The 67,887-nt window shown below is 44.0% G+C and overlaps 2 protein-coding genes and 1 pseudogene across 6 annotated transcripts in view; 1 reads left to right on the forward strand and 2 right to left on the reverse strand.

Annotated features, from left to right (window-relative positions):
• The first annotated feature begins 8,779 nt into the window (after positions 1-8,779).
• LOC101147595 (actin, cytoplasmic 1-like) lies at positions 8,780-18,347 on the forward strand (annotated as a pseudogene).
• ZNF426 (zinc finger protein 426) lies at positions 13,954-29,305 on the reverse strand. 3 transcript variants are annotated; one of them, XM_019016669.2, is made up of 8 exons: positions 28,974-29,305; positions 28,658-28,747; positions 26,604-26,752; positions 25,582-25,673; positions 24,231-24,357; positions 23,229-23,309; positions 21,369-21,451; positions 13,954-20,020 (listed from the first exon to the last, which is right to left on the reverse strand). In XM_019016669.2, the coding sequence occupies exons 3-8, from the start codon at positions 26,626-26,628 to the stop codon at positions 18,764-18,766; spliced, it is 1,665 nt and encodes a 554-aa protein (XP_018872214.1). In that variant the 5' UTR covers positions 26,629-26,752; positions 28,658-28,747; positions 28,974-29,305; the 3' UTR covers positions 13,954-18,763. The 3 variants fall into 3 exon arrangements, with proteins under 3 accessions (XP_018872214.1, XP_055227745.1, XP_018872215.1); XM_055371770.1 differs by lacking the exon at positions 25,582-25,673; XM_019016670.3 differs by lacking the exon at positions 25,582-25,673 and having other exon boundaries at positions 28,658-29,283.
• A 22,379-nt stretch (positions 29,306-51,684) lies between these two features.
• ZNF121 (zinc finger protein 121) overlaps positions 51,685-67,887 on the reverse strand; it is a 21,905-nt gene continuing 5,702 nt past the window's right edge. For 2 of the 3 annotated variants that reach the window (XM_004059960.5, XM_019016603.3), the window contains 3 exons: positions 58,484-58,564; positions 57,574-57,654; positions 51,685-56,593 (listed from right to left, as the gene is read on the reverse strand). In XM_004059960.5, the coding sequence (XP_004060008.3) occupies positions 55,424-56,593; positions 57,574-57,576 (1,173 nt within the window). In that variant the 5' untranslated portion in view covers positions 57,577-57,654; positions 58,484-58,564 and the 3' untranslated portion in view covers positions 51,685-55,423. Of the gene's footprint in view, positions 56,594-57,126; positions 57,185-57,573; positions 57,655-58,483; positions 58,565-67,887 lie in introns of all 3 variants that reach the window. The other variant, XM_055371842.2, reaches the window with a different exon arrangement.

Below are 67,887 nucleotides of genomic sequence, written 5' to 3' on the forward strand. Positions count from 1 at the left end.
CAGTGATATAACTGACAAGATTTACAGGTCAATTGGGTATTGTTTACCTGGAGCTGGTCCTTCTTAGCTGCCATAAAGACATAAGGATTAAAAACACAAACCGTAAATTTAGTGGTGATACTCTTTACAAATGTAACATCAAAACTGTGTCGAGTAGCAGTACTAGTATTAGAGAGTACCCCTACCCAGATAGTACCATTTGTAAATGGGACTGCTGCTTTCCATATTGTTTCTTGAATTGGACCTTTCCTACCTAGATATTGCCACTGAAGAAGAGGCGGGATAAAGCCTGTTCCATGCCAAGCAACCCGGGCAGCAGAATGGGATTGGATCCTGGTGTGGTATAAAGAAGAAGCATTGAAAGTCTGCTACCAATGTCAGTGAAGTTTGTGCCATGATGTCTGATTTTCATCTTTACCATCTAGTTGACCTTTAGGTCCCCAAGTCACAATGTCTTCAGTTAACATAGATTGTTTTCTAGCCAGTGGGCCAAGACACTGGGTCCATGGAGCGGGGTAGGAACTATTGAAGGGAATCCATTCCATATAGTCAACACAATTGGGGTGATTGGGCCAGGAATGGTTGGTTAGCACACCAGTTACATTAATAGAACTAAGACCTAATAAGCACATGACTTTTCCATGGTGACTCAACCATGCTTGAGCTTGAATTGTAAGACAGCTACTACAGTTGAGCAACATCTTTGTAGTGATACACCAGGGGAGTCCTTCCAGTGGGGCCATATAATTGATGACATTGTTCTGAGAGTCTAACTCTTCTATGTCAGGAGGAGTTAGAGGTCCTGGAGCCCATGCTCCCTGATCATGATAGATCTCAGGGGGAGTGCCACTACAAAGTACAAGCCATACTACTAGGGGATTAGAAACATATGCCCAATATGTTTTTGGCTCTGCAGAGAGAAAACATACCACACAGGACATTATGGCTAACATGGTCAAGAGCATGGATTCAGGGGTTTTTGCCTGGCCCTGACGCTCCAGCATTTTCTCAGCTTCCTGCGTGGTCTTCTTGAGTTGCCCTCAGGTTATGGGGTTTGATGTCCTCGTGACTCCGGTCAGCCTTTTCTCCATCTTTGCACTCAGGCTCAGCTGGCTCATGGCCCATACCAGAGGGACCAGGCCCATGGTTGGCCGCCATGGATCCCTCCAGTCTCCTGTTCCATGGTTGCATGCACCTTGAGGGCACCCAAATGGTTTGTCCATCTCCTGTAAAAACACAAACATACCCTCATCCCCATGTCAATAAGTCCACCAGGCCTTCCCATTGTCCTTCTGGGGATTTCCATAACACTTTCAGAAGAACTTTCCTCTTTTTCTCTAACACTTGCCAATGTCTTTCTGCTGGAGTCTTACCACCAATACCAGGAGTCAAAAAATTTAAAGTAAATAGGGCTAAATGTAGTTTTGTTTGAGGTAGTAGCTGGTCTGCTATTCTCCCTTTCTGTTTTTTCAACATGCATTGTAATGTTTGATGTGCCCACTCTATAATTCCTTGTCCTCAAGGGTTGTAAGCAATTCCTGTTTTGTGAGTAATAGCTCAAAGCTGTAGGAAATTTTGAAAAGCATTACTAGTATAAGCAGGTCGATTTGCCAAGACCAGCTCGGTCAGGGAGACACTAACCCAGTGGTGCTAGAGGAATTAAAGGCACACACACAGAAATATAGAGGTGTGGAGCAGGAAATCAGGGATCTCACAGCCTTCAGAGCTGAGAACCTCGAACAGAGATTTACCCACATATTTATTAACAGCAAGCCAGTGATAAGCATTGTTTCTATAGATTATAGATTAACTAAAAGTATTCCTTATGGGAAACAAAGGGATGGGCTGAAATAAAGGTATGGGTCTCGCTAGTTATCTGCAGCAGGAGCATGTCCTTAATGCACAGATTGTTCATGCTATTGTTTGTGGTTTAAGAACACCTTTATGTGGTTTTAATTGGTAGCAACCAATTAATGTCCCCTAACAATTGTCAAAAATCATTTAAAGTCTGTAACCTGTCTTTACAGAGAACCATTTTCTGAGGCTGTACACTCCTCTCCATAACAATAGTTCCTAAGTAATGGTATGGGGAAGTTGTTTGCACTTTCTCTGGAGCAATTTTGAGCTTCCATTTAACAAGAGCTTGCTTTACTTCTCTCAATAATTGATGCAATATTTGATCTGTAGTTGCAACCAAAAGAATATCATCCATGTAATGAATGATACATGCTGTGGGAAACATATTTTGAGGCTCTTTTAATGCTCTTTGCACAAAATGCTGACATAATTTGGGACTGTTAAGCACGTCTTGAGGTAAAACTCTCCATTGATAATGAGAAACAGGTTCTTTTTTTATTAATAGAAGGCACAGAGAAGGCGAATCGAGGCTTATCTTTCTCATGTAATAGTATAGTAAAGAAACAATCTTTAAGATCTGTTACTACAAGAGGCCAGTCCCTTGGGATGGCTGCCAGGGATGGCAGACCTTGCTGTAATGCACCCATTGGTTTAATCTGTGCATTAATAGCTCCTAAATCATGTAGCAATCACCATTTCCCTGACTTCTTTGGAATTACAAATACTGGTGTATTCCAGAAGCTAACTGACTCTTCAGTATGTCACGCATCTAATTGCTCTTTTACTAGCTGATGGAGTTGAGCTAGTTTCTCCTGTGGTAGGGGCCATTGATCCACCCACACAGGTTTGTCAGTCAGCCATTCTAGCAACAAAGCAGTGGGTAGAGGAGAAATATTAATGACCCCAATCATAAATCTTGATGTCCCTATCTTTTTCTGTCTTTCCAGTTATTGATATCAGGTTAGGGTTTCCTTGTAGGAATTTTTCTAAGCCTTTCCCATTCTGATATCCCATGTCTTTCAACATTTTAAATCCTGGGTTATCAAAGTGTTCATTTGTAGGTCTCATATCCCAAGCTGTAAGTAAGTCTTGACCCCATAAATTGATAGCTATATTTGCAACATAAGGCTGGAAAGTACATGATTGTCCATCTGGACCAAGACAAGGTAAAATCTCAGCACTCTGTTGAATGCTTTGAGCAGCTCCTATTCCCACCAGGGATGTGGAGGTTCATCTGAGGGGCCAAGATGGAGGCCAATCCTTACTAGATATTACTGACACATCAGCTCCTGTGTCTATAAGCTCATAAAATTTTTTTCCTTTAATTTGCACTAAACAGGTGGGTCTATTAGAGGCTATGGGTTGTGATAAATAGATTTCTCATGCAGTTGTGCTCTCAAATCCTTTATTTCCTCATTTCTCCTTTCATGGAGAAGGGTGTAATTTGCAGGGGATAGGCAATAATTGCACTATATATGCACCTGGTTCAAAAACTCAAAGATCTTGTAACATTAAAACTACTTTAATTTCTCCTTCATAATCAGAGTCAACTACTCTGGGGACTACATTGATGCCTTGCAAGTTAAGGCAGCTTTGCCTAAAATTACTCCCATGTATCCTGCTGGTAAATGTCCCCAAATGCCAGTGGGGACTTTGGTAGGTTTGTCTCCTCCAATTAGTGTAATTCTTTCTCTGGTGGGGAGATCTAATCCTGCACTTCCTGGTGTTCCTGGGGAAAGGGAATCAATATTTGTCCTGGGACCCACCCCTGAAGTGGGGTTGTGGTCTGAACTGGGAATGCCCTCATTGAGGGGCCCAGGTCTAGGCCCCCTTATTGTTTCCCAACAGGTGGGGTGCCATTCTGATGAAATTTTGAGTGGCATTGATTAGCCCAGTGATTTCCTTTGTTACAGCGAGGACAGTGTCCTGGCATTTTTTCTGCTGGCAAGGACACCACATTGTAAAGTCCTTTCTTTTCTGAGATCTGGTGGCATTCCTTTTTAAAACTTCCAGTTTTTCCACAATTTTAACATTTTCCCACTTTGGGGTTTGACCCTTGGCTCCTTTTAGATTTGTCAACTACTAAACTAGCCATTGCTTGAGCTAACATTGTAGAATGATGATTCAGTTCCTACACCCTGAAAGGCTTTAAGGTAATTCCCCAAGCTCTTTGTGGATCTCAGAGAAGCCATTGCATGCTTGCAATCTGCATTTTCATTTTCATAGGCTAGAGTTATGGTAAGCATTTCTGTAGCAGAGGCCTGAGGGACCTGATGCTGCACTGCCTCTTGCAGCCACGTGATAAATTGTCCATAAGGTTCCCATGATCCCTGCATGACAAGTAGAAAAGACTGCACTGGAACTCCCTCTTCAGGAATTGTGCTCCAAGCATGCTTAGCGGCTAAGGCAGACTGGAGGTAAGCAGCCTCTGGGAGTGTTAATTGTTGTACCAGATCTGAAAAGGGGTCACAGCCTGTCAGCATTTTCTCTGTAGTGTTTCCTTGACCAGAGGCATGATTCTGCCCAGCCTGATCTGTGCACATTTCTTGTCAATTTAAACTCCATGCGAGATATGCACTGACAGATAAGCAAGTGCGAGCCAAATGTTTTATATCAAAGGGTGGGAGGCGCATGGCTCCAAACATTGATACTAATAGCCTTATAGTAAACAGCCTTTGCAACCCATTATTAACCACACTAGCTTTTAATTCTAGTAATTTAAACTCTACAGGACTGTGCTCATGTAAAAGATGTTGCAGATCATTCAGATCAGGCCTTACAGTAATAGGAAAACTGCAAGGTCCTAAAGGTTCCCCAGCCGTAGCAGCAGCACGCAAAATTTTTTGTAGTGGGTTTCTACTTCTGTTACTGGATGGGGTGGCAGAGGTCAATTCTCCTCTCCTATTTCCTGCTTAGCAAACAGCCAATTCTCCTCCCCTTTCTCCTGCTCATTATTTTCAATAGGCACTGTCAGAGAAACAAATGATGTTTTTAATTCTTGAGGCTCAGAATCTGACTCCTGTTGTCTGACAGAATAAGAAGATAATGGCAGTAGGACCATGTGAACCAAAACCCAAGCAGAAAAAACAGAAGGGTCTGCTTTGAGACATTTTGATGAGCCCGTTTCAGTCCCTCTTCTACTTTGTCCCAATTTTCTACATTGAGAGTGCCTGCCTGCAGAAACAATGGGTTATGTGTAATAACCTCCTGCAGAAGCCTAGTTAATGTCTGTGAATTAACTTGAGCTCCAGACTATTTCAACAGAACTTTAAGCAATTGCACATAATGTTTTTCTTCAACAGACAAATTCTGCCCCATGTTACCCTGAATCAGAACTTCCCATTCCCAGTACTTCTTTAGAGCACTGACCTTATACTCCCTGCTGGCAGATTTGTCCCAAGGTCCTCATTCATCTTGTTAGCTTCACTTCCTCTGCTCCAGCAGACCTTCTTCATTCACGTCCTTGAAGTCCCTGTTCATGACGCCACTTTGCCACAGACCCTGGTGGACTGAACAAAGGGGGATGAACACAGAAATAAAGACAAAAACAAAAATATCTGTTTTAAAAGAAGGGGTTGGGGGCTCCTTGCTTCTAGTGAACAAGGGCCCTGAGCTTCTAGAGCCCTTCATATTTATTGAGTAAAGGAAATAGGGAGGAGGGGGTGATTGTCAGTCAGTTGCTTGATTTAGTGCAGGTCTCCATGACTGCTTTCTTTGAACAGTAGGCTCCAGATATTCCAGTAGATAACCTCAAGGAGCACAGCATCAGGGAGCGATTGCCCTAGGCATAACTTCTGGTGGCAGGCGCAGATGTGAGTTTGCCCACATGCTGCATTTATGATAAACAGTTTGCTGTTTGATCATATAGCCTCCAATGGAATGCTGAGTTGGTCACAACCCTCAGGCTTTCAGCTCCCCAAATTTTTCACTATAGAGAATTCCTTTATGTAAGGAATTACTTCTTTCAACACTCTTTGTCTTTGCTATTTGACATTTTGATGATAATGTGACTCACTGTGGGCCTCTCTGAGTTTCTCTTACTTGGAGTTTGCTGAGCTTCTTGGATTTAGAGATTCATGCCTTTCATCAAATTTGGAAAGTTTTACCCATTATTTCTTCACATTTTAATTCTTCCCCTTTATTTGTCTGTTATCTTTCTCCACTGGCTTCTCACTAGGCAAGGTTATCCCACACAATGACACTTTTCTGCCTGGGGCTCACCTGTACAGGTGACTTGAAGGATTCCTCTCTTCTCTGACCTCACCATTTTGTGCTACACCTTCTTAATCATACTACATTTGCAGAGCTGATACCCTGCTCATGGGACAAGACACAGGATGTGGGAGTCATGAGTAGGAGACAAGAACTTTGCACAAAAAGAATTCTAACACTTTGGATTTAAAGCGTTCTGAAGATAGACAAGTCCAATTTTAGAAACAGCAAAATAATAAGAGCAGAAAATTTTCACAAGGACTCAAAAGCAAATACCCTCACTCACTACCCCATATAGAACTAATCCTTGAAAACCATAACAGAGAAAATTAAATCCGTGCAATGAACAGATTTTTATTTTCCTGGGAAGTCACTAGACTGCCTCACAAGGACAGGAACCATCCATTTTGTGTTCACCACTAACTTGCCATTATTATGGCCAATCTTGGAACACAAGACATGCTTAAGAACAACTATTTGCTGCATTATGAAAGAAGAAGGAACAAGGCCAGCCTGCTCCATCAAGGTTAAGTTTCTAAAGTTCTCCAGCAACATGTCTCTGTACAGGTTTTCCCAAACAAAGTCCAGTAATACCCACTCCTCCAACAATAAGTCTACTGCCATTTACTTGAAGGTCAAGGAGTTCTAAAACATCACACATATATTCTGGCTCAGGCAATGAGCATCTTCAAGAATGTACCAGGATGGATATCGCAGGAGGAAGATGGATAGGCTGGTAGCACTAGGGAAGGAGACTCAAAACAGGAATTCAGACATGTTCTTGAGGCCACTTATTATCTGCCCCATGACTCACTTCTCTCCTCTTTTACCCACAGACACTGAACCACCTTCTAGATAGAAGCTTTAATGGCTTCACTAGCATATAGTTGACCTGATTTTTCCAGTATGTTGTAAAAACTCATCCAGTGGCCAGGCATGGTGGCTCATGCCTGTAATCCCAGCACTTTGGGAGGCCGAGGTGGTTGGATCACCTGAGGCTGGGAGTTTGAGACCAGCCTGACCAACATGGAGAAACCCCATCTTTACTAAAAATAAAAAATTAGCCCGGCATGGTGTCACACGCCTGTAATTCCAGCTATTTGGGAGGCTGAGGTAGTAGAATCGCTCAAAGCTGGGAGGTGGAAGTTGTGGTGAGCCAAGATTGCACTATTGCACTCCACCCTAGGCAACAAGAGTGAGATTCCATCTCAAAAAAAAAAGAGGGAGGGGAGTAGGAGAGAATGAATATTGAGAAGACAACTAGCTATTATTTGACCTGCGAGGTCAGAGAGAATTTTCTTATAAATAAGAATAAAGAGGCCAGGAGTGGTGGCTCACGCCTATAATCCCAGCAGTTTGGGAGGACAAGGCAGGTGGATCACGAGGTCAAGAGATCAAGACCATCCTGGCCAACATGGTGAAATCCCATCTCTACTAAAAATTAGCTGGGTGTGGTGATGCACGCCTGTAGTAATAGCTGTAGTTCCAGCTACTCAGGAGGCTGAGTCAGGAGAATCGCTTGAACCCAGGAGGTGGAGGTTGCAGTAAGCCAAGATTGCACCACTGCACTCCAGCCTGGTGACAGAGCAAGATTCCACCTCAAAAATAAATAAATAAAGAATAAGGAAGCTGAGCGCGATGGTTCATGCCTGTAATCCCAGCACTTTGGGAGGCTGAGGTAGGTGGATCACCTGAGTTCAGGAGTTCCAGACATGCCTGTCACCCCAATATGGTGAAACCCCATCTCTACTAAAAATACAAAAAATTAGACAGGCATGGTGGCACGTGTCTGTAATCCCAGCTACTCAGGAAGCTGAGGCAGGAGAATCACTTGAACCCAGGAGGCAGAGGTTGCAGTGAGCTGAGATCATGCCATTACACTCCAGCCTCGACAACAAGACTAAAACTCTGTCTCAAAAAATATATATAAATAAAAATAAAGGGCCAGGCGCAGTGGCTCACGCCTGTAATTCCAGAACTTTGGGAGGCCAAGGTGGGCAGATCACGAGATCAGGAGATTGAGACCATCCTGACCAACGTGGTGAAACACCATCTCTGCTAAAAATACAAAAATTAGCGAGGCGTGGTGGTAGGCACCTGTAGTCCCAGCTACTCGGGAGGCTGAGGCAGGAGAATTGCTTGAACCCAGGAGGCAGAGGCTGCAGTGAGCTGAGATCACGCCACTGCACTCCAGCCTGGACAACAGAGCGAGCCTCAGTCTTAAAATAAAATAAAATAAAGGCCAGGTGCAGTTGCTTATGCCTGTAATCCCAGCACTTTAGGAGGCCAAGGCAGGAGGCTCTCTTGAGGCCAATGGTTCTTGACCAGCCTGGGCAACATAGTGAGACCCCCATCTCTATTTTTCTTTTCTTTTTTTTTTTTTTTTGAGACAGAGGCTCGCTCTGTCGCTCAGGCTGGAGTGCAGTGGAGCGACATTGGCTCACTGCTAGCTCCGCCTCCCGGGTTCACACTATTCTCCTGCCTCAGCCTCCTGAGTAGCTGGGACTACAGGCACCCCACAACGCCTGGCTAATTTTTTTTGTATTTTTTTAGTAAAGACAGGGTTTCAGTGTGTTAGCAAGATGGTCTCGATCTCCTGACCTCGTGATCTGCCTGCCTCCGCCTCCCAAAGTGCTGAGATTACAGGCGTGAGCCACTGTGGCCGGCCCGCCATCATCTCTATTTTTTTTAATTTTTTTTTAAAGAAGAAATGCGACCGCTGAGACTGCATCTATCCCGCGAGCACAAAGCCTTGCCCCCGCCCACTCCGCCGCCTATACACGCCCGCTGTCAGCTCACCATGGATGATGATATTGAGGTGCTTGTAGTTAACAATGGCTCCGGCATGTGCAAGGTCAACTTCGTGGGCGACAATGCCCCCCGGGCCATCTTCCCCTCCATCGTGGGGCACATGAAGCACCAGGGCGTTATGGTGGGCATGGGTCAGAAGGACTCCTACGTGGATGAAGAGGCCCACAGCAAGAGAGGCAACCTGACCCTGAAATACCCCATCGAGCACAGCATTATCACCAACTGGGATGACATTGAGAAGATCTGGCACCACACCTTCTTTTTTTTTTTTTTTTTTTTTTTTTTTTGAGACGAAGTCTTGCTCTGTCACTCAGGCTGGAGGGCAGTGGCGCAATCTCGGCTCACTGCATGCTCCACCTCCCGGGCTTATGCCATTCTCCTGCCTCAGCCTCCTGAGTAGCTGGGACTACAGGCGCCCGCCACCACACCCGGCTAATTGTTTGTATTTTTAGTAGAGATGGGGACTCACCGTCTTAGCCAGGATGGCCTTGATCTCCTCACCTATTGATCCACCCACCTCGGCCTCCCAAAGTGCTGGGATTACAGGCATGAGCCACTGTGCTCAGCCTGGCACGACACCTTCTACAATGAGCTGCATGTTTCTCCCAAGGAGCACCCCGGTGCTGCTGACCGAGGCCCCGCTGAACCCCAAGGCCAATCATGAGAAGATGACCCAGATCATGTCTGAGACCTTCAACACCCCATCCATGTACATAGCCATTCAGGCTCTGCTGTCCCTGCACGTGGCCTCCAGCTTCTCCCTGAAGAAGAGATTCCAGCTGCCTGACAGCCAGGTCATCACCATCGGCAACGAGCGGTCCCCGCTGTTCCATGGCACTTTTCCAGCCTTCCTTCCTGGACATGGAATCCTGTGGCATCCATGAAACTACCTTCAACTCCATCATGAAATGTGACATTGACATCTGCAAAGACCTGGATGCCAACCCAGTGCTGTCCAGTGACACCACCATGTACCCTGGTATTGCTGACAGGATGGAGGAGGAGATCACCACCATGGCTCCCAGCATGAAGAAGATCAACGTCATTGCTCCTCCTGAGCACAAATATTCTGTATGGATCAGTGGCTCCATCTTGGCCTCGCTGTCCCTCTTCCAGCAGATGTGGATCAGCAAGCAGGAATACGAGGAGTCCGGCCTCAGTATTGTCCACCCTACCACAAATACTTCTAGGCGGACGGTGACTTACATTATAACCTTTCTTGACAAAAACCTAACTTATGCAGAAAATAAGATTTTTTTTTTTTTTGGCTTAAGATTTAAAACCTGGAATGGTGAAGGTGACAGCAGTTAGTTGGAGCGAGGAATCCCAAACGTCCTACAATGTGGCTGAGGACTTTGATTATACATTGTTCTTTTTTTTAATAGTCATTCCAAATATCAGGAGGTGCATTCTCTTTTTTGTTTTTCTGTTTTTTTGAGACAGAGTCTCACTCAGTCGCCCAGACTGGAGTGCAGTGGTGCAAATCGGCACAGTGCAACCTCCGCCTCCCAGATTCAAGTGATTCTTCTGCCTCAGCCTCCCAAGTAGCTGGGATTACAGGTGCACCATCACACCCAGCTAATTTTTGTATTTTTAGTAGAGATGGGGTTTAACCATATTGGCAAGGATGGTCTCGAACTCCTGACCTCATGATCCACCCGCCTCAGCCTCCCATGCTGGCATTACAGGCGTGAGCCACCTCGCCCGGCTGGGAGGTGCATTCTTACAGGAAGTCCCTTGCCCTCCCAAAAGCCACCCCATTTCTAAGGAGAATGCCCAGTCCTCTCCCAAGTTCACGTGGGGTGGTGATAGCATTGCTTTCGTGTAAATTATATAAAATTTTTTAAATCTTTGCCTTTGTATTTTTATTTTGTTTAATTTTGAATGATCAGCCATCATGTCCCCCCTTTTTTGTCCCCCAACTTGAGATGTATAAAGGCTGTTGGTCTCCCTAGGGGTGGGTGGAGGAATGGAGGCAGCCAGGGCTTACCTGTACACTGACTTGACAGCAGTTGAATGAAAGTGCACACCTTAAAAAAAAAAAAGTAAAGAAAAGAAATTCCATGTAGACCCATGGTATGACCAATTATCAATGACACTAGAGAGGACTATCTAAAAGCATCTATTAATAATCCCTCACGACAGCCAGGTGAGGTGGCAGAGGTTGCAGTGAGCAGAGGTTGCACCCCTGGACTCCAGCCTGAGTGACAGAGGGAGACTCCATCTCAAAGCAAAACCAAAAAATCCCCAAGTTTTGCAGAATCTGGATTTTATGGAAAAAAAAAGAAAAAACAAAAACAAAAAAAACTTATCTTGGCAGTTAAACACACGCTCACTGTTAAATGAATATATAATGCAAATGAGAAAGTGTTTACAACTGCAGTCATGAAGAAAGTGCTAATTTATAAAATGTGCATAACAGAACAAGTAATATATTCAGAAACTCTTTCAAAAACAAATTTAATCATATAAAACCACCACAGAAAACTAACGGGCCACACGTCTTATCTGAGAATAGGACAAACAGAAAGACAATTTCATCTTCATGTCATTTATTTGAATGTATCCCCAAAATGAATTATCTTATTTGCAACAAGAGTGATACAGAAAGGCTTCCAGAGCTGGGCAGGGTGGGTCATGCCTGTAATCCCAGCACTTTGGGAGGCTGAGGTGGGTGGATCACCTGAGGTTGGGAGTTCGAGACCAGCCTGACCAACATGGAGAAACCCCGCCTCTACTAAAAATACAAAAAAAATTAGCCGGGCGTGGTGGCGCATGCCTGTAATCCTACTCAGGAGGCTGAGACAGGAGAATCGCTTGAACCTGGGAGGTGGAGGTTGCAGTGAGCCAAGATCCCACCATTGCACTCCAAGGCTGGATGCCTGGAGAAACCCAGTGGACACATTCAGCTTTCAGCTTATTCCAATCATGACTGAAGAGGCCCAGCCAGGCAATAAGGGTCCCCTTGAGCCAGCAGCTTAGCTTCAGGTAGAGAAATGCATGATAAAATTATGATAAAGTTTTTCCAAAAGATGTAGCTGCCAGTAGGTAAAGCCACAAGGCTGCTAATGTCAGGCTGCTGCACTCTTTCCATTTCCATTTCTATGTGACCAGCGAAGCTTACTGGGACATTCCCTTGCTGGTCACTGAATTCTTTGGAGATGTCAAGCATTCAGTTTCAGAAAGAGATTAGTACTACGTCCCTATTTGATCTTTTTTTTTTTTTTTTTAAGAGGCAGAGTCTTGCTATGTTGCCCCAGGCTGGTTGTGAACTCCTGGGTTCAGGTGATCCTCCTGTCTTGGCCTCCCAAAGTGCTGAGATTACAGGCATGAGCCACTGGGCCCAGCCCCTACCTCACCTTTTTTTTTTTTTTTTTTTTTTTTTTTTTTTTTTTTTTTTTGTGAGATGGAGCTTCGTTCGTCGCCCAGGCTGGAGTGCAGTGGTGCAATCTCGGCTCACTGCAACCTCCACCTCCTGGGTTTAAACAACTTTCCTGCCTCAGCGTCCTGAGTAGCTGGGATTACAGGTCCCCACCATCATGCCTGGCTAATTTTTCTATTTTTAGTAGAGATGGGGTTTTGCCATGTTGGCCAGGCTGGTCTTCAATTCCTGCCTTGGCCTCCCAAGTAGCTGGGATTACTGGCATGCACCATAACACCTGGCTAATTTTGTATTTTTAGTAGAGATGGGGTTTCACCATATTGACCAGGCTGGGCTCGAGCTCCTGACCTCCAGTGATCCACCTGCCTCGGCCTCCCAAAGTGCTGGGATTAGAGGTGTGAGCCACCATGCCAGGCCCCTTACCTGACCTTTTAAAGAAGGGACATGCTTGGTGGCTCCATCAGGCAGATATTATGGCATGTGAAATATCTAAGGGTTGTATCCCACTTTTCCCCTTCCCATGGCTTCACAGCAATTTACAATGCACAAAAGCCTTACGAATGAACAAAGGTGATTCCACTTGATTTACAAGCAGGTTTCTCTCCAGAGTTTCTAGACCTTCTATAAGGTATGAAGTTTTTAAAAGCTCTGCCACATTCCTTTTGTTTCTCTTATTTTTCAGTCAACTTTTTCTTGAGACAGGGTCTCATTCTGTTACCCAGGCTGGAGTGCACTGGCACAATCTCGGCTCACTGCAACCTCCACCTCTTGGGCTCAAGTGATCTTCCCACCTCAGCATCCTCAGTAGCTGGGACTACAGACGCACACTACCATGACCAGCTAATTTTTGTACTTTTGTAGAGATGAGGTTTCACCATGTTGCCCAGGCTGGTCTTGAACTCCTGGGCTCAAGTGATCTGCCTGCTTCAGCCTCCCAAAGTGCTGGGATTACAGGTGTGAGCCACTGTGCCCAGCCCACATTCCTTATGATGGGGCTTCAATCCACTCTAACCTCTTCCATTTTGTGCAAGATCACATTCTTTGATTTCATACTACAAGAAACCTCTTCTTTGTATTCTTTTTTCTCATGTGAGTTTTATAAGTTCTTTCACCAGATGAGTTCGGATGCTCTAAGGGATAATAAAATGGTTTTTCACATGCCTTAGATTCACTGAAATTGTCTCCTGCATGATTTCTTATGTTTAGCAGACCAAAGATTGAAAAGAGGCCAGGTGTGGTGGCTCATGCCTGTAATCCCAGCACTTTGGGAAGCCGAGGTGGGCAGATCACTTCAGACCACAAGTTCAAGAACACCCTGACCAACATGATGAAACCCCAGCTCTACTAAAAATACAAAAATTAGCTGAGCATGGTGGTACATGCCTGTAATCCTAACTACTCCAGAGGCTGAGAGAGGAGAAATGCTTGAACCCAGGAGGCAGAGGTTGCAGTGAGCCAAGATCATGCCATTGTACTCAAGCCTGGGCAACAGAGGGAGACTGTGTCTCAAACACACACACACACACACTACACAGACAGAAAACATTTCATTCCTTACATTTATAAGGTTTCTCTCCATTGTAACTCTGAACATGAATATTAAGGACTATGGAATATCTAAAGGTTTTCTCACATTCTTTACTGTATTATTTTGATAGAGTTGACCAAAAAAATGAACCCCACACATCAGATGGCTTAAACAACAGAAATTTATTTGCTCATAATTTTTGAGGCTGGAAGTCCAGGATCAAAATGTAGATAAGGATGATTTCCTCTATAATGAGCCTTAAAAGAAGGATCTCCTCCAGGAATCTCTCTTTGCCTTGAAGGTAACCATTTCCGGTCACTTCACATAAAATTCTGTTCCTGCTACCCTGGTATCTCTTTCACTTCTTATAAGGAAACCAGTCATATTGAATGAGGGCCCCATTCTAACTGCCTCATTTTAAAATCACCTCTTTAAAAAACCACATCTCCAAATACCACCATTATCTTGAGGTCCCAGGGATGAAAGCCTTAATGTTAATGGGTGGATGGGACATGTGACATAATCTAGATCAGTGGTCCCCTAACTTTTTGGCACCAGGGACCAGTTTCGTGGAAGACATTTTCCCCACGGACTGGAGTTGGGGATTAAACTGTTCTAGTTCAGGTCATCAGGCATTAGATTCTCATAAGGAGTGTGCAACCTAGATCCCTTGCATGTGCAGTTCACAATAAAGTTCATGCTCCTATGAGAATCTAATGCCACTGCTGATCTGACAGAAAGTTGAGCTCAGGCAGTAATGTCTGCTCATCCTACATTCACCTCCTGCTGTGCACCCTGGATCCTAACAGGCCACAGACCAGTACCAGTCCATGGCCCAGGGGTTTGGGGATCCCTGATCTAGGCCATTCCACTTATTATAGTCATCAAGTTATTCTCCAGCATACATTGTATATGAATATTAAAGCTTGTGGAACATAAAAGGGTTTTCCCACAATCCTTGAATTCATAGTTTCTCTCCAGTTTGTGTTCTAAAATGTTTATCAAGGACTAAGTGGCAGGCAAGGGCTTTCCCACATTCCTTACATCAATATCGCTTCTCTCCACTGGGAATCCTGACATATACCTTAAGGCTTGAGGAATAAGTGAAGATTTTCCCACATTCCGTATAAACATAGGTTTTCTCCTAGTGGTAGTTTTGTGGTATCAGTCCTATGGATTAAATGAAGCCTTTCCCATATTTTCCATTTACATAGGGTTTCCTGCCACTGTGAATTCTTACAAGTTCATTATGACCTGAGATAATAAAGAAGTGGTTCCAGATTCCCAACTTTCACAGCATTTTTCTACAATGTGACTTTGTTCACATCTTTCATGTAAATGGGAACAACAGGGAGCTTTACCACAATTCTAACATTGATAAGGTTTCTCTCCAGTGTGAGTTCTTTAATGACATGGAAAGGGACTGTAAGAATTGAAGAACTGGCTGGGCGTGATGGCTCATGCCTGTAATCTCAGCACTTTGGGAGGTCAAACAAGGCAGATCACTGGAGGTCAGGAGTTCGAGACCAGCCTGACCAACATGGAGAATCCCTGCCTTCACTAAAAATACAAAATTAGCTGGGTATGGTGGTACATGCCTGTAATCCCAGCTACTTGGGAGGCTGAGGCAGAAGAATCACTTGAACCTGGGTGATAGAGGTTGTAGTGAGCCAAGATTGAGCCATTGCACTCCAGCCTGGGCAACAAGAGCAAAACTCTGCCTCAAAAAAAAAAAAAAAAAATTCAAGAATTTATCACACTACTTATATTCACAGGGTTTCTTTACAATGTGAGTTCATATACTTGAAATGAATTTAAATAACTAGGTTTTTCAACATTGCTTTACATTTTCAGGGTTTTTCTTCAGTGAGTTTGCATGTGGATATTAAAAAGGAAGGATTATATAAATCCTTTTCAACATTTCTTATGCTGAAAGGGCATCTCTCCAGAGTAAATTTTCACACATTCAATAAGGTTTGAGTAACTAGTGATGGCTTCTCTATATTCCTTACATTCATAGGGCTCTGTCCACCATGAGTTCATGTTTAAGAAAGGCTGAGCATTGATGATGGGTTTTTGTTGTTGTTGTTGTTGTTTTGAGACAGAGTCTCACTCTGTCACCCAGGCTGGAGTGCAGTGGCGTGATCTCGGCTCACTGCAAGCTCCACCTCCTGGGTTCACACCATTCTCCTGCCTCAGCTTCCCAAGTAGCTGGGACTACAGGTGCCCACCACCACACCCAGCTAATTTTTTTGTATTTTTAGTAGAGATGGGGTTTCACCATGTTGGCCAGGATGGTCTCGATCTCCTGACCTCGTGATCCACCCACCTCTGCCTCCCAAAGTGCTGGGATTACAGGGGTGAGCCACTGCGCCTAGCCTTTTATTTTATTTTGAGACAGTGTCTTACTGTTTCCCAGGCTGGAGTGCAGTATCACAATCTCGGCTCACTGTGACCTCCACCTCCTGGATTCAAGCAATTCAAGCTGGTCATGAACTCCCAACCTCAGGTGATCCCCCTGCCTTGGCCTCCCAAAGTGCTGGGATTACAGGCATAAGCCACCACACCTGGAGTTTTAGTCAGAGCTTCAGTGACCTGGAGGAAGGGAAATATCCAACTCCAGCCAACTCTATACATCCTGACCCAACTAAAGGGTGGGAAAAACTGAAGTTCACAGTGCAGAAGCACAGACTCACTGGAAGACTGACGTCTAATCCCTGGACAATAGAATGCTGCCCCTCTCCCCACAGCTTACCACCATTACTAGAGGCCTGCTTACAGCATTTCCTCTTATCCAGTATGCCATGTCCAGCTAAGGAAAAATTACAAGCATACTAAAAGTCAAAAGTTAGTTTAAAGAGAAAGAGTAAGAACCAGAACCAGATATAGCAGGATTGCTGAAATTATCAGACTGGGAATTTAAAACAATTATGATTGATATGCCATGGGTTCTACTGGATAAAGCAGACAGCATCCAAGAACAGACAGGCAGTGTAAACACAGAGATGGAAATTCTAAGAACCACAAAGAAATGCTAGAGATTGAAGACAGTGTAACAGAAATGAAGAATGTCTTTGGTAGGCTTATTATTGGCCAAGAAACAGCCAACTAAAGAGCTTGAGAATATATCAGCAGAAACATCCACACCTGAAAAGCAAAGAGAAGAATAAAAAAACAAGATATAAGAACTGTGGGATAACTACAAAAGATGTATCCTACATATAAAGGAAATACCAGATGGAAAGAAAAAAAAGGGAAAGAAATATTTGAAACAATGACAGAATTTCTCAAAATTAACTCAGACACCAAAACGCAAATCCAGGAGGCTAAGCAAACACCAAGCAGGACGAGCACCAAAAACCTATACCTAGGCATATCACTCAAAAATAACAGAATATCAAAGATAACAAAAAATTTTCATAGAAGCCAGAGGAGGGGAAATGCTTTAAGTATTGAGGATCAAGTATAAGAATTACATCCAACTTTGACCATAGAAGGAAGAAGTGAAGGTAAAATAAAAATGTTTATTTTTCTAATTCTTTTGATCTGATAACTTCTGAAAAATAGCTACAATGTATTAGATTACATATGCTAATTTGTGTGTGTGTATAGGCATAAAAGTGAAATATAGTAATGATGGAAGGTCTGAGAGGGAGGATTTAGGATTATTTTGATAGTATAAGGTACTAACACTACTCAAGAAACAGTACAGTATTATCAGAATTCATGTACTTATTATGGCATGTGAAATATGTAAAGGTTATACCATATTCCTTACCTTCCCAGGGTTCTGAGGTAATTTTACATGTGTAAAAAAAATTCTGTGGAATTAATGTAAGGCTTCCTACATGCATTACAGGTAGAAGGCTTCTCTCCAGTTCGACTTCTTACACCTTCTAGAAGGTAGAAAACACTAATGTAAGCTTTTCCACAATCCTAATGGGATTTCAGTCCACTCCAAGTTCCAATATGGTGTATGGGGTCACATTCCTTGCATTCACAGTAAAAGAAACTTTCTTTCCTTTTTTCTCCTCTATTTTCACATGGTCTATGACCACACAACTTGCATGTGAATATTAAAATATAGTGAACATTCACAGACTTTTTCATGCTCCTTACATTCATACAATTTCTCTCCTACGTAATTTCTCCTGTATGTAGAAAGGACTGAAGACTCAATGAAGGCTTTCCCACGTCTTACATTCATATAGTTTCTCTCCAGTGTGGCTTTGCATGTGAATATTAAGGCTTTTGGACAATCTATAAACGTTTTTGCTTATTGCTTACTGTATTCACTTGCTAGAGCCACCACAACAAAATACCACAGACTGGTTGGCTCAAACAAGAGAAGTTTATTTGTTCAAAGTTCTGGAAGCCCAAGATGAAGGTGCCAGCAGGGTTGGTGGCTTCGATAGAAGGATCTGTCCCAGTGCTCTGTCTTTGGCTTGCAGATGGCCATCATCTGATGACTTCACATCATCTTCTATTTGTTGTTCCAGTTGTGTCTTTCTCTTCTTATAGGGACACCAATCATATCGGATTAGGGATGTACTCTAACAGACTCAATTTAATCAAATAATTTTCTTTTTTTTTTTTTGGGATGGAGTCTCACTCCATCGCCCAGGCTGGAGTGCAGTGGCATCATCTCTGCTCACTGCAACCTCTGCTTCCTGGGTTCAAGTGATTCACTTGCCTCAGCCTCCCAAGTAGCTGGGATTACAGGTGCCCACCACCACACCTGGCTAAATTTTTTGTATTTTTAGTAGAGACAAGGTTTCACCATGTTGGCCAGGGTGGTCTCAAACTCCTGACCTCAAGTGATCCACCCACCTCAGCCTCTCAAAATGCTGGGATTACAGGAATTAAGTAATTTTCATGCAGCTTCTTCTCTCCAGAGTGAGTTCATTCATGTCTTTGAAGTGAACTGGAACAAATGAGAGCTTTCCCACATTTATTACATGGACAGTTTCTCACTAGTGAATTTGTTCATGTCTTCGAAGTGAACGAGGATGACTGTAAGCTTTCCCGCACTGCTGACATTTATAGGGTTTCTCTTCTGTGTGAGTTTTTTCATGAATTCTAAAGGAACTGGAACACGTGAAGGCTTTCCCACACTCCTTACATTCATAGGGTTTCTCTCCAGTGTGAGTCCTTTCATGTATTTGAAATGAACTGGAATGACTGAAGGCCTTTCCACATTGTTTACACTCATAGGGTTTTTCTCCAGTGTGGATTCGCATGTGAATTTTAAGGTGGGTGGAATAGTTAAAAGCCTTCCCACATTCCTTACAGGTGTATGGTTTCTGGGCACTGTGCGTTCGCATGTGATTATTAAGACATGAGGGATACCCAAATACTTTCCCACATATCTTACACTCACAGGCCTTCTCTTCAGTGTGAGTTCTCAAATGTCCACTAAGATTTGAGGAAACTGCAAAGGCTTTCCCACATTCAACACATACAAAAGGCTTCTCTCCAGTGTGAGTTCTTATATGTTGAATAAGGCGTGAGGATGTAAGGAAGGATTTCCCACATTCCTTACATTCATAGGGCTTGTCTCCACTGTGAGATCGCACATGCATACTAAGGCCTGAGTACTGAGTGAAGGCTTTCCCACATTCCTTACATACATAGGGTTTCTCTCCAGTGTGAGTTCTTCCATGTATCTGAAATGAGTTGGAATAATTGAAGGCTTTCCCACATTCCTTACATTCATATGGTTTCTCCCCAGTGTGGGTTCGCATGTGAATACTGAGGTAGGCTGGGTATCTATAGCCTTTTCCACATTCCTTACATTTGTAGGGCTTTTTTGCATTGAGGGTTTCTATAAGCACAGAAAGGCTTGTAGAGTCAATAAAACCTGGCCCATAATTCCTCCATTCGTAGAGTTTTTCTCCATTGTGAGTTCTCATATGTGCCTGAAGGTATGACTCATTAATGAAGGATTTTCCACAGTGACTACATTCAAATGACTTTTCTTGTGTGCTAGTTCTCTGGTATACAATATTTGGTGTCAGGCTGAAGATTTTTTCACTCTGATTAAACTCAGAAAGTTTCTCACCAGTAGAGGTTTTCTCACGCAGGGTAAGGAAATCTTTTCCATACTGATTACAGTCATGAGTGTTCCCTGTACTTTGAGTTCTCATGTGCGTCTTAAGGCATGAGTGTTCACTGAAGACTTCTCCACATTGCTCACAGTCACAGAGTTCCTCTCCATTGTGTTTTCCTTCCTGTTGAAGGGATGATGATGATTTAAGGATTTTTCTCAAACATATTAACAGAACATACCCATCTGAAGCTAGAAACATTATAATGGTGATTATAATTGATGCCATTTTTATTACATGCATTCAGGTCCTTCCCTGTAGATTTACTTTAAGTGGTATGACTTAACTCTTATTCTAGAATGTTGTGCCATCTACTTTAATCTTGGCTAGGCATGGTGTCTCATGCCTGTAATCCCAGCACTTTGGGAGTCCGATGGGGGGGCAGATCACCTGAGGTCAGGAGTTCAAGACCAGCATGGCCAACATGGTGAAACCCTGTCTCTACTAAAAATACAAAAATTAGCTGGGCTTGGTGCCACATGCCTGTAATCCCAGCTACTTGGGAGGCTGAGACACAAGAATTGCTTGAACCTGGGAGGCGGAGGTTGCAGTGACCCAAGATCGCACCACTGCACTCTAGCCTGGGCAACAAAGCGAGACTCCGTCTCAAAATAATAATAATAATAACAGATTTCTGTAGAATTCAATGTCTAGATGGGTGCAGTAGCTCACATTTGTAATCCCAGCATTTTGGGAGGCAAAGGTGGGTGAATCATTTGAACCCAGGAATTAGAGACCAGCCTGGGCAACATGGCAAAACTCCATCTCTACAAAAAATATCAAAAAATTAGCTGGGCATGGTGGTGTGTTCCTGTAGTCCCAACCACATAGGAGGCTGAGGTGGGAAGATCATTTGAGCCAAGGGGTCAAGGCTTCAGTGAGCCATGTTTGTGCCACTGCAATCCAGCCTGGGTGACACAGCAAGACCTTGTCTCAACAACAACAACAAAAAAAATTCATAGTCTAAGCCAGATGTGGTGGCTCATGCCTGTAATCCCAGCGCTTCTGTAAACTGAGGCAGAGGATCACTTGAGCACAGGAGTTTGAGACTAGCCTGGGCAACACAGCAAGACCCTGTCTCCACAAAAATTTTAAAGAATTAGCTGGGTGTGGTGGTGCATGCCTGTAGTCCCAGCTACCAAGGGAGGCTGAGGTGGGACGATCACCTGAGCCCAGGAGGTCAAGACTATACTGAGCCATGATTGCACCACTGCACTCCAGCCTGGGTGACAGAGCAATATCTCGTTTCAAAAAAACATCAAAACAAAACTCAATGTCTAGTTACACTTGTGGGAATGTGCGAAAGCTCTGAAGAAACAAGTTTCACAATTGGAGCATCCCCAAATTCTTTGCTCCCTCTCGTGTGTATGCAACTTCTCTCAAATATCTCTTATTTTTGCTGACTTCCCATAACAGAATTCCTGATTTTCTCTGAGGGTGGAAAATAAAAAATATCCTATGCAAATCTTACCAATTGTATCCCGATGGATGTCTGACCCCTCAAAAGGTCCTGCTGAAGTGTAGACCACTGGGTTTCAAGTCGCATTTCCCATCCTGAAATAAAACAGACAAACAAATAAAAGGACTCAAGCTAGGCACAGTGGCTCATGCCTGTAATCCCAGCACTTTGGGAGGCTAAGGCGGGTGGATCACTTGAGGTCAGGAGTTTGAGACCAGCCTGGCCAACATGGCAAAACCCCACCTCTACTAAAAATTCAAAAGTTAGCTGGGTGTGGTGGTGAGCACCTGTAATCCCAGCTACTCATGGGGCTCAGGCTGGAGAATCTCTTGAATCCAGGAGGCAGAGGTTGTAAGGAGCTCAGATCACACCACTGCACTCCAGCCTTGGCAACAAACAGAGTGAACCACAACAAGAACAAATGAAAGGATTTGGAGAAAGAAATGGAAAGAGTTCAAAACAATATGGCTTATTTCTATTTGTTTCAAATTAAACATGGCAAGAAAAAGCAGAAAGACATTTGGGGATTTGGGCTATATCAAAAATTTGGTTTTGATGTAAATGATCCAAAGGGGCAAAAATTGGCCAAGACAAGGACATGGGGTAAAACTTTTCGATCATTTATTACAAATTGATGCTATGAAAATTAAAACTGATAGTGAATAGAGAGAATCAGGGAATGAAAGTAGGAAATTTCTGAAAAAAGAGCGTATATCTAAACAATTAACTTGGCCGGGCACGGTGGCTCATGCCTTTAATCCCAGCACTTTGGGAGGCCGAGGCAGGCAGATCACGAGGTCAGGATATTGAGATTATCCTGGCTAACACGGTGAAACCCCGTCTCTACTAAAGATACAAAAAAATTAGCCAGGCATGGTGGCAGGCACCTGTAGTCCCAGCTACTTGGGAGGCTGAGGCAGGAGAATGGCATAAACCCGGGAGGTGGAGCTTGCAGTGAGCTGAGATTGCACCATTGCACTCCGGCCTGGGCGACAGAGCAAGACTCCATCTCAAAAAACAAAACAAACAAACAAAAACCACAATTAACTTAAAGAAATGTTCTAAGACCCCAGGTGGATGCCTGAATCATGGCTAGTTCTGAACCCTGTACATACTGTGATTCTTCGATCTGGTAACTGAGATGACCGCTATGTGACTTACAGGTGGTGTACACAGTGTGGATATATTGGACAAAAGGATGATTCACACCCCAGGCAGGATGACGTTAAGAGTTCATCATACTACTGAGAATGGTAAGAAATTTAAAACTTATGAATTGTTTTGTTTATTTCTGGAAATTTTTCTTTTTTTCTTTTTTTTTTCTTTGTGGGGTGGGGGTCAGTGGCCAGGGTCTCACTCTATCACCCAGGCTGAAGTACAGTGGTGCAATCACATCTCACCACAGCCTTGACCTCCTAGTCTCAATCCATCCTCACAGCTCAGTCTCCTGAGTTACTGGGACAGCAGGTGCGTCCCACCACCCTGGGCTAATTTTTGTATTTTTTGTAGAAACAAGGTTCTCGGTATGTTGCCCAGGCCGGTCTTGAACTCCTGGGCTCAATGATTCACCCGCCTAGGCCTCCCAATGTGTGGGGATTACAGGCGTGGGCCACCATGCCTGGCCGAGTTTCCCATTTAATATTTTTGGACCATGGTTGAATGCAGATAACTGAAACCGTGAAAAGTGAAATCACAGACAAGAGGGGACTGTTCTGTAAATAAAAGCATGTGGGAAGTTAAATATTTCCTAACTTTCTCTAAACCTTGGGGTTTACAGTGCAGGGAGAAAGTACATGTTAAAAAGTTTCCTAATTATGCTTTCAAACATACTGAACTTCTCATCAACCAGAGTTGTTCTTCATGAACACTCACCTCGGAGAACTCCTCCCTGAACTGTCCTTGACTCTTCTTGTTCCAACCAAGAGATTAGACTGGGTTTGATGATCTGACCTCCTGAGCACAGAGAAATACATTAATGGAAGAGGCTCATAAAAAAGATTACAAACCTTTCTGTGATTCAGGAACTACAGATCTAATGAAAGTGGTGAAGCTATTTCAAAAGGGCTAAAAAATGCAAATAACAACTCTGACTGTGCCCCAAGCAGTCTGGTTACTTCTGTCCCCTAAACCGAAATTCAGGCTTATGTACACATTTAAAAAGCACTAAGACTTTTATTCAAACACAAAATAATGGCCGGGTGTGGTGGCTCATGCCTGTAATCCCAGCACTTTGGGAGGCTGAGGCAGGTGGATCACTTGAGGTCAGGAGTTTGAGACCAGCCTGGCCAACATGGTGAAACCCCATCTCTTCTAAAAATACCAAAAAAAAAAAAAAAAAAAAATAGCCGGGTGTGGTGGCACATGCCAGTAATCCCAGCTATTCGGGAGGCTGAGGCCCAAGAATCGCTTGAACCCAGGAGGCAGAGATTGCAGTGAGCTGAGATCATGCCAATGCACTCCAGCCTGCATGACAGAGTGAAACTGTCTCAAAACAAGAACAACAACAAATAAGAAATAAGGAAGTATAACAGAGATCTTCATTCTTCTGGGGAAACAACTACCCCAGTGTTTTTTAAAACATTATTGTGCATCAGAGTCATCCAGAGAACTTGTTCAAACACAGATTATTGGGCTCCAACTCCAGGTTTCTGGGTGGAGAAGGAAAATGTACATTTCTAACAGGCAGATGGTGTTGCTATTAATCTTGGACCACATTTTCAGAATGGTCACAGTAGATTAAAATCTATTTAGGACAGGGACTATGTCTCTGTCATTTCTCTTTGCATTCAGAGTTGACATTGCCAATGCTGCAAAACAGTAAGTACAAAACATATCAGTTCCATAGAAGGCTGCAAGGGATGAGGCCAGTCTTACCTACTGTGGCCAGGTTCTTGTAGTTCTCCAGCATCACGTCACTGTAGAGGCTTCTCTGAGTTGAGTCCAGTAAAGTCCACTCCTCCTGGGTGAAGTCCACAGCCACATCGTCAAAGGTCACTGAATCCTAAAGCATCACACACATGCTGGTTGGAGCCAAGTAACAAGCCCATCAGCGTTCACTGGAGAATGCGGAAGGGGGACCCAATGCCTATGCAGGATTCCAAGGGCTGCAGTGACCAGCCCCAGGTTTTAAGCGTCCTAGAAACTCCTCGCGCCCTAAACATACTCACTGTCATCTCCTCCACTCATAGTGCATTAATGGCACTTCTTGAATATGAATTTATCTCAGCACAACCAGACTAGGAGATCTCTTTTTTTTTTTTTTTTTTGAAATGGACTCTTACTCTGTTGCCCAGGCTGGAGTGCACTGGTGCAATCTTGGCTCACTGCAACCTCCACCTCCCAGGTTCAAGCAACTCTCCTGCTTCAGCCTCCCGAGTAGCTGAAATTACAGGCACATGCCACCATGCCTGGCTAATTTTTCATATTTTTAGTAGAGATAGGGTTTCAGCATACTGGCTAGGCTGGTCTCGAACTCCTGACCTCATGATCCACCCCCTTCAGCCTCCCAAAGTGCTGGGATTACAGGCATGAGCCACTGTGCCCGGCCAAGATCTCATCTTATTTCCATCTATTTGAGCACATTGCTCAGCACATTCCAGACATCTGATCAATGCTGATAAACAAAGAAAGGACACTTTTTTTTTTATTTTTTTGAGATGGAGTCTTGCTCAGTTGCCCAGGCTAGAGTGCAGTGGTGCAATCACAGCTCACTGCAGTCTCAACCTCCAGGGCTGAAGTGATCCTCCCACTTCAGCCTCCAAAGTAGCTGGGAGTCCAGTCATGTACCACTTTGCCCAGCTAATTTTTAAATGTTTTGTAGAGACGGGGTCTCACTATGTTGCTCAGGCTGATCTTGAACTCGTGTACTCAAGCAATCTGCCTGCCTCAGCCTCCTAAAGTGCTGGGATTATGGGTGTAAGCCACCATGCCCGGCCTGGGATGATTTCCAAGTTAACACCTCCCTATATGGGTGGCCCCAACCCTTGGGGAAATTCAAATGGGGATTCAGTCCTTGAGTGACACTTTATTTGCTTTAAGAAGCCTGGAGACCGGACCTTGCAGTGAGCAGAGAGCATAGCACTGCACTCCAGCCTGGGCAACACAGCGAGACTCTGTCTCAAAAAAAAAAAAAAAGAAGTCTGGAGACAACTCTGCCTAGAGGGAAATGTGTCTACCTGGTGGATGCAAGTATGTCACTATGTATAAGAATACAGCTGCTTTTTACCTGATAACAATTTGTTAGGCAGTCAGCCACTATTCTTCCTGCTGGTGTCTTTTCTTCATGAAGGCAAACTGGGTCCCCAGAAAGATAATGTCCTGTAAGAAAATGAAGGCAAGAGAACCCCGAGCTGACCATAATCCCCACATCCACCTACCTAGAGGTCATTACCTCCTAGTATGAAATTCCCATATATTCCTGCAAAATCAGGAAAACACACATAAGGCCAGTTGCAGTGGCTCACATCTGTAATCCTAGTGCTCTGGGAGGTTGAGGTGGGAGGATTACTTTAGGCGAGAAGTTTGAGATTAGCCTGGGCAACATGGTGAGACCCCATCTCTACAAAAAAATTTTAAAATGAGCCTGGTGTGGTAACACACACCTGTAGTCCCATCTCCTTGGGGAAGCTGAGGAAAGAAGATTGCTTAAGCCTAGGAGTTCGAGACTACCCTGGACAACATAGTGAACATAAACTCCCCATCTCTACAAAAAAATTTTTTTAATCAGCCAGGCATGGTGGCATGTGTCTGCAGTCCCAGGTACTTGGGAGGCAGAGGTGGGAGGATTGCTTGAGCCCAAAAGTTTGAGGCTGCAGTGAGCTATGAATGCACCACTGCACTCCAGCCTGGACAAAAGAGCGAGACTTTGTATCAGAGAAAAAAAAAAAAAGAAAAGAAAGAAAAACGCAAACATACAACCTACTACCATACAATGCCAGAGCAGTCCTAAACGTGATGATGAGCTGTGCTGCCCATCAGGAAAAGTACAATAGTCTCATTTCACACGTAAGGAAACATATACCCAGAGCATGTGACTCTATCATGCTGATTAGAATTCATGAAGGAGATTATGCAGTATCTCTTTCCAAAATTCACAGGCAGGGGCTGACTCACGAAACAGCGTGTTCTGGCACCCCTCAGCACCTCCCAAATGAATCAGCAACATGACCAGCTGCCCAAACCACTAGACCCTATATTGTGTAGAGGGAACCTAGAGCAGGATATCCGAAAAAGAGCAACAGGGCTTACCATGGGACAAATCAACAGCTGCCATCCTGCGAGGTGAGAACGTGTCAGAACCCTCCTTTCATTGATGTCACCATCACTTCAGGACACCTCATTAATCTAAATGGACAGTGGCACTCTCCATTCCTCTTTAAACAGGGTTATTGGGATTCCTGTTGGTATTAATCAATAATCAACAAGCAGTACTTAATCATCAGCCATCAAACATATACACCGGCTGGGGCAGTAGCTCATGCCTGTAATCCCAGCATTTTGGGAGGCCAGGGTGGGAGGACTGCTTCAGCCCAGAAGTTTGAGACCAGCCTGGGCAACATAGCAAGACCCTATCTCTAAAGAAACAAAAATAAAAATAAGTAAACAAACAAACAAAAAAAATGAAGTGGTAAACCAGAACCTGAATGCAAGTACAAGTTTTGCACACACACATAGAAAAAATCATCTCACAATACACTTTTAAGTATTGGGTAGCCTCAACTGGGCCTTGATTAGAAACACTCAAATCAAATCTGCATCCCCAGCTCACACTGTCAGAGAGGCAAGGCCAAACCACTCTGTGCCTAACACTGGTCTGTTTTATGGGTCTTCAAAGAGAACTACCTTTTCATAGTATTTATCTGGTTAATTTTTTTCCACCAACGTTTGGTTTTATTTGGCTGGGCAGGGTGGCTCACGCCTGTAATCCCAGCACTTTGGGAGCCTGAGGCCAGCAGATCATGAGGTCAGGAGTTCAAGACCGGCCTAACCAACACGGTGAAACTCCATCTCTACTAAAAATACAAAAATTAGCCGGGCGTGGTGTGCGGCTGTAATCCCAGCTACTCAGGAGGCTGAGGCAGGAGAATCGCTTGATCCTGGGAAATGGAAGTTGCAGGGAGCTGAGATCACGCCACTGCACTCCAGCCTAGGTGACAGAGCAAGACTCTGTCTCAAAAGAAAAAAAAAAAAGAATTAATGACAATCATTAATAAATCAAACATGAAACAGTGGCTCAAACAATCACCTACAGAATGGGAGTCAAATGATGATAAACAGTGAAAGTTCCGCAGTTCATTATCCATGAACAAAACTCACAAAAACTCTATAGGCCTCCTTCTACCAATAAGACTAAAACCCTAAAGTCACAAAAACCACAGTTCTGGACTCCTGGTATAGATCACACCTACTCCCAGGGGTCTCAAACTGGGGGTCCTAGGGCTGACTAGGCCCACAAATATTCAGTTTGGTGGCATCTGTATAGAATATTTGACTCTTTTTTTTTTTTTTTTTGGAGAAATGGAGTCTTGCTATGTTGCCCAGGCTGGTCTTAAACTCCTGGGCTCAAGAGATCTTCCTGCCTCAGCCTCTCAAAGTGCTGGCATCACAGGTGTGAGCCACTGTACCCAGCCAGCTTTTTTTTTTTTCATTGATATACAATCAATGTAGCTTAAAATGCACACATCCTTCGTTTCTCTTTTTTTTTTTTTTTTTGAGACGGAGGCTCACTCTGTCTCCCAGGCTGGAGTGCAGTGGCACGATCTCAGCTCACTGCAACCTCCGCCTCCTGGGTTCAAGTGATTCTCCTGCCTTAGTCTCCCAAGTAGCTGGGATTACAAGACCCCACCACCACGCCCGGCTAATTTTTTTTGTATTTTTAGTAGAGACGGGGTTTCACCGTCTTAGCCAGGCTGGTTTCAAACTCCTTAATCCAACCATCCTGTTCATTGTAAATTTGATTATTGTGATACTAGAATAATAAAGCCTTCATCCTTTCCCTCTGGAGGTCTGATTAAGAAGCTCTCTTGGGATGTACAGGCCTAGGAACTCCATTCGAAGAGAACCAGTTATTATTCTTAGTATTCTTTAGCAGAAAGACTTGTGGTCTACAAACGTTTACATTCACATACACAAATATGCACACCCTATAAACCTAAAAAGCATCTTTATCTTTCGCCAAGAAAGTAATGGTCAAAAATAAAACACAACACAATAAGACGAAACCAAACTTACAGATGAAACATTCGTTTGCATAAGAGAAGACAGAAAAGGCCCCCTAGAACCAACTTTCACCCAGTGCTCACCGGAACACTCAGAAATCGCCAGGTCCCTGAACCGGGAAGATCCTGGGGACGGAGCCAACGCGGATGCAAAAGGCAGCAATTATTTTCCTGCTGGAAAAAAATTCACAAACGCTGCTTTGGAGGCCTTTGGAGAGGGGCGCACAGATGAAAACACCCTGCGGACACCGTAACTATAAACCCGACTCCTCCCGAGGAGCGACGGTCCGAGCGGACGCTAGCGGGCCCAGCAGACACGAGCGGAGCGGGCCAGGCCTCTCTAACGTCCGGGCCAAACCCGTCCTTCACCCCAAAACCAGTTCATCTCCTCAGAACTCACCCAGGCCAGTGAGGCCTTAACTCTGAAAGGCAAAAAGACTCTCAGGCGCTCACAGCCAGCGTCACAAAAGGAACGGCGCACCGCTGACGTCATTTACGCTCTCCGCCTCGGGCCAGGCGGGGTTTCTGGACTAGGGTTTCTGCCTTGTAAGACCTGCTTGAGGCAGAAAAATTCTGGTTTCCATCTGCTTGGCTGCGGAGGACCTTGGGGTGGGCTCAGCGCGGGGGCTGCAGGCAGAAATGGGTCCAGAAGGCAAGGTCGAGGTTAGAGCCAAGCCTGTGGGAAGGCTACGGGCAGGGGGCGGGGCCCACTCTCGGGGGTGGGGAGGAATGTGGGTCCAGGCCCAGAGGAAAAGGTTGAAGTTATAGCCAGGCCTGTGGGCGAGGCAGAAGCAGGGCGGCCATAGGGGAAGAAGCCAATGTGTTATGAATCTAGAAAATAGGTAACTACGTCTTTTGCCCTGTTACTGTTTTAACATTTGATGTAAAAAACATTTTCTATGCAGCTAAAAGAATTGTTTTTAAAAATAATTTGTAGGTTTTCTGCCTTGCTTTAAAACGTCTTTTCTCTTTTTTTGAGACAAAATCTCACTCTGTCACCAAGGCTGGAGTTCAGTGGAGCCATATCAGCTCACTGCAACCTCCACCTCCCAGGTTCAAGCGATTCTCCTGCCTCATCCTCCCAAGTAGCTGGAATTACAGGTGCATGCCACCACACCCTGCTAATTTTTGTATTTTTAGTAGAGGCAGGGTTTTGCCATGCTGGCCAGGCTGGTCTTGAACTACTTGTCAGGCCTCTGAGCCCAAGTTAAGCCATCATAAACTCTGTCACCTGCACGTATACATCCAGATGGCCTGGAGCAACTGAAGAACCACAAAAGAAGTGAAACAGCCAGTTCCTACCTTAATTGATGACATTCCACCATTGTGATTTGTTCCTGCCCCACCCCAACTGATCTCTTGACCTTGTGACATTCTTCTTCTGGACGAGTCTCAGGAGTTCCCCACCGAGCACCTTGTGACCCCCGGCCCTGCCAGCAAAAGATAACCACCTTTAACTTTCCACTACCTACCCAAATCCTATAAAACTGCCCCACCCCTATCTCCCTTTGCTGACCCCTTTCTCGGGCTCAGCCCACTTGCACCCAAGTGAATAAACAGCCTTGATGCTAACACAAAGCCTGTTGGTGGTCTCTTCACATGGATGTGTGTAACATTTGATTCCGAAACCTGGGACGGGGGACTCCCTTGGGAGACTGGCCCCCTGTCCTCACCCTCACTCCGTGAGGAGCTCCACCTACTACCTCGGGTCCTCAGACTAGCCCAAGGAACATCTCACCAATTTCAAATTGGGTAAGCAGTCTCTTCACTCTCTTCTCCAGCCTCTCTCATTACCCTTCCATCTCTCTGTCCTTCCAATTCCAGTTCTTTTTCCTCTCCAGTAGAGACAAAGGAGAAACATTTTATCTGTGGACCCAAAACTCCGGCTCCAGTCACAGACTCAGGAAGACAGTCTTTCCTTGGTGGCTAATCACTGTAGGGATACCTGCCTGATTATTCACATACATTCCATTGGTGTCTGATTACTGCGGGGATGCCTGCCTTGATCATTCACCCACAGTCCCTTGGTGGCAAGTCAATTGCAGGGCTGCCTGCTTTGGCTGCTTACCCACATTACAGCCCAGGGCTGCTCACCCCCACCCCACTCCACCGCCTTCTCCATGTCTCTACCTTTCTCTTTAAACTTACCTCCTTCACTATGGGCAATCTTCTGCCCTCCATTCCCTGTTCTTCTCCCTTAGCCTGTGTTCTCAAGAACTTAAAACCTATTCAACTCACACCTGACCTAAAACCTAAATACCTTATTTTCTTCTGCAACACCACTTGGCCCCAATACAAACTTGACAATGGTTCTAAATGGCCAGAAAATGGCACTTTTGATTTCTCCATCATACAAGATCTAGATAATTTTTGTCATAAAATGGGCAAAATGGTCTGAGATGCCTGACATCCAGGCATTCTTTACACATTGGTCCCTCCCTAGTCTTTGCTCCCAATGCGACTCATCCCAAATCTTTCTTGTTTCTTTCCTGTCCTTTGAATCCTCGTTTTCTATGGACACATCTGATCTCTCCCCTCCCCCTCAGGCTGCTCCTCACCAAGCTGAGCCAGGTCCTAATGTATCCAGAATTGGTGGGTTCTTGGTCTCACTGACTTCAAGAATGAAGCCGCGGACCCTCGCGGTGAGTGTTACAGTTCTTAAAGTCGGTGTGTCTGGAGTTTTTTCCTTCTGATGTTCGGATGTGTTCAGAGTTTCTTCCTTCTGGTGGGTTCGTGGTCTCGCTGGCTCAGGAGTGAAGCTGCAGACCTTTGCGGTGAGTGTTACAGCTCATAAAGGCAGCGTGGACCCAAAGAGTAAGCAGTAGCAAGATTTATTGCAAAGAGCAAAAGAACAAAGCTTCCACAGTGTGGAAGGGGACCCAAGCAGGTTGCCACAGCTGGCTCAGTAGCCTGCTTTTATTCTCTTATCTGGCCCCACCCACATCCTGCTGATTGGTAGAGCCGAGTGGTCTGTTTTGACAGGGTGCTGATTGGTGTGTTTACAAACCTTGAGCTAGATACAGAGTGCCAATTGGTGTTTCCACAATCCCTGAGCTAGACATAAAGGTTCTGCACGTCCCCACCAGACTCAGGAGCCCAGCTGTCTTCACCCAGTGGATCCCGCACTGGGGCTGCAGGTGGAGCTGCCTGCCAGTCCCACGCCATGTGCCCGCACTCCTCAGCCCTTGGGTGGTTGATGGGACTGGGCGCCATGGAGCAGGGGGGAGCACTCATCAGGGAGGCTCGGGCTGCACAGGAGCCCGTGGAGGGGGTGGGAGGCTCAGGCATGGCAGGCTGCAGGTCTCGAGCCCTGCCCTGTGGGAAGGCAGCTAAGGCCTGGCGAGAAATCGAGCGCAGCACTGGTGGGCTGGCACTGCTGGGGGACCCAGTACACCCTGTGCAGCTGCTGGCCTGGGTGCTAAGCCCCTCATTGCCTGGGGCCAGCAGGGTTGGCCGGCTGCTCTGAGTGTGGGGCTGGCAAGCCCACGCCCACCTGGAACTCCAGCTGGCCCGCAAGCACCATGCGCAGCCCCAGTTCCCGCTCGTGCCTCTCCCTCCACACCTCCCTGCAAGCTGAGGGAGCTGGCTCCAGCCTTGGCCAGCCCAGAAAGGGGCTCCCATAGTGCAGCAGTGGGCTGAAGGGCTCCTCAAGTGCCACCAAAGTGGAAGCTTAGGCAGAGGAGGCACCGAGAGTGAGCGAGGGCTGTGAGGACTGCCAGCATGCTGTCACCTCTCACTAATTATTCCTCAGCCTCTGCTCCCTACCCTGTGATCTTTCTATCACCTCCCCTTCTCACACCCGGTCCAGCTTACAGTTTCATTCCATGACTAGCCCTCCCCCATCTGCCCAACAATATCCTCTTAGAGACGGCTGGAGCTGAAGGCATAGTCGAGGTTAATGCTCCTTTTTCTTCATCCAACCTCTCCCAAGTCAGTTAGCATTTAGGCTCTTTTTCATCAAATATAAAAACCCAGCCCAGTTCATGGCCTGTTTGGCAACAACCCTTAGACACTTTACCACCCTAGAACGAGAGGCCAGAAAGCCATCTTATTCTCAATATGCATTTTATTCTCAATATGCATTTTATTACCCAATCTGCTCCCAAGATTAGGAAAAGCTCCAAAAATTAGATTCCGACCCTCAAACCCCACAACAGGACTTAATTAACCTCACCTTCAAGGTGTACAATAATAGAGAAGAGGCAGCCAAGTGGCAATGTATTTCTGAGTTGCAATTACTTGCCTCTGCTGTGAGATAAACCCCAGCCACATCTCCAGCACATAAGAACTTCAAAATGCCTAAACCGCAGAGGCCAGGTGTTCCTCCAGGACCTCCTCCCTCAGGTTCTTGCTTTAAGTGCTGGAAATCTGGCCACTGGGCCAAGGAATGCCCGCAGCCCGGGATTCCTCCTAAGCTGTGTCCCATCTGTGGGACCCCACTTGAAATCGGACTGTCCAACTCACCTGGCAGCCACTATCAGAGCCACTGGAACTCTGGCCCAAGGCTGTCTGACTGACTCCTTCCCAGATCTTCTCGGCTTAGCAGCTGAAGACTGACACAGCCCGATCGCCTCGGAAGCCTCCTGGACCATCACAGACGCTTTGGGTAACTCTTACAGTGGAGGGCAAGTCCGTCCCCTTCTTAATCAATACAGAGGCTACCCACTCCACATTACCTTCTTTTCAAGGGCCTGTTTCCCTTGCCTCCATAACTGCTGTGGGTATTGATGGCCAGGCTTCTAAACCTCTTAAAAATCCCCAACTCTGGTGCCAACTTGAACAATGTTCTTTTATGCACTCTTTTTAGTTATTCCCACCTGCCCAGCTCCCTTATTAGGTCAAGACATTTTAACTAAATTCTCTGCTTCCCTGACTATTCCTGGGCTATAGCCACACCTCATTGCCGCCCTTTTCCCCAGTTCAAAGCCTCCTTTGCCTCCTCCCCTTGTGTCTCACTACCTTAATCCACAAGTATGGGATACCTCTACTCCCTCCTTAGCAACCGATCATGCACCCCTTATCATCCCTCGGGGGTAAAACCTAATCACCCTTACCCTGCTCAATGCCAGTATCCCATCCCACAACAGGATTTGAGGGGACTAAAGCCTGTTATCACTTCCCTGTTACAGCACGACCTTTTAAAGCCTACAAACTCTCCTTACAACTCTCCTATCCTACCTGTCCAAAAACTGGACAAGTCTTACAGGCTGGTCCAGGATCTTTGCCTTATCAACCAAATTGTCTTGCCTATCCACCCCATGGTGCCAAACCCATGTACTCTCCTATCCTCAATACCTCCCTCCACAACCCATTATTCTGTTCTGGATCTCAAAGATGTTTTCTTTACTATTCCTTTACACCCTTAATCCCAGCCTCTCTTCACTTTAACTTGGACTGACCCTGACACCCGTCAGTCTCAGCAACTTACCTGGGGTGTACTGCCGCAAGGCTTCAGGGGCAGCCCCCGTTACTTCAGTCAAGCACTTTCTCATGATTTATTTTCTTTCCATCCGTTTCTCACCTTATTCAATATTTTGATGACCTCCTACTTTATAGCCCCTCCTACAAATCTTCCCAACAGGACACCCTCCGGCTCCTCCAACATCTATTCTCAAAGGGATATCGTGTATCCCCCTCAAAATCCCAAATTTCTTCTTCATCTGTTACCTATCTCAGCATAATTCTTCATAAAAACACACGTGCTTTGCCTGCTGATCATGTCTGGCTAATCTCCCAAACCCCAATGCCTTCTACAAAACAACAACTCCTTTCCTTCCTAGGCATGCTTGGGTACTTTCGCCTTTGGATACCTGGTTTTGCCATCCTGACTAAACAATTATATAAACTCACAAGGAAACCTAGCTGGCCCCATAGATTCTAAATCCTTTCCCCACTCCTCTTTCCATTCCTTAAAAACAGCCCTAGAAGCTGCTCCCACACTAGCTCTCCCTGACTCATCCCAACCCTTTTCATTACACACAGCCAATGTACAGGACTGTGTGGTTGGAATTCTTACACAAGAGCTGGGACCATGCCCTGTAGCCTTTCTGTCCAAACAACTTGACCTTACTGTTTTAGGCTTGCCCTCATGTCTCCATGTGGTGGCTGCCACCACTTTAATACTTTTAGAGGCCCTCAAAACCACAAGCTATGCTCCATTTACTCTCTACAGTTCCCATAACTTTCAATATCTATTTTCTTCCTCACACTTGACACATATACTTTCTGCCCCCTGGCTCCTTCAACTGTACTCACCATTCGTTGAGTTTCCCACAATTACCATTGTTTCTGGCCCAGACTTCAATCCGGCCTCTCATCTTATTCCTGATACTACATCTGAACCCCATGACTGTATCTCTCTAATCCATATGACATTCTCCCCATTTCCCCATATTTCCCTGTTTCTTGTTCCCCAACCAGACCACACTTGGTTTATTGATGGTAGTTCTTCCAGGCCCAATCACCAATCACTGGCAAAGGCAGGCTATGGTATAGTGTCTTCCACATCTATGACTGAGGCTATGGCACTGCCCCCTTCCACTACCTCTCAACAAGCTGAACTCATTGCCTTAACTCGAGCCTTCACTCTTGCAAAGGGAATACGTGTCAATATCTATACTGATTCCAAGTATGCCTTCCACATCCTTCACCACCATCCTGTTATATGGGCAGAAAGAGGTTGCCTTACTACACAAGGGTCTTCCATCATTAATGCCTCCTCAATAAAAACTCTTCTTAAAGCTGCTGTACTTCCAAGGAAGCTGGTTTCATTCACTGCAAGGGCCATCAAAGGACATCAGATCCCATTGCTCAAGGCAACAATTATGCTGATAAGGTAGCTAAAGAAGCAGCTAGCCTTCCAACTTCTGTCCTTCATGGCCAGTTTTTCTCCTTCTCATCAGTCACTCCCACCTACTCTCCCACTGAAACTTCCACCTATCAATCTCTTCCCACACAAGACAAATGGTTCTTGGATCAAGGAAAATTCCTCCTTCCACCCTCACAGCCTCATTTCATTCTATCTTCCTTCTATGACCTCTTCCATGTGGGTTACAAGCCACTAGCCCACCTCTTAGACCCTCTCATTTCCTTTCCATCAAGGAAATCTATCCTCAAGGAAATCACTTCTCAGTGTTCCATTTGCTATTCTACCACTCCTCAGGGATCTCTCAGGCCCCCTCCCTTTCCTACACATCAAGCTCAGGGGTTCACCCATGCCCAGGACTGGCAAATTGACTTTATCCACATGCCCTGAGTCAGGAAACTAAAATATTCTTGGTCTGGGTAGCCACTTTCACTGGATGGGTAGAGGCCTTTCTCTCAAGGCCTGAGAAGGCCAACGCGGTCATCTCCTCCCTTCTGTCAGACATAATTTCTCAATTTAGCCTTACTACCTCTATACAGTCTGACAACAGACTGGCCTTCATTAGTCAAGTCACTCAAGCAGTCTCTCAGGCCTTGGGCATTCAATGGAAACTTCATGCCCCCTACCGCCCTCAGTCTTCTGGAAAGGTAGAAAGGAATAATGGTCTTTTAAAAACACACCTCACCAAACTCAGCCTTCAACTTAAAAAGGATTAGACAGTATTTTTACCACCTGCCCTCCTCAGAATTTGAGCCTGTCCTCGGGATGCTACAGGGTACAGTCCATTTGAACTTTTATATGGACATACCTTCTTGCTGGGCCCCAACCTCATTGCAGACATCAGCCCTCTGGGGGACTGTCTTCCAGTCCTCCAGCAGGCTAGACAGGAAATTTACCAGGCTGCTAATCTTCTTTTGCCTACTCCAGATTCCCAGCCATATGAGGACACCCTAGCTGGACGATCAGTTCTTAAGAATCTGACCCCTCAAACTCTACAACCTCGGTGGACTGGACCCCACTTAGTCATCTATAGTACTCCAATGGCCATCCATCTGCAGGACCCTGCCCATTGGGTTCACCATTCCAGGATAAAGCTGTGCCCATCAGACAGCCAGCGTGATCTCTCCTCTTCCTCCTGTAAGTTGCAAGTACTCACCCCTACTTCCCTTAAACTCACCCGCATTTCTGAAGAACAGTAGTAACACTTATGAGCCTAATACACCCTTTCATTTTGTTAGGTCTATTCTTCCTTACCCTGATCTTTACAACGGGGCTTCACACAGTCACCCCCACTACTTGGACTGTGCCCCAAAACTTTTCATCCCTGCTATCTTCTGTCTAGTCATACTCCTACTCTTCATTCTCACCTACCCATAAATGTCCTGCCCTTGTCTACACTGCCAGTTTACACTTTTTCTCCAAACCATCATAGCTGATATCTCTTGGTCTTAGCCCCTAACCACCACTCTTAACTCCCCCTTGGAGTGGACAGATGACCTTTGCTGGCAAGGCACACTCCAATTCTTTCACCCTGATGAAGTCCCTTTCTTTACTTTTCTTCATTCCCATTCTCCTGCCATCCTCTACCCCTCCTAATTACCTCCAACATACTATCAATCTCGCTCACTCCCTCCTCCCTCTTTCTAATCCCTCCTTAGTGAACAATTGTTGGCTTTGCATTTCCCTTTTTTCCTGCTCTTACACAGCTGTCCCCACCTTACATACTGACTGGGCAACATCTCCTGTCTCCCTACATCTCTGAACCTCCTTTAACAGCCCTCATCTTTACCCTTCTGAAGAACTTCTTTACTTTCTAGACAGGTCTAGCAAAACCTCAGACATTTCATATCAGCAAGCTGATGCTTTTCTCCGCATCTACTTAAAAAACCTTTATCCTTGATTGAGGCCATCCTGGCTAACACGGTGAAACTCGTCTCTACTAAAAATACAAAAAATTAGCCAGGCATGGTTGCAGGCACCTGTAGTCCCAGCTACTCAGGAGGCTGAGGCAGGAGAATCACGTGAACCTGGGAGGTAGAGCTTGCAGTGAGCCGAGATCGTGCCACTGCACTCCAGCCTGGGTGACAGAGCGAGACTCTGTCTCAAAAAAAAAAAAAACCTTTATCCTTATATCAATTCTACTCCACCCATATTTGAACCCCTCACAACATAAACTACTATCCCTGTTGTCACTCCTTTGTGCATCTCTTGGCAAAGACCCACTGGAATTCCTCTAGGTAACATTTCACCTTCTCTATGCTTCTTCACTCTTCATCTCCAAAGCCCAACTACACATATTACCAAAACCAATGGGGCTTTTTAGCTCCACATTATAGATAAGCCCTCTATCAATACTGTCAAACTTAAAAACATTAGCAGTTCCTATTACTTAGGAAGACATTTGTCCTGCACTTCACTCCATCCTTGGCTACCTTCCCCTTGTTCTTCAGACTCTCCTCCCAGCCCCCCTTCTTGTTTACTTATACCCAACCCCATGAATAGCAATGAAAGGTTGCTTGTAGACACTATGAGTTTTCTAATACACCATGAATACTGAACCTCTCCCTCTACCCAGTTGCCCTATCAATCCCCATTACAACTTCTAATGGCTGCTGCCCTTGCTGTGAGAGGTGACAACATGCTGGCGGCCCTCACTCACTCTCAGCACCTCCTCAGCCTTAGTGTCCACTCTGGCCACACTTGAGGAGCCCTTCCACCCGCCACTGCACTGTGGGAGCCCCTCTCTGGGCTGGCCAAGGCTGGAGCCGGCTCCCTCTGCTTGCAGGGAGGTGAGGAGGGAGAGGCGTGGGTGGGAACCGGGGCTGCGCTCGGCGCTCACGGGCCAGCGCAAGTTCCAGGTGGCCCCTGCACTTGGAGTGGTCAGCTGGCACCACCAGCCCTGGGCAGTGAGGGGCTTAGCACCTGGGCCAGCAGCTGCGGAGAGTGCGCCGTGTCCCCCAGCACTGCCAGCCCACCCACGCCACGCTCGAATTCTTGCCATGCCTCAGCTGCCTCCCCACAGGGCAGGGCTCAGGACCTGCAGCCCACCAGGCCCGAGCCCCCCTGTGGTGGGCTCCCACATGGCCCAAGCTTCCCCAACGGGTGCCACCCCCTGCTCCATGGTGCCTGGTCCCATCGACTGCCCAAGGGCTGTGGAGTGCAGGCATGACATGGGACTGGCAAGCAGCTCCACCTGCGGTGGAATCCACTAGGCAAAGCCAGCTGGGCTTCTGTGTTGGGTGGGGACTTGGAGAACCTTTATGTCTAGCTAGACGACTGTAAATGCACCAATCAGCACTCTGTGTCTAGCTCAAGGTTTGTAAATGCACCAATCAGTGCTCTGTGTCTAGCTAATCTGGTGGGGACTTGGAGAACCTTTATGTCTAGCTAAAGGATTGTAAATACACCAACCAGCACTCTGTGTCTAGCTCAAGGTTTGTAAATGCACCAATCAACACCCTGTGTCTAGCTCAAGGTTTGTAAACACACCAATCAGCACTCTGTATCTAGCTAATCTGGTGAGGACTTGGAGAACTTTTATGTCTAGCTAGAGGATTGTAAATGCACCAATCAGCACTCTGTGTCTAGCTCAGAGATTGTAAATGCACCAATCAGTACCCTGTCAAAAAGGACCTATCAGCTCTCTGTAAAATGCACCAATCTGCAGGATGTGGGTGGAGCCAGATAAGGGAATAAAAGCAGGCTACCTGAGCCAGCAGCAGCAACCCACTTACGTCCTCTTCTACACTGTGGAAGCTTTGTTCTTTCACTCTTTGCAATAAATCTTGCTGCTGCTCACTCTTTGGGTCCACACTGCCTTTATGAGCTGTAACACTCATCGTGAAGTTCTGCAGCTTCACTCCTGAGGCCAGCGAGACCACAAACCCACCAGGAGGAATGAACAACTCTGTTCAGGAGGAATGAACAACTCCAGACTCACCGCCTTAAGAGCTGTAACACTCACTACGGAGGTCTGCAGCTTCACTCCTGAAGCCAGCGAGATGACGAACCCACCAGAAGGAAGAAACTCCAAACACGTCCGAACATCAGAAGGAACAAACTCCAGACACACCACCTTTAAGAACTGTAACACTCACCTTGAGGGTCTGCAGCTTCATTCTTGAAGTCAGTGAGACCAACAACCCACCAATTCTGGACACAGCTGGATCCCTAGGAGTCTGGGTGCACCTCTTTTGGTGCTCCCTCTCATCTTTTCACTTTACATTTCCAGTTTTGCCTTACACAAGGTCTCTTCTTCCCTGTGACTCCTCCACCTACATGTGTCTACCTATTAATTGGACAGGCACATGTACACTAGTTTTCCTTCTTCCAAAAAATCGATTTGCAAATGGGACTGAACAGCATCCTGTTCCCCTCAGGACACGAACACTTCACTACTGTTTTGTTTTTCTTAATATAAGAAGATAGGAAGAGGCCTCAACTCTGAAAAAGGAGGACTCTGCATATTTCTAAAAGTAGAATGTTGTTTTTACCTGAATCAGTGTGCCCTGAATTAAGACTATATAAAAAACTCAAAGGTAGAGCCCAAAAAACTCACCAACCAGGCACATAATTATGCTGGACCTCCCTGGGCACTTTCTAATAGGATGTCCTGGCTCCTCCCAATTCTTAGTCCTCTAATACTTGTGTTTCTCCTTCTCTTATTCAGACCTTGTGTCTTCTGTTTAGTTTCTCAATTCATACAAAACCACATCCAGGCCATCACCAATCATTCTATACAACAAATACTCCTTTTAACAACCGCACAATATCACCCCTTTTCTCAAAATCTTTCTTCAGTTTAATCTCTCCCACTCTAGGTTCCCATGCTGCCCCTAATCCCACTTGAAGCAGCCTTGAGAAACATTGCCCATTATCTCTCCATAGCTCCCCCCAAAATTTTCACCGCCCCCAACACTTTGCCACTATTTTGTTTTTCTGATTAATACAATCTCATCCAAAAAGAGGGCCAATTTTTGTAGCACCACTTACTGAGAGAAACTGCCTGATATGGTTTGGCTCTGGGTCCCCACCTAAAGATAATCCCCAATGTTGGAAGTGGGGCCTGGTAGGAGGTGATTGGATCATGGGGGTGGTTTCTAATGGTTTATCACCATCCCCCTAGCACTGTCTCATGATAGGGTTCTCAGGAGAACTGGTTGTTTAAAAGTGTGTAGCACCTCCCCCTTTGCTCTCTCTCTCCTGCTCCACCATGTGAAGTCCTGCCTGCTTCCTCTTCACCTTCCACCATGATTGAAAGTTTCCTGAGGCCTCCCAGCCATGCTTCCTGTACAGCCTGTGGAATTAAACCTCTTTTCTTTAAAAATTTCTTTATAAATTAGAGCAGTGCAAGAACAGACTAATGCACTACATTTGACCTGCTGATATGAAATTCTACCTCATTAAAATTTTTTTTAATTGGGCCTGGTGCAGTCGCTCATGCCTGTAATCCAAGCACTTTGGGAGGCTGAGGTGGGCAGATCACAAGGTCAGGAGTTCAAGACCAGCATGACCAACATGGTGAAACCCTGTCTCTACTAAAAATACAAAAATTAGCTGGGCGTGGTTGCATGCACCTGTAATCCCAGCTACTCGGGAGGCTGAGGCAGGAGAATTGCTTGAACCCGGGAGGCGGAGGTTGCAGCGAGCCAATATTGCACCACTGTACTCCACCCTGGGTGACAGAGAGAGGCTCCATCTCAAAAAACAATTTTTTTATCATTATGGATACATAATAGTTGTATTCTTAAAGTTTTTAAAACTTTGTTACTCCTAATTTTATGACATTAAACTTCTGAATTATTATGGACACATAATTGTATCCACCTTTTAAAAACAGTAATTCTTATATATACCTGTATCAGTTTCTAGATCCTTCTGTGCCATTCATAGATTTACTTATGCCAATCTTATTATATTCCTTTGATTCCAATGGTTTTATATCAAATTTTAATATTTAGTTGTAAAAATATAAGGGTAGCCAATGTTTGTTGACTATTACTGTTATGGGATCTTTGAGGTGTCAATTATCTTCCCCTGGAAATCCTCTGTTGCCAGTGGCACCTTCACCCAAGTTGAAGAAGAAGAAGAGGAGCTTTATTTAGTGTTAGAGCAGCTCAGAGGAGCTGGGTACGGTGGCCCACACCTGTAATCCCAGCACTTTGGGAGGCCGAGGTGTGCAGATCACCTGAGGTTGAGAGTTCAAGACCAGCCTGACCAACATGGAGAAACCACATCTCTACTAAAAATACAAAATTGGCCAGGCATGGTGGCACGTGTCTGTCATCCCAGCTACCTGGGAGGCTGAGGCAGGAGAATCACTTGAACCCAGGAGGCAGAGGTTGTGGTGAGCTGAGATTGTGCCATTGCACTCCAGCCTGGGCAACAAGAGCGAAACTCTGTCTCCAGGAAAAAAAAACAACAGCTCAGAGGAGACCCACAGTGAGTAGCTCCCCTCTGTGGGCAGGCAGGTCATTTGTCGAGTGTTCAGCTCTCAGCAGAGAGGAGGCCCTTGAGAGGGTAGCTCCTTTCCTCAGGCAAGTTGTTCGGTGGTCTCTGCAGGTCTCTGAGGGTCTCAGCAGAGACACTAGCTCCTCTCTTCTGCTAGTGGCACTGTCTGCTCAGCTCTGGCTGAGCCAGGGACATTTAGTGAGCCTCAGAGGGCAGGAATTGCATGCCAATTGGCCCATGGGTGGCCATGGGCAGGCCTGGAAAACGCACCAATTACCATTCCAGTTCATCGGACTGCCAGCCCAGCCACCAGCCTTCACGCCATCCCTGGCCAGAAGGAGGAACCTTACCAGGGACCTACCCCTTTCCCCCTGGGACTCTCTCATGTCTATCCTGCTGTTCATGGTGACCCGGCTTGGCCTGACTTTGCTTCAAGATAGGAGGGAGCATGGACAGCAGGGACAAGCCAGGCAGCTGGGGCAGGCATTAAACATTAGCCAGGCACAGTGGTGCATGTCTGTAGTTCTAGCTACTCAGGAGGCTGAGGTAGGAAGACTGCCTGAGCCCAGCAGGCTGAAGCTGCAGTGAGCAGTGATCACACTGAGGTAGGAGGAATAATTTGACTCCAGAGGTGGGGCTCAGACCTGGACAAAATTGAGGACCAGCTAAAACAGGGATGGGGCAGAAGCAGCTTTCCATAAGACACGCCTACCAGTGAGCCATGTCAGTTTAACATTGCCGTGGCAACACCCAGGAGTTTCCACCCCTTTCCATGGCAACGACCCGATGACCAAAGTTACCAACATTTTCCTACAAATTTCTGCATAAACTGCCCCTTAATCTACATTTAAAAGTAGGTATAAATATGACCGCAAAACTGCCCTGAGCTGCTACTCTCAGCACACTGCCTATGAGGTTTCCCATAAAGTAGTCAGAAAGCTGTACCACCACCAGAGCTGAAACACTGCTTCTTCGATAAAGCTTCTTTCTTCTACCACCAGCTCACCCTGAATTATTTCCTGGCCAAAGCCAAAAACCCTCATGGGCTAAGTCCCAATTTGAAGCTTGCTTGTCCTACAGCAGCATGACTGCACTCCAGCCTGGGTGATGGAGCGAGACCCTGGCTCAAAAAATATACTTTATCAAACAGAGGTATATTAGAGGTAAGTTAAGATAGAACAGTTTCTTAATTCCGAAAAAAAACAAAACATTTGCGTAAAGAACAATCTTTTGAATAAAAGTCATAAAAACAGGCCAGGCGTGGTGGCTCGTGCCCGTAATCCCAGCACTTTGGGAGGCTGAGGCAGGTAGATCAACTGAGGTCAGGAGTTCGAGACCAGCCTGACCAACATGATGAAATCCCATCTCTAGAAAAAATACAAAAATTAGCTGGGCATGGTGGTGGGTGCCTGTAATCCCAGCTACTCAGGAGGCTGAGGTAGGAGAATTGCTTGAACCTGGGAGGCGGAGGTTGCAGTGAGCTGAGATCATGACATTGCACTCCAGCCTCAGCAACAGCGCATGACTCCGTCTCAAAAAAATAAAAAAGAAGCCCAGGCGTGGTAGCTCATACCTGTAATCCCAGCACTTTGGGAGGCCGAGGCATGAGGATCAACTGAGGTCGGGAGTTCGAGACCAAACTGGCCAACATGGTGAAACCCCACCTGTACTAATAATACAAAAATTAGCCAGGCGTCTTAGCACACACCTGTAATCCCAGCTACTCGGGAGGCTGAGGCAGGAGAATCGCTTGAACCCAGGAAGTAGAAGTTGCAATGAGCCAAGATTATGCCATCGCACTCCAGCCTGGGAGACAGAGTGAGACTCCGTCTCAAAAAAATAATAAATAAAATAAAATAAAAAGAATTTGCATTTGGGGAAGTTTGTCAAAGATGTTAAAAGGCTCAAAACATTTGATTGAAACAGGATAACAGCTCACTTGTTAGTAATCCATGTAAATACAGTGATAATCAAAAGTCATTAGTAGGAGTAAATAGAGTTACTAGGAAAAAATGAATCCTTTTAAAGCCCAGAGTTTTTTGTTGTTTCTTTTTATTTATTTCGGGGGTAGATGGGGAACAGCATCTCACTCAGTGGCCCAGGCTGGAGTGCAGCAGCACAAAAGCTCACTGCAGCCTTGATCTCCCAGGCCTAAGTGATCTTCCCACCTCAGCCTCCCCAGTAGTTGAGACTACAGGCACACGTTACCACACCCAGCTAATTTTTGTATGCATGTCTTTTTTTTTTTTTTTTTTTAAGAGATGGGCTTTCATCATGTTGCCCAGGCTGGTATCGAACTCCTGAACTCAAGTGATCCTCCCACCTCAGCCTCTCAAAGTGCTGGGATTCAGGCATGAAACACCATGCCCAACCAACCAGGTTTTTTTTTTTGTTTAAGTGATAAAAAACTTAATAAAGGCAATACAGGAAATTATCTCAATAATTTCTTGTAAAACCTTTCTTAGACCAGCTACCAAAAAGGTAAAGAAAAACCTTCTACAGTGTGATTATTTCTCCTTATGTGAAGCGCATTTAGATAACCTGGAAGTTGGCCAGGCATGGTGGCTCACACCTGTAATCCCAGCACTTGGGAGGCCGAGGCGGGTGGATCACTTGGGTCAGGAGTTCGAGACCAGCCTGGCCAACATGGTGAAACTCTTTCTCTACTAAAAAACACAAAAATTAGCCAGGGGTGGTGGCACACACCTTTAGACCCAGCTACCAAGGAGGCTGAGGCAGAGAATCACTTGAACCCAGGAGACAGAGGTTGCAGAGAGCTGAGATTGTGCCACCGAACTCCAGCCTGGGTGACAGAGCAAGAATCCATCTCAAAAAATAAAATAAAAATAAAAATAACCTGGAAGTTGAACCTGATGAAAAGTGTGCTTGGATTTAGTTAGGAATATGTCCAAGGCTATGAGTGTAAAAATTTAGGTACATCAAGAAAAGCCGAGAGTACAGAATCAAGTTATACAGAGCAAATACATTGCTTTTCTACACCTCCATGATAAATATTTCAGTGTCAGGCCATAATAGCCGATTTAGAACCAAAGAAAAAACTTACAGGAGCAGACAAAAAAGTTGGAGACAGTCATCATCCCAGACCTTCTCAATGTGAAAAAAAGAAGGCAATGATGTATGACCTGCAAATGACATACATTGAGATGCAAGTAAAGTTGAGCCTCTGAGACATGAATGAGAAATCTGAAAAAACAAAATTCTACCTCAACAAATTGGCTGGTTTTGTTTTGGTGGCTCGTTCCTGTAATCTCAGCACTTTGGAAGGATGAGGCAGGAGAGTAACTTAAGGCCAGGAGTTTGAGACCAGCCTGGGCAACATAGCTAGATGCCATCTTTATTAGTCTGTTCTCGCATTGCTATAAAGAAATAACTAACAGTGGGTAATTTATAAAGAAAAAAGATTTAATTGGCTCACAGTTCTGCAGGCTGGACAGGATGTATGTTGCTGGCATCTGCTTGGCTTCTGGGGAGGCCTCAGGAAACTTACAATCATAGCAGAATGCAGAGGACCAGGCATGTCACATGGCCGAAGCAGGAGAAGGAGAGAGGGGGAGGTGCTACACACCTTTAAACGACCAAATCGAGTGACAAGAACTCACTCACTATCTATCACGAGGACAGTACTGAGGCAGGTAGTGCTAAATCACTCATGAGAAATCCACCCCTCCATGATCAAGTCACCTCCCACCAGGAACAACCTGTAACATTGGGAATTACAGCTGAACGTGAGATTTGGGTGGGGACACATATCCAAACCACATCATCATCTCTACAAAAATTTTTAACTGTATGAAATTCCACCTCAATAAATAAAATTACTGTTTTAAATGATGAGGACAGCATTTAAAACCTGAAAACTACAGAAATTAAATCGACCTCAGGAAAAAATGTGGCCGAAATAGAAACTAGAGTTTAGAAGATGGCTAACAGATTTTAGAACGAACAAAAAAAAGTCTTGCAAATTTATTAAGTGCAGATAAATATGTCAAAAAAAAAAAAAAACCTTCTCGTTTTCAATATAGAGGACCAGATTCTGGTCCTGTATCAGTGCACCCAACACCACTGTTTAATTTTTAGGAAAAAAATATCCTATGTACAATTTCTTTTCAATCCTAGCCAACACAATCATACAATAAACTGTCGGTAAGGCTTATCTTTTATAAATCCTATTCAAATTGTTTAGACGTTTAATCATTTTCTTAAACCTTCAGTCTTAGACTTACAGTTTTCTCCTTTTATATTGGTACAACCAATCATTTTACCTTAGGACAAAAATTTACCACATAAGATTCTCACACAAAAATTACTTTTTCCTAAATTTGTATTTTGAGTAATAGACCAAAATATATCTAGTCTTTTTAGAAATTTTAAGAAGCCAGCTGGGCACGGTGGCTCATGCCTGTAATCCCAGCATTTTGAGAGGTGAAGGCAGGTGAATCATCTGAGGTCAGCAATTCAAGACCAGCCTGGCCAACATGGTGAAACCCCATCTCTACTAATAATACAAAAATTAGCCTGTTGTGGTTGTGGGCACGTGTAAACCCAGCTACTCGGGAGACTGAGGCAGAATTGCTTGAACCTGGGAGGCAGAGGGTGCAATTAGCTGAGATTACACCATTGCACTCCAGCTGGGTGATGATTGAAACTCCGTCTCAAAAAAAAAGAAAGAAATTTTAAGAAGCCAAGAATGAACATATATTTTTTCAGTAATTTGTTTGCCTTATATCTTATTTGGATATGACCCAGATAATTAATGAGTATTATTTAAGATTTTAAATTACATGAAAAGTTTATTTATAAACATTCATTCCATTTACAGTTACCTTTAATTTCTAATTACACCTAGATTACTTATTAAGATTTGACACAGCTAGTCATTGTTTTAAATTATTTTTTATTAACCAATTTTATATCCTGTTAATATTGTTTACCAAAGTTCAAACCTTACACTAAATACATGGTTATTCTGTCAATAACCCAGAAGATATAGCTATTGTTATTAAATCAAAAATATTAAGTAAATCTCACTTATAAAAGAATTGCACAAAGATCATTGTTTTAGGTTGGGTTTAGCTTCATGAACTTAAAATATCTAATAGAGACAGACATAACACTGTCGGACCAGTAAACCCAGACAAAAATATATGCTGACAATTTTGAAGACATATCTAATTTTATCGACAACTTTAAAACCAATTAATTTATAAAAGAATTGTCATGTGAACTTAAAAAAAATTGTGTTCATTTTTTTATGAACACATTTTTTTTATCTGCCCTCCTCGGCCTCCCAAAGTGCTGGGATTACAGGCAGGAGCCACCATGCTCAGCCTGATTTCTGTAGTTTTATAGTAACTTTTGACATCAGGAAGCATGAGTTGCTCTTTTTTAAAATTGTTTTTAATACTGGGGCTCCAGTTATGTGTGGGCTTTCATAACCTAATTTCAGAACTGGCTTACCAGAACTTCTGCCATATTCCAGTGGTTACACATATCAATCATGGTACAGTATGAGAGGATTACACAAGGGTAGTCCTCAAATACCAGGAAGCAGAAACTGGAGGCCAATTTGGAGGCTGCCTAGCACAGAGAATTTGTCAATATCTAACACGCTACCTATTTAATCCAGCAATCCTAATTCTAGGAATTTGTCCTAAATGTAAATGTCTAAATATACAAAAATACACATGCTCAAGAATACTAACTGCATCCCTGTTAGTAATTGCAAATTTGAATTCTCTAATTGATGACATGTAGTAGAGCAGCTGAATATTACATGGTACATCCACAAAAGGAGTATTATGCAGCTACAAAATGAAGGTGAAAAAGGAAGATATATCTATGAATTTATATGGAGTGGTTATCAAGATACACTGTTAGGCAAAAATAGAAACTGCAAGAGTATAGAATGAAACTTTTTTTTTTTTTGGAGACGGAGTCTCACTCTGTTGCCCAGGCTGGAGTGCAGTGGTGCCATCTCGGCTCACTGCAAGCTCTGCCTCCCGGGTTCATGCCATTCTCCTGCCTCAGCCTCCCGAGTAGCTGGGACTACAGGCGCCCACCACCACGCCTGGCAAATTTTTTGTAGTTTTAGTAGACAGGGGGTTTCATCGTGTTACCCAGGATGGTCTCGATCTCCTGACCTCGAGATCTACCCGCCTCAGCCTCCCGAAGTGCTGGGATTAGAGGCATGAGCCACTGTACCTGCCTGAAATCTTTTCTTAAATGGGCAATAACAAATATACATATATATTCATTTTTGCTAGAAGAAAACACAGGATTATTCAGAAAACAAGGTTCATTACCTATAGCTGATGGGATAGGAACAGGTTGTAAAGGACAGTGAGATTAGAACAGACTGGAAAGGATAAGGCAAGAAAAACGTTTATGTTTAGTTCTAATGTTTAAAATATGCAATTAGGTGGGCGTTGTGGCTAATGCCTGTTACACCGGCACTTTAGGAGGCCAGGATGGAAGGATCCCTTAAGACCAGGAGTTTGAGGCCACCCTGGGCAACATTGCCACATCCCGTCTCTACAAAAATTTAAAATTAGCCAGTCCTGGTGGTGCACGCTGGTAGTCCTACCTACTCAGGAGGCTGAGGGAGAAGGACTGCTTGATCTCAGAAGTGTGAGGCTGCAAAGAGCTATGACTGCACCACTGCACTCCAACCTGGGTGACAGAGCAACACCCTCTCTCAAAAAAAAATAAGGGTAAAAAATTTTAAAAAGCTGCCTGCACCTGGTGATGCATGCCTGTACTCCCAGCCTCTTGAGACACTAAAGTGGGAGGAGTGCTTGAGCTCAGGAGCATAAGGCTGCAGTGAGGTACAATCATGCCACTGCTCTCCAGTCTAGGTGACACAGCAAGATCCTGACTCAAAAAAAAAAAAAAAGATAAACCAGTATAAAACATACTATTGTTTCACATATTAATTTTTTTGGGACAGTCTCACTCTCTAACAGGCTGGAGTACAGTGGCACAATCTCAGCTCACTGCAACCTCCACCCCCAAAGTTCAAGCGATTCTTCTGCCTTAGCCTCCCAAGTAGCTGGTATTACAGGTGGGTGTCATGACGCCTATTTTTTTTCTTTGAGACAGTCACGCTCTGTCACTTAGGCTGGAGTGCAGTGGTGCAATCTTGACTAACTGCAACCTCTGCCTCTGGGGTTCAAGCAATTCTCCTGCATCAGCCTCCCCAGTAACTGGAACTACAGGCACCCACCACCATGCCCGGCTAATTTTTGTATTTTTAGTGGACACGGGGTTTCCCTGTTAGCCAGGCTGATCTTGAACTCCTGACCTCATGATCTGCCCACCTAGGCATGAGACACCACGCCCAGCCTTTTATTTTTTTTGAGACAGTCTCACTGTCACCCACGCTGGAGTGCAGTGGCACGATCTCGGCTCACTGCAACCTCCGCCTCCCGGGTTCAAGTGATTCTCCTGCCTCATCCTCCTGAGTAGCTGGGATTATAGGCGCCTGCCACCACACCCAGCTAATTTTTGTATTTTTAGTAGAGACGGGGTTTCACCATATTGGCCAGGCTGGTCTTGAACTCCTGACCTTGTGATCTGCCTGCCTCGACCTCCCAAAGTGCTGGGATAACAGGCATGAGCCACGGCACCCAGCCGCCTGGCTAATTTTTGTATTTACGGTAGAGACAGGGTTTCACCATGTTGGCCAGGCTGGTCTCCAACTCCGTCTCAGGTGATCCGCCCACCTCGGCCTCCCAAAGTACTGGGATTACAGGCATAAGCCACCATGCCTGGCCTGTTTTATACATCTAATTTAAAAATAAATCGACAAGGATAACGGTGTGACACAGAATGGAAAATTAACAGGAATTACTGAAATGAACTTTGTATCAAATGGATAAAAATTCAACAAAGAGGGGGGAAAAAGCACAAAATGGACCCAAGTAACTTCTTTTATTACAATTTTTATTGTGATAAAAACACATAAAATTTACCCTTTCACATACTTTGTGTGTACCGAAGAGTATTGTTAACTATAGGCATATTTTTATACAACAAATCTCAAAAAGCTTTTCCATCTTGCGTGGCTGACACTCAATACCCATTGAACAACTCATTTTCTCCTCCACCAGCTTGTGGCAAATACCGCAGTACTTTGTTCTTCTGAGTTTGACGTTAGATACCCCATATAAGTGGAAATGGGTGTATCTGTCCTTTCGGAACTGGTTTATTTCACTTAGCATAACGTCCTCAAGGTACATCCATGTTGTAGCATATGGCAGAATTTTGTTTTTAAGGCTAAATGATATTGCATTGTATGTATATAATGCATTTTGTTTACCAATCCATCTGTCAATGGACATTTACTTTGCTTCCACCTCTTGGCTCTTCTGAATAATGCTGCAATGAACACAGGTAGACATTCACACATTGAGATGCTTTCTTCAGTTCCTTTGGACATGTACCTAGAAGTGGATTGCTGCTGACCAAGTAAGTTTCAAACCTAGTGCTTTTATATCATGCCCTGAGCTAAAGATAAGAACTGTGAATAAAAACTGAATTCTGGTTAGTTGATTTTTAAAAAGAGTGGTATGAGTTATCAATTCTGAGAGTAGCTTATATTTTAATCTAGGATTGAGCACGTGCTATTTTTTGCAAGTGATGAAAGATAGCTACAGACAAGGGAATTTGGAAAGCAAGAAATAACCCAGTAGTGCTGCAGTGGAATTAAAAGTGTTGGCTTGTGGTCATGTTTTTAATATAGAAATAGTTATTAATGTGTGTGGATACGTATATATAATTTTGTATCTTTGCCATATCCTCCATACAGAGGACCTAAAAGCCAGGGCACTATTACCTAGGAACACCTCCCTACACAGAGACTGCAGCTTCTAAATAGTATTCTCCATTAAAAGAAATTAGATTTTTCTGAGTCTAGGGCTGGAGACAAATGTACCATGAACAAACTGTTGCCCAGAAAATAATTATACACCCATGAAATAAGGAGAATACATTTTTAAAGATTCAGAAGATAGCTTGATGGGGATCCTACTTACTGAATCTGGAAAAATATGTGCATCAAATTTACAGAAGCTAACTACACCCCATAGAGTAAGAATTTATGATATATGCTCCTACAAGTAAATGGGTAAATAAATGAATAAGGATAACTCTTCCTTACAAAATTCCAGTTAAGAAATGTAGAAGAAACTATGGAATTAGAAAATCACTTTTTGGACTGGGTGTGGTGGCTCACACCTGTAATCCTGGCACTTTGGGAGGCTGAGGCAAGAGGACTGCTTGAGCCCAAGACTGCTTGAGACCAGTCTGGGCAACATAGTGAGACCTCAGCTCTACGAATAAAAAAATTAACTGGGTGCGTTAGCATGTGCCTGTGGTCCCAGGTACTCAGGAGACTCAGGTGGGAGGATCGCTTGAGCCCAGGAGGTAAAGGCTATAGTGAGCCATGATCATGCCACTGCACTCCACACCCTAGGCAACAGAGCAAGACCCCAATGCAGACCAACAAAAAGAAGAAGAAAAAAAAAGGAAAAGAAAACCACCATTTGGAAACCACTACAGCAACAGCTACAGACATACCTCATGTTACTTCACTTTCCTTCATCTCACTTTACAGATATTTTTCACAAGTAGAAGTCCTGTGGCAATGTCATGTCGAATAAATCTATAACACCATTTTTTCCAACAGCATGTGCTTACTTTGTCTCTCACATCCTGGCAATTCTGACAATATTTCAAACATTTTCCTTATTATTATACTTACTGTGGTGCTGCATGGTTTGGTTTTTTTTTTTTTTTTTTTTTGAGAAGGAATCTCACTGTCGCCTGGGCTGGAGTGCAGTGGTGCAATCTCAGCTCACTCTAACCTCCACCTCCTGGATTCAAGTGATTCTCCTGCCTCAGCCTCCTGAATAGCTGGGACTATAGGTGCCTGCCACCACGCCCGGCTAATTTTTTGTATTTTTAGTAGAGACGGGGTTTCACCATGGTGGCCAGGCTGGTCTCGAACTCCTGACCTCATGATTCACTCATCTCAGCCTCTCAAAGTGCTGGGATTACAGGTGTGAGCCACCGTGCCTGGCTGCTCTGTGACCTTTGATGTTCCTATTGTAATTGTTTTGGGGTACCACAAACCACAACCTTCGAAGACAGCAAACTTAACAAATGCTATGTTCTCACTGCTCCACCAACTGGCCACTCTCCCCTCTCTCCTCCTCTTCCCAGGCCTGCTAATTCCCTGAGGCACAACAATATTGAAATTAGGCCAGTTCATTACCCCACAATGGCCTATAACTGTTCAAGTGAAAGAAGGGGTTGCACATTTCTCACTTTAGATCAAAAGCTGGAAATGATTAACCTTAGTGAGAAAGTCATGTCAAAAGCCAAGATAAGAGCCAGGTACAGTGGCTCACACCTGTAATCCCAGCGTGTTGGGAGGCAGATAGGGGAGCATCACTTGAGGTTTTAAGTTCAAGATCAGCTGGGTAAACAGTAAAGTCCTGCCTCTTTAAAAAAAAAAAAAAAAATTAGCTGGCCATGGTGGTGCACACCTGCAGTCTTAGCTACTCAGGAGACAGGAAGATCACTGGAACCCCTAAGTTTGAGGCTGCAATGGGCTATAACTGTACTACACTCCAGCCTGGGCAAAAGGGAGACCATGTCTCAAAAAAAAAAAAAAAAAAAAAAAAAAAACTGGGATAGGCCAAAATCTAGGCCTCTTGTGCCAGTTAGCCAAGTTGTGAATGTAAAGTTCTTGAAGGAAACTAAAAGTGCTACTCCAGTGAACACACACATAATAAGAAAGGAAAACAGCCTCACCACTAACACGGAATAAGTTTTAGTGGTCTGGATAGAAGATCAGACCAGCCACAACATTCCCTTAAGCCAAAACCTAATCCAGAGCAAGGGCCTAACTCGAATTCTATGAAGGCTGAGAGGTGAGTTAGCTGCAGAAGAAATGCTGGAAGCTGGCAAAGATCAGTTCGTGAGGTTTAACAAGTCATTTCCATAACATAAGAGTACAAAGTGAAGTAGCAATTGCTGATGTGGAATCTGCAGCAAGCATTTCCAGAATATCTAGATAACTGGCAGAGGTAGCTCTACTAGAGTTTAAACAGAGACAAAACAGCCTTACTTCAGGAGATGCCATCTAGGACTTTCATAGCTCTAGGTAAGCTAATATCTGACTTCAAAGATTCAAAGGACGGGCTGACTCTTTACTTTGTAGAGACAGCGTCACGCTCTGTTTTGCTGGCTGGTCTTGAACTCTTGACCTCAAGTGATCCTCCAACCTCAGCCTCCCAAAGCATTGGAATTACAGGTGTAAGCCACTTTTCCTAGCGTAGGCTGGCTTTCTTGTTAGAGGCCAATGCAGTTGGTGACTTTAAATGAATGCTAATATTCAATTACCATTCCAAAAATCCAAGGGCCAGTTAAGAATTATGCTACATCTACTCTCCCTGTGGTATCTATTTACATCTATTTACAGCATGGTTTACTGAATATTTTAAGCCCACTGTAAAACACACTGTTCAGAGATTCCTTTCAAAATATTACCATTGATAATGCACCTAGTAACCAAGAGCTCGTATGGAGGTATAAACAAGATTGGCGTTTTCATGTCTGCTAACCGCAGCCCATGGATTCTGGAATAATTCTGACTTTCAAGTCTTATTATTTAAGAAATACATTTCATAAGGCTATAGCTGCCACTAATAATGCTTCTTCTGAGGGATCTGGATAAATCAAGTTGCAGACCTTGCAGAAAGGATTCTCCATTCTAGATGCCATTAACAACATTTATGATTCATGGAAGGAGGTCAAAATATCAACATTAAGGCAGGTGTGGTGGTGTGTGCCTGGAGTCTTGGCTACTCAGGAGGCACAGGAAGGAGGATCACTTGAGGCCAGGAGTTCAAGGCTACAGTGTGCTCTCATCGTGCTGGTGAATACCCACTTGTACTCCAGCATGAAAAACACAGCGAGACCTTGTCTCTAAAGAAAATTTTTAATTAAAAAAATAACCAACATTAACCAGAGTTTGGAAGAAGTTGATTCCAACCTTCATAGGTGACTCTGAGGGGTTCAAGTCTTCAGTGGAAAAAGTAACTGTGGATGTGATGGAAAAAAGAGAACTAGAATTAGAAGTGGAGCCTGAAGATGTGACAGAATTGTTTTAATCTCATGAAAAAACTTGAACAGATGAGAGGCTGCTTTGTATAGATAAGCAAAGAAAGTGGTTTCCTGAAATGAAATCTACTCCTGAAGATGCTGTGAACATTGTTGAAAAGACAACAGACTTAGAATATTACATCAACTTAGTTGATCAAGCAGTGGCGAAGTTTGAGAGGATTAAGTCCAATTCTAAAAGAAGTTCCACTATGCGTAAAATGTTATCAAACAACATCGAATGCTAAAGAGAAGTTTTTCATGTAATGAAGAGTCAATCAATGCAGCAATCTTCACTGCTGTCTTAAAGAAACTGCCGCAGCCACCCTGATCAACAGCCATCAACACTGAGGCAAGACCTACCACAAGCAAAAAGATTACAACTCACCAAAGTCTCACATGATCATTAGCACTTTTTGGCAATAAAGTATTTTAAACTAAGGTACTTTACTTAGACATAACACAACTGCACACAAGAGACTACCATATGATGTAAACCTAACTTATATGCACTGGGAAACCAAAACATTTGTATGATTCATGTTATTGTGATATTCGCTTTATAGCAGTAGTCTGGAACAAAACTCGCAATATCTACAGGGCATGCCTGTATCTTGTATCAATAGGGTTTCTCTTCTCCATTGCAACATCTTATATACTTAGAAAGGCCTAAGGAAATAATGAGGGCTTTCTGTGTTTTCTACATTGTATGGCCCCATGGTGAGTTCTCAAATGTTGGATTGTGACCACAATCCAATCCCTTGAGAAAAGAAGAATGTGTATTAACAACAACTTAAAAAAAAAAAAAAAAAAAAAAGGCCAGGAGCAGTGGCTCACTCCTATAATCCCAGCACTTTGGGAGGCCAAGGCTGGTGGATCACCTGAGGTCAGGAGCTCGAGACCAGCCTGGCCAACATGGTGAAACCCCATCTCTACTAAAAATACAAAAATTAGCTGGGTGTGGTTGATGGCACCTGTAATCCAAGCTACTTGAAGGCTGAGGCAGAATCGCCTGAACCCAGGAGACAAAGGTTGCAGTGAGCTGAGATCATGCCATTGCACTCCAGCCTGGGTGATGACAAGAGCAAAACTCTGTCTCAAATAAAATAAAATAAAATAAAATAAAATAATAAAAAAAGATTCCAATGGCTCCCTAAGATTCCTAAAATTTATAGGGGACACATAGAGTATGAGTTCTTTCATGTCTTCGAAGTGAATGGGGATAACTGAAGGCCTCCTCACATTCTTTGTACCAATAAAATTTCTCTTCAGTGTGAATTCAAATGTGGTAATTATGGTATGAGAAATTCCTAAAAGATTTCCACATTCCTTACATTCAGAGTTTTTCTTCAGTGTGTTTTTAAATGTTTAGTAAGTAAATAAAATCTATTGTAGGCTTTTCCACATTCATTACATATATAGGGTTTCTCTCCAGTGTGAATTCTAACATGTTTCTGTAGATGTGAAGAAGCACGGAAGGTTTTCCCACATTCCTTACATATATACGGTTTCTCTCCAGTGTGAGTTCTTATATGTTCAATGAGTTGTGAAGATGTAGCAAAGGCTTTCCCACAGTCCTTACATTCATAGGGCTTCTCTCCAGTATGGATTTTTACATGATTATGTAAGCTTGAGGAAACAGTGAATGCTTTCCCACACTCCTTACATTTATAGGGTTTTATTCCAGTGTGAATTCTAAAGTGATTCTTAAGGCATGAAGAGCTTCTGAAGGATTTTCCACATACCTTACATTCAAAGGGCTTCTCCTCTGTGTGAGTTTTAAAATGTTCAGTTAGTAGATAAAACCTATTGTAGGCTTTCCCACATTCGTTACATTCATAGGGCTTCTCTCCAGTGTGTATTCGTACATGTTTAGTAAGGCCTGAGCGCCCAGCGAAGGCTCTTCCACATTCCTTACATTGATAAGGTTTCTCTCCAGTATGAATTCTTACATGTTCAACTAGGTGTGAAGAAACAGTGAAGCATTTCCCACATTCCTTACATTCATAGGGTTTCTCCCCAGTATGGGTTCGCATGTGACTATTAAGATATGAAGAATATCTAAAGAATTTTCCACATTCCTTACATTCGTAGGGTTTTTCTACAGTATGCATTTTAACAGACACAGCATGGCTTGTGGAGTAAGTAAAAGCTCTCCCACATTGCTTCTGTTCATAGAGTGTTTCTCCATTGTGAGTTATCCTATTTGCCTGAAGATGTGACTGATCAACAAAGGCTTCCTCACAGTCACTGTATTCAAAGGATTTGTCTCCTATCCATGTTCTCTGGTGAACATTTGGTGGCAGGCTGAAGGCTTTTCTGCACTGATTCAACACAGAAAGTGTCTCTCCAGTAGGGGCACTGTTGTGTAACATGGGAAAGTTTTCTCCATACTCATCACAGTCGTAAGTGTCCCCTGTATTTTCAGTTCCCATGTGTGCATTAAGGCATGAGTGTTCACTGAAGATTTCTCCATTTTCCATAAAGTCACAGAGTTCCCCTCCATTGTGGATTTCTGCCTGTTAATAAAGGGATGAGTGATGATTAAAGGATTTTTCAGATTTATCAATGGATTTTACCCATCTGAAATCAGACACTTTATTATGATTATAATTTTTGCCATTTTCATTACATGCATACAGTTGCTGCCCCATGTATTTCTTACAAGTTGAATGAAGAAAACCTGCTGGCAAGAACCCTGTGCCATTTGCTCTAAGAACCTTGAAATAATTCCGGTATATTTTCATGAAATTGTTTTTATAATCTAGCTACATATGTGATAATTTGTACTTGTGAGAGTGCTGAAGCACCAAGCTTTAAGATAGGATTAAGGTATCCCCAAATTCATTACGAGTATCCCTGTAGAGCAGAGGTCCCCAACCTTTTTGCTACCAGAGACTGATTTCATAGATGACAATTTTTCCACAAACAGGGGTGGAATAGGGGTGGGATAGGGATGGTTTCAGCATGATTCAAGAACATTACATTTACTGTGACTTTATTTCTATTATTATTACATTGTAATATATAATGAAATAATTATACAACTCACCATAAAATAGGATCAGCAGGAGGCCTGAGCTTGTTTTCCTGCAACTAGACAGCCCCATCTAGGTGATGGGAGACAGTGACAGATCATCAGTCTCATAAGGAGCACAAAATCTAGAACCCTCGCATGGGTGGTTCACAGTAAGGTTTGTGCTTCTATGAGAATCGAATGCTGCTACTGACAGGCAGAGTATATGACAGGCAGCAATACAAGTGATGGGGAATGGCTATACATACAGATGAAGTTTTGCTCACCTGCCACTTACCTCCTGCTGTGCAGCCCAGTTCCTAACACTAACAGAAACAGTACCAGTGGGGACCCTTGCTCTAGAGACATTCCTCCTGCTTGAGTAAATGTTACCTCTCTCAAATATCTCTCATTTTTGCTGATTTTTTATAATTGAATTCCCAATCTTTTTTGAGTGTGGTAAATAAGAAATCTTAATCTTACCATTTGTATGCCGTTTGATGTTTTGTTAAGCCAAAAAAAAATGTTGTTGAGGTGCTGACACTTTGGTTTTAACTTGCCATTCTGAAGTAAAACAGAAAAAAAGAAAAAAAATAGGGTCTGAGAACAAAACGGTAGGTTAAACAAGTCAGAATTATAAAGCTCATTTTTATTTGTCATATTCAGCACACTCAAAAAAATTAAACAGACATAGATTTGAACAGTTTATCCATGACGAACATTTGGCAATCATAAGGACTTGGGGTCTAAACTTAATAATTTTTTTTTTTTTTTTTTGAGACAGAGTCTCGCTCTGTCACCCAGACTGGAGTGCTGGAGTGCAGTGGCATGATCTCGGCTCACTGCAACCTCCACCTCCTGGGTTCAAGCAATTCTCCTGCCTCAGCCTCTGAGTAGCTTGGATTACAGGCGCCCACCACCAAGCCCGGCTAATTTTTGTATTTTTAGTAGAAACGGGGTTCCTCCATGTTGGCCAGGCTGGTCTCAACTCCTGACCTCAAAAGATCCACCTGCCTCAGCCTCCCAAAGTGCTGGGATTACAGGCATAAGCCACCATGCCCAGCAATTTAGTAATTTTTTAAACAATTTATTCTATAGAAATTAAATGAGATAATGAACAGAAATAGTATTAGGGAAGGAAAATAGAAATGATCTGGATAAAGAGCACACATTAAAGTCATAAACAAAAAGATAAAAGAGCACTCATTTGCAAAATCACATGAAAGTCTGGGTTAGATGAAAAAGAGAGGAATATGTAAAATTGAAGATACCCTAAAACTTCCAAGTCCAATGGCCCCATGTTCTGTGACAAAGTACATCTTTTAAATATATCTTCATTATGCTTCCAAACATACTGAACTTCTCATTGACCAGGAGTGTTCTTCATACTCACCTTGGGGAACTCCAGTTGGCAATGTGCTCAACTTTTCCTTCTCCTCCTCCAGTCAAGAAACAGACTGAGTTTGAATAGGTCCTGTACAGAGGGAAAGATACATCAATGGAAGAGGCTTATGAAGGAAATGACAAACATAACCAAGAAAAAAATAACTATATTCCTAAAGAGAGTAGTGAAACTATTTCAAAAGAGCTCAAATTTCATATATCTCATCCTTTTGTGCCCTGAGGAGATTGGTTATCTCTGACCAAATACCCACTATTCAGACTTAAATGCACATTTAAAAACCATTAAAGACTGGGCGCAGTGGCTCATGCCTGTAATCCCAGAACTTTGGGAGGCTGAGGTGGGAGAATCACCTGAGCCTGGGGAGGATGAGGCTGCAGTGAGTCATGATTGTGCCACTGTACTCCAACCTAGGTGACAAAGTGAGACCCTGTCTTAAAAAAATAAAAATAAAAACCGAGCATTATTTTGTTTTCTGGTTTTGTTTTTTTGAGACAGAGTCTCACTCTGTCACCCAGGCTGGAGTGCAATGGCACTGTCTCAACTCACTGCAACCTCCACCTGCCAGGTTCAAGTGATTTTCCTGCCTCAGCCTCGTGAGCAGCTGGGGTTACAGGCACCCACCATCAGGTCTGGCTCATTTTTTTGTATTTTTCTAGAGACAGGGTTTCACCACGTTGGCCAGGCTTGTCTTGAACTCCTGAACTCAGGTGATCTGCCCACCTCAGCCTCCCAAAGTGCTGGGATTGCAGGTGTGAGCCACCACGCCTGGCTGAGATTTTTTTTTTTTTTTACGATATCGTCAAAAGCTCGAATATTGTGTCTTTTGTAGCTTTTCTTATATCATGGGTAGTATTACATCTCTCTCTCTCTCTTTTTTTTCTTTTTGAGACAGATTTTTGCTCTGTCCCCCAGGCTGGAGTGTAGTGGCACAATCTTCGCTCACTACAACCTCTGCCGCCGCCCACCCTAGTTCAAGCAATACAAAAATTAGCAGGGTGTGGTGGCACGTGCCTGTAGTCCCAACCACTCAGGAGGCTGAGGCAGGAGAATCGCTTTTACTCAGGAAGCAGAGGCTGCAGTGAGCCGAGATCATGCCACTGCACTCCAGGCTGGGCAACAGAGCAAGATTCCATCCAAAAACAAAAGAATCAGAGAGCTTCTTTAGGACACCCCTGAAATAAAGTTATTTCTTATGTTCTCAGGGCTGAAATTGTTATCATTAATGAGGCTCATATGCCAGAGCTTCCCTGGCATAATGTGAAGGAGGGAATCCTAGAGAGACAGGAGTGTTGCACTGGATTTACTATGTGTCATCTGTATAGCCCACTCCCCCGCCCTTTGCTGACAGAGCAGAAGACACTCTCTTCACAAAGGTTATTAAGAGAGTAGTGGGAGGAGTATCGTAATCCTTGAAAAGCTCTGTTGGTATTCTCCTTCATAGGACAGGTATGACTGCAAAGAATACCATCACTGAGATGAGTTCCCTGGGTTTTTTTGTTTGTTTGTTTGTTTTTGAGACAGAGTTTTGCTCTTGTTGCCCAGGATGGAGTTCAATGATGCAGTCTAGGCTCACTGCAACCTCCGCCTCCTGGGTTCAAGCGATTCTCCTGCCTGAGCCTCCCAAGTAGCTGGGATTACAGGCACCTGCCACCACACTTGGCTAATTTTTTTTGGGAGGGGGGGTATTTTTAGTACAGACGGGGTTTAACCATATTGGCCAGGATGGTCTAGAACTCCTAGCCTCAGGTGATCTGCCCGCCTCGGCCTCCCAAAGTGCTGGGATTACAGGCGTGAGCCACCACACCCAGCCGAGTTCCCTGCTTTCAATCGAGATGAAGGGGACCCAGAATAGCAGAAATCAAGAAGGTAGTATTTAATCACCAAAGACAAGGTGAGAAAATCAACTATCAAGGACAGCGGAAATGTACCAGTAATCAGAATGCCCTGACCTACAGAGATCTGTGGTGGTGGCTAACTGATCGTGCTGTCCCTAGAAATGAAATAGATAAGCAGTTAACAAAGCCTACTCTAAAGAGCCACAAAATATATGTTAGGCATTATGGGCCACATGGTCTCTTGCAGCTACTCAACTCTGCTGTTGTAGCATGGAAAACACCATAGAAAATGTAAACAAATGAACACGGTTGTGTTCTGATTAAACTTTATGTACAAAAAACACATGGAGAGACAGATACGGCCCATGGGCCATAGTGTGCCAATCTCTGTACTTGAATACTGCTCTATCTATGTAAAAAGTCTAATCTATAGTAGCCAAAAACTGGATTTATCCCAGTGGAGAATCATAACCTGTCACTCAATTACCACACTGAAATCATTCATAAATCATGAACTTAGGTGATCACTCCAATTACCACCATTTTTCAAAATGTAATGCCTTTACTAGATAAATCAACATAATTTCTGTCACTTGGTATGCAGGCATTGACATAGCTAATGTCTTTTCTCCATACCAATTTGAAAAAAAACAAGACTCAGTTACCTTTCACCTGGCAGGACCAACAATGTATCTTCGTAACATTGCCCCTAGAATGTGTCAGTTCTCCAGGTCTCTGTCATAACTTAATCCCCAGAGAAAATGACATTCCATGAAACACCACACTAGTACACTATGTTGACACCATTATACTGATCATATCCAATGAATAGGAAGTAGAAAACACATTTTTAAAAATTAGAGACAGGGTCTTACTCTGTCACCCAGGCTGGATTAGAGTGGCATGATCATAGCTCACTACAACTTCAAACTTCAAACTTCAAACTCCCGGGCTCAAGCAATCCTCCTGCCTCAGCCTCCCGAGTGTGTGGGACTATAGGCACATACTACCATGCCTGGCTAATTGTTTTTTTTTTTTCTCTTTTTTACTATAGACATGAGGTTTCACTATGTTGCCCAGGCTAGTCTCAAACACCTGGTCTCAAGCAATCCTCCCACGTCAGCCTCCCAGTGTTAGGATTACAGGCATGAACCATTGTGCCCTGCCTGAAAATACCTTAGACAACTTTATTAGAAGCATGTAGCATTTACGGTTCCAAAATGGTAGTACAGAAGCGAGCTGGTTTCAATCCCCTGACAGAAAACTAAAACCAAATACATACTGTGAAAATTATCACCAGCAATATCCCTGATCTAAAATATAAAAATTAGGTAGTTTCTGGGGCTACAAAGAAGTGAAAAAACTCCAAGGGAGATGTTAAGAGAATCAAATTTCCAAGAATGTGGAAAATTTCTGTCAATTCACAGTTTCTACACTGGAAAAAACTGAGATCAATGTGGACAACCACCTTCTCCACCATCCTGGGTTCCCTGGTAAAAGATCAGTCTCTCCCTGTCTCAACCCACAGGAAGCATTACAAATGCCTGAAGGGAGAAACATCCCTGAGGACATCCAGGGACAAAGAGGGGAGGCAGGACTACCACCCCAGCCCTGGAAACTCTGTTTTATAACTTGGCCAAAGGAGAAGCCAAGTCAGAGTGGCTGTTCAGGAGCACCACACTGTAGGGGTATGCTACACAGGTCACCTGGGCATGAACACACAGCCAGCCTTCTCACAGTGCTGGAATATGCCCTTTAGGACTCCCTCATTCTGAATGGGCAGTATTCTTGATAGTTTGCTACAGCAAAGGCAAACATGGGTTTAAGATTCCATCTAGTGCTGAAAACGAGGCAGTGACCTAGGGAAATTTTAAAGAAAGAAAATCACTTTCGGAGGCTGAGACAGGCAGATCGTTTAAGCTCAGGAGTTCAAGACCAGCCTGGGCAACAAGATGAAAACCCACCTCTACTAAAAAATACAAGAAGTAGCCAGGTGTGGTGGCGTGCACCTCACCTACTCAGGAGGCTGAGGTGGGAGGATTGCTTCAGCCTGGGAGGTAGAGGCCGCAGTAAGCCATGATCACACCACTGCACTCCAACCTGGGTGACAGAGACCTTGTCTCAAAACAACAACAACAACAACAACAACAAAAGATAGAAAGAAAACATACCCAATAAAAACCACAAGCCAGACAAAGACTGTAATAAATAACTAATCCTTCAATGCACAGACACAGATGTACATCCACAAGAAACAACAGCAAATGGGGAACCACGACCTCCTAAAATGGACAAAAATAGTATCAGTGACTGAACCTAATGAAATGACAATATGTGAGCTCCCTAAGAATTCAAAATAACAGTTTTAAGGAAATTCAGTTATCTCCAAAATAACACAGAAGAGCAACTCAGAAATGTATCAGAAAAAACTTTAGAATATATTAACAACAACAAAAAAGAGAAATCTTACAACTGAGAAATACTCAACTCAAAAGTTCACGGTAGAGGCTCTCAACAGCAAGATGGATCAGAGGAAAGATTCACTGAGCTTGAAGAAAAGCTATTTGAAAATATAGCCAGAAGAGAAGAATGAAAAGGAACTAAGATTGTCAGAAAGATGTTGAAAATTACCTTGAAAGACCAAACCTAGGAATCACTGGTGTTCAAGAGGGAATGCAGCAAGTGCAAGGGGTAAGCTTTGAAAGCTTTATTAAGGAAATAACAAAAGATTCCAAAAATTGAGAAAAATATAAATATCCAGGTACAGGAAGGCAAGATGACACCAAACAGATTCAATCCAAATAAGACTACTACAAAGCATACAATCTTCAGACTCTCAAAGGTCAAGGACAAAGACAGGACCTTAAAAGCATTAAGAGAAAAGAAGCAAATAACATATGAAGGACTCCAGCTGGTCTGGCAACAGGATTTCTCAACGGAAACCACACAGGCCAGAAGGGAGTAGGATGACATTTTCTTTCTTTTTTTGTGAGACGGTCTCACTCCGTTGCCCAGGCTGGAGTACCGTGGCACAATCATGGCTCAATGCAGCCTTTATCTCCCAGGATCAAGCCATACTCTCACATCAGCCTCCCAAGTAACTGTTACTACAAATGTGCACCACAATGCCTGGCTAATTTTTCTTTCTTTCTTTCTTTCTTTTTTTTGTAGAGACGGGGCTTCACCATGTTTGAAATGCTTGTTTCCCAGTGCCGTAAAGAAACAGCACTTGAACATAAATTTTATTTCTTTAGCAAGGCCATTTTAATTTATTTATACATTTTTTTGAGACAGAGTCTCATTCTGTCTCCCAGGCTGCAGTGCAATGGCGCGATCTTGGCTCACTGCAACCTCCGCCTCCCAGGTTCAAGCGATTCTCCTGCCTCAGCCTCCCTAGTAGCTGGGATTACAGGCACATTCCACCATGCCCGGCTCATTTTTTGTTTTTTGTTTTTTGTTTTTTAGTAGAGACAGGTTTTCATCATGTTAGTCAGGATGGTCTCAATCTCCTGATCCCGTGATCTGCCCGCCTTGGCCTCCCAAAGTTCTAGGATTACAGGCACAAGCCACCATGCCCGGCCCTAGCAAGGCCATTTTTACACTTTCTGCAGAAAGGGTACACTCCCCAGCAGATTTGCCATGAGAGTACACCGAACAAAGGAGACAGGGTCATTTATAACCTGACGCATCCACCCTACTGCTGTGTCCAGTTTCCACTGGCTGGAATGGAACCTCACATTTTGTATTTGTTTTGATTGGCTTAGAACTTTTTAAAAGGCATAAAGGCAGAGGAGAAGAAAGGAAGGAGGAAGTAACTTGTGGAATGCTGAGAAAGGCAAAAACATCTTCAAATAAGGAAGAGGAACAGGCTATGACCTAATGCTTGCTTGGACCAGTATAAGCATGCCAGGGCAAATATTTAGGCTAAATTGTGGGAGCTAAGAACATAAAGTACATTGATTTCTTTATTACAGCTAGCAGATATTTAAGAATGTTAACACAGGTCTTTGAATAAGTTTTGCTTCTAAAAAGAAGTTATTTATTCCTCATTAGATGGAAAAAAAAAAGTCTTTAAAGAAAAATCTCTACTTTACTTTTTACAACCAAGTTGCCCAGGCTGGTCTCAAAGTCCTGAGCTCAAGCAATCCACCTGGCTCAGCCTCACAAAGTGCTGGAATTACAGGCATGGGCCACCTTGCTTAGCTATGGGATGAAACTTTCAAAGTGCTGGAAGAAAAACATTGATATCTAAGAATACCATATTCAGGTCAGCACAATGTCTCATGCCTGAAATCACAACACTTTGGGAGGCTGAGGTGGGCGGATCACCTGACATCAGGAGTTAGAGACCAGCATGGTCAACATGGTGAAACCCAGTCTCTACTAAAAATTAAAAAAAAAATTAGCCTGGTATGGTGGCACATGCCTGTAGTCCCAGCTACACTGGAGGCTGAGGCAGGAGAATCACTTGAACCCAGGAAGCGGAGGTTGCAGTTAGCCGATATTGTGCCACTGTACTCCAGCCTGGGCAACAGAGCAAGATTTCATTTCAAAAAAACAAAAACAAAAAGAGATAAAGAAGGTCTCTATAGCTGGGAGTAGTGGCTCACACCTGTAATCCCAGCACTCTGGGGAGGCTGAGATGGGCAGATCACAAGGTCAGAAGTTCAAGACCAGCCTGGCCAACATGGCAAAACTCCATCTCTACTAAAAATACAAAAATTAGCCAGGTGTGGTGGTGTGTGCCTGTAATACCAGCTACTCACGAGGCTGAGGCAGGAGAATTGCTTAAACCTGGGAGATGGAGGTTGCAGTGAGCTGAGATCACACCACTGCACTCCAGCCTGGGCAACAGAGCAAGACTCTGTCTCAAAAATAAAAAAAAAGAAGGTCACTATATAATGATAAAGGGGTCAATTCAGCAGGAGGATATAACAACTGTCAATATTTATGCACCCAACACTGGAGCACCTAAGTATATAAAGCAAACATTAATAAATCTAAAGGGAGATACACACTGCAGTGCAGTAATAGTAGGGGATTTCAACACCCCACTCTCAGTAATGGGCAGATCATCCAGCTAGAAAATCAACAAAGAAACACAGAAGAAGTTAAGCAATACACTAAACCAAAAAGGCCTAACACAGGACATTTTATCCAACTGCTACAGAAGATACATTCCTTTCCTCAGCATATGGAATATTCTCCAGAACAAGCCATATCTTAGGCCACAAAAAAAGTCACAACAAATTCAAAAATGTAGAAATCATATCATCTTTTCTGACCACAAGGGAATAAAACTAGAAATCACTAACAAGAGGAACCTTGATTCACAGGCTCAAAGTGGTAGCTCATGCCTATAATCCTGGCACTTTGGGAGGCCAACATGGGAAGACTGCTTGCACCCAGGACTTTGAGAACAGAACAGAAACCACAGAAATACAACCAATCATTAGAAACTATTACAAAAAACTATATGCCAACAAATTGATAAGCCTGGAAGAAATGGAGAAATTATTGGGCGCATACAACCTACCATGATTGAACCATGAACAAACAGAAAACCTCAACACAACAATAACAAGATTGAAGCCATAACAAAATGAATCCCATCAAAGAAAAGCCCAGAAACTGATGGCTTCACTGCTAAATCCTACCAAAAACTGAAAGAATAACAATACAACTCGAATTCCTCAAAAAAAAAATTGAAGAGAAGAGAATATTTCCAAACTTGGTCTACAAAGTGAGCATTATTCTCATATCAAAAGCAGAGAAGAGCACAACAGCAACAAAACTACAGGCCAGGCTGGGTGCAGTGGCTCACGCCTGTAATTCCGGCACTTTGGGAGGCTGAGGTGGGTGGATCACCTTAAGTTAGGAGTTTGAGACCAGCTTGGCCAATATGGTGAAATCCTATCTCTACTAAAAAAAAAACACAAAAGTTAGCTGGGCGTGGAGGCATGTGCACCTGTAGTCCCTGCTACTCAGGAGGCTGAGGCAGGAGAATCACTTGAACCCGGGAGGCAGAGGTTGCCGTGAGCCAAGACTGAGCCATTGCACGTCAGCCTGGGCAACAGAGCAAGACTCCATCTCAAAAAAGAAAAACAAAGAAAAAGAAAAAAAAAGTAACCAAAAATGTGAAGGAGCTATGCAAGGAAAACTATAAAACACTGATGAAACAAACTGTAGAGGATACAGAAAAAAATGGGAAGATACTCCATGCTCATGGATTAGAATATTGTTAAAATGACAATACTACCCAAAGCAATTTACAATTCAGAGCAACCCTTCTCAAAATACCAATGAAATTCATCACAAAAAGAGGAAAAAAAATCCTAAAATGTATATGCAATCACAAAAGACCTCAAACAGCCAAAGAAATACTGACCAAAAAAAACGAAGCTGGAGTGGCCAGGTGCAGTGGCTCACACCTGTAATCCCAGCACTTTGGGAGGCCGAGGCAGGTGGATCATTAGGTCAGGAGTTCAAGACCAGCCTGGCCAACATGATGAAACCCCGTCTCTACTAAAAATACAAAAATTAGCCAGGTGTGGGCCGGGCGTGGTGGCTCACGCCTGTAATCCCAGCACTCTGGGAGGCCGAGGTGGGCAGACCACAAGGTCAGGAGATCAAGACCATCCCAGCTAACATGGTGAAATCCCGTCTCTACTAAAAAAAAAATACAAAAAAAAAAAATTAGCCTGGCGTGGTGGCGGGTGCCTGTAGTCCCAGCTACTCAGAAGGCTGAGGCAGGAGAATGGTGTGAACCCAAGAGGTGGAACTTGCAGTGAGCCAGAACTTGCAGTGAGCCCAGATCACACCACTGCATTCCAGCCTGAGTGACAGAACGAGACTCCACCTCAAAAAATTAGCCAGACATGGTGGTGCGTGCCTGTAGTCCCAGCTACTAGGGAGGCTGAGGCAGGAGAATTCCTTGAACCTGGGAGACAGAGGTTGCAGTGAGCCGAGATCGCACCACTGCATTCCAGCCTGGGAGACAGAGCGAGACTTAGTCTCAAAAAAAAAAAAAAAGAAGGAAAGAAAAAGCGGGAAGCATCAAACTGCCTGATATCAAAATATTCTACAAAGCTACCATAGCCAAATCAGCATGGTACTGACATAAAAACAAACACATAGATCTGTGGAAGAGAACAGAGAACCTAAATATAAATCTACACATTTATAGACAGTTCATTTTCAACAAAGGCACCAAAAGCATACAATGGGAAAATAGCAGTCTTCAATAAGTGCTGCTGGGAAAACTGAATAACCATATGCAGAATGAACTAGATGCCATCTCTCAGCATAAACAAAATAAAAACAGATTAAAGACATCTAACACCTGAAACTATAAAGCTACTAGAGGAAGAAACTGGGGAAACAATCCAGGACATTGGTCTGGGTAAAGATTTCTTGGGTAAGACCTCAACAGCACAGGCAACAGGAGCAAAAATAAACATATGAGATTACATCAAACTAAAAACTTCTCCACAGAAAAACAATCAACAAACTGAAGAGACAATCTAGAGTATGGGAAAAAATATTTACAAACTATCC

Source organism: Gorilla gorilla, chromosome 20 (assembly GCF_029281585.2).
Source record: "Gorilla gorilla gorilla isolate KB3781 chromosome 20, NHGRI_mGorGor1-v2.1_pri, whole genome shotgun sequence".
Taxonomy (NCBI): domain Eukaryota; kingdom Metazoa; phylum Chordata; class Mammalia; order Primates; family Hominidae; genus Gorilla; species Gorilla gorilla.

Bases quoted from the DNA above. Each gene is read 5' to 3' on its own strand.
- ZNF426 (XM_019016669.2), bottom strand. From the start codon at position 26,628: ATGGCAGCTGTTGATTTGTCCCATG. The intron at 23,310-24,230 runs GTAAGACTGGCC...CTCTGTGCTCAG, and splicing joins CAAGAACCTGGCCACAGTAG to GAGGTCAGATCATCAAACCC. The intron at 20,021-21,368 runs GTAAGATTTGCA...TCCCTTCAACAG, and splicing joins CATCCATCGGGATACAATTG to GAAGGAAAACACAATGGAGA.